The 71,738-nt window shown below is 40.7% G+C and overlaps 1 protein-coding gene and 2 pseudogenes across 2 annotated transcripts; 2 read left to right on the top strand and 1 right to left on the bottom strand.

Moving 5' to 3' along the window:
- The first annotated feature begins 17,262 nt into the window (after window positions 1-17,262).
- Window positions 17,263-33,791, top strand: SFPQ (splicing factor proline and glutamine rich). Of its 2 annotated transcripts, XM_027569139.2 has the most exons (12): window positions 17,263-18,208; window positions 19,114-19,302; window positions 19,636-19,937; window positions 20,037-20,132; window positions 21,031-21,227; window positions 21,330-21,414; window positions 21,655-21,772; window positions 22,099-22,147; window positions 22,228-22,349; window positions 31,143-31,186; window positions 32,108-32,195; window positions 33,127-33,791. In XM_027569139.2, the coding sequence occupies exons 1-10, from the start codon at window positions 17,402-17,404 to the stop codon at window positions 31,164-31,166; spliced, it is 1,989 nt and encodes a 662-aa protein (XP_027424940.1). In that variant the 5' UTR covers window positions 17,263-17,401; the 3' UTR covers window positions 31,167-31,186; window positions 32,108-32,195; window positions 33,127-33,791. The 2 variants fall into 2 exon arrangements, with proteins under 2 accessions (XP_027424940.1, XP_027424852.1); XM_027569051.2 differs by lacking the exons at window positions 31,143-31,186; window positions 32,108-32,195; window positions 33,127-33,791 and adding an exon at window positions 24,783-26,156.
- A 22,475-nt stretch (window positions 33,792-56,266) lies between these two features.
- On the bottom strand, window positions 56,267-59,336 carry LOC113926898 (annotated as a pseudogene).
- Window positions 59,337-63,904: 4,568 nt separating this feature from the next.
- LOC113909096 lies at window positions 63,905-64,786 on the top strand (annotated as a pseudogene).
- Window positions 64,787-71,738: the final 6,952 nt, after the last annotated feature.

The raw sequence follows: 71,738 nt of genomic DNA, 5'->3' as shown, positions 1-71,738 counted from the left end.
TATGTTTCCAACTTTTCTCTAAACTAACTCTACTCTAAAATAAAGGATTACCAAAAAAGTAATAAGAAATAATCATTTCAGAAAATTTGGAATACAAATTGAAATTTAAAAAATCACTCCAAAAGTCATAATTCAGCCTTTTGCTGTATCTGTCAATGTGTTGTTGTTTTTTTTTTTTCCTTTAAGTAGGCTCTGCTCTGGAGATCAAGACCTGATCTTGGTTAGGCATCAGATGCTTAACTGACTGAGCCACCCAGGCACAGTGTTTTTAATGAAAACCACCATACTGTGTTTACAATTTTCTGTCTTAATTATTTTACTTCATATTCATCAAGAAGCATTTTTAAATACATTTCCTGGCCCTTCAAGAGGACCTAAAAGCAATGACACTTAATATAATATATATTATATTAATGATCAATTACATTGATATTGTTAATAATTAATAACATTAGTAATATGATAAATAATATAACCAATAAATAATATATTATATACATATATAATAACATATAATAACACTGAATACACTTGGTTTCTACAAGGAACCAGGACCCCTGATTACAGGGCTGGGATGGAATGAACTTGCAAATATACAGAAAGTATGTAGCACTCAAAGAAGGATGGAACATGTCAAAAGTTCCACATGTGCTATCTTGAAGGGGCTCCCACTGGTCAAACCGGGACAATTTAAAAATTAACACCCATTGATTAGCCAATCACTATTGATTCGTCAATCATTCATGAGGGTGATGAAAAATAACCCATTAAACAAAAGAGGAAAGCAGTTTAACTGGCTTATTCTTTCTATTTCCCCCCACCCTTGCCAATCCTGGACACTCACACTAACCCAGCTCACCATGGTTATAGCTTTAGGAATCACTACTTACTAGTGAGGAATTTATTGACTGTTTGCATTTATTTCTTCAGTGAATTTTTTATTCATAATCTTTTCCAATATTTCAACTGGATTAGCTGTGTTTTTCTTACTGATTTTTAGAAACTCATATATTATGACTATTAAGCCCTTATCTACTATACATGTTGCAAAATTGTTCTTCCAGTCTTTTCCTTGTTTTTAAAATTTTGTTATCATTTCTTCCAGGAGCAACTGCAATGTAGTGGTTGAGAGCATGGACCTTGGAACTGGATTTGCATGAGTTCAAATCTGGATTCCACCAGTTTTTAGTAGCTGGTCTTATGTAAAACATTTAGTCCTGTTGTGCCTCAGTTACCTTATCTGTAAAAGGGAGATGATAATAAGCTTATTAGGATGCTTAAATGAGTTAAGATGTGTAAAATGCTTAGATGAGAAACTGGCACATATAAAGAGACAAATAATTGCTAGTTATTATTATTCTTCAGGCAGATTTTTTTAAAAGATTATTTGTTTATTTATTTGACAGAGAGAGTCACAGCGAAAGAGGGAACACAAGCAGGGGGAGTAGGAGAGGGAGAAGCAGGCTTCCCGACGAGCAGGGAGCCCGTCAATCCCAGGACCCTGGGATCGTGATCTGAGCCGAAGGCAGACGCTTTAACGACTGAGCCACCCTGGAGCCCCCAGAATTTTTTTTTTTTATGTAGTTAGATCTATTTATCTTTTTCTTCATGGCTTCTTGATTTTCTCTCTGGTTTAGGAAGGTTTTATGTACCCCAAGAACATAAAAATAAGTGTTTTCCAGTATCTCTTTCTAGTATTTTTTATAGCTTGTTTGCTATCTTAAAATCTGTAACAATATGCCAGGTGTTGTGTCGGTTGCTGGGGATGAAGGGAAGGGAAGGGAAGGGAAGGCAAGCGAAGCAAAAGAAGAAAGGGGCACCTGGGTGGCTCAGTTGGTTAAGTGTCTGCCTTCGGCTCAGGTCATGAGCCCTGTGTGGGGCTCCCTGCTCAGCCCTCCCCCTGCTCGTGTTCTCTCTCCTCTCAAATAAATAAAATCTTTAAAGAAAAGAAAAGAAAAAGCCAAGAAACCAATTAATAACAAAATAAATTAGGTAAGTGCTATGAAAGAAAGACATTATTAACTTGTCTACGTATTTATATCCTGTTATCTCCTCCCAGGAAAGGTCTGTCCTCTCCTCATTGTAATGTTTATACTTAGCATTAGGAAAGCTAATGGAAGAGAAAGAAGGGAGAAGACAGTTGAGTCTGTCCCGATGGCTTTTGGTGCAGCTGCATCCCTAGCTTCCATCTTTTCTGGTTTATGTATTATCTCTGCTGTTCTGTTTTAGTGGAGGTTCTTTGTAACCTTTTTTAAAAAAATTTTCATTGAGATATAATTAACATATTATCTTAAGTTTCAGGTGTACAACATAATGATTTGATTTTTGTGTACATTGTGAAATGATCACTCACAGTAAGTCTCGTTAATATCCATCACTACACAGTTATAATTTTTTTTTTGCTTACAATGGCAATTTGTAATCTTTTGACAGGGTCCTTGCCACTGTTCCCCTGAGCATTCCTCTGAGGAGCTGGCAGACTTTGGAGCAGAGCCAAGAAGGAATTACAAAGACTCAAGAAGGATGAGAACCGAAGAAAAGGCCTGGACTGGCTCAAAAGGGACATTGGTGACCTTTCAAAGTACAACTACAGTCTTGTGGTTGTGACAGGAGCTGAATTTCAGGCATTGAAGCTCATCTTTTGTTGTCTAGGATTATGGACTCCGTTGACCCTTTTAACTCATTCAGTCCTGGGTCTCCTTTTGGGGGGCTGCTCTTCTTCAACTCTGCAATCTCATTTCCATGAGCTGAAATCTCTTCAGACTTACAAATTGAGCCACTATAGTTTTACCAAAGCAGAAGTTCTGACCAGGTGGGTTCATTCTCTTCTTTCGAGGATGGGAGTTATTTTATTCTTGTAAGAATGAGCATTCAGGTGGCCAAGTAGGAGAACAGTAAGAGGCTGGAGTAGTGTTTAAATGGGAATGGCTAGGAATGGTGGTTTGTCAGCATGTACCAGAGGAGCTAAGCTATTAAAGACTTAGGATATAAATTTCAGTTGCTATCTACATAGAGGAGTTCAAATCTACATTCTAGTAAGATAATATAAATATATATTTTAAAGTTTCTTTTTTTAAGTTTATTTTTCATAATCTCTACACCCAAATTGGGGCTCAAACCCATGACCCCAAGATCAAGAGTCACATGTTCCACCAACTGAGCCAGCCAGGCACCTCCATAGTATATATTTTTATAGGATGTCTCATGTGCTAAATGCTGTTCTATGTGCTTTAAATAGTCATTTAATCCTCCTAATGCTACAGGTAAGTACTATTATTATCATCCCCATATTCCAGGGAGGCCCAGAGAGGTTCCCAGACTTAACAAACCCATATAACTAGTAAGTAGCCAGGCCCAGGATTCGAACCCAGTCAGGCTGTACTGTCTATGTGCTTTTTTAAAAGTCATACTTACTGTTTCTCAGGAATGAGTTTTGTTTCTATTTCCTGAAACACTTTTGGTTTTGTTGTTTTCTTTTACATATTTTCAAAATTTATTTATGAGAGAGAGAGCACGAGCCAGGGGAGGGGCAGAGGGAGAAGCAGACTCCCCACTGAGCAGAGAACCTGGTGCAGGACTTGATCCCAGGACTCTGGCATCATGAGCTGAGCAGAAGGCAGACCCTTAACCGACTGAGCTACCCAGGCATCCTCTTCTCTTATAAAACAGAAACTAATCTAAGACATCTAGGGGTAGACAATTCCTTGAGAATTTTGAGAGCATGAGGAACATAGAATAGGGCAATTTTCTAACGGAGTTGGATAAAATATCTCAAGAAAAGAGGTTGGAGGTGTTGATGTTTTAGAAGTATGGGTTTTGAGTTTTTTCAAAATCATGGGTTCAGGCTTGCGAGGTTGAGGTAATTTTCTGCAAAAAAAGTTTTTGTTTTTGTTTTTGTTTTAACTCAGGGAAGACGTGGGGGCAGAAGAGGCCATGCTGCACCGAGTAGGCCCCAGTGGGAAGCCAGTGTGAAAGAGAAAGGCAGCGAACCGTGGCAGAGGGCTGGTGAAATGATAACTCAAAGGGGTTGTGGGCCGATGATGGGTTTCACTCAGTTTTGTGACTATGCGGGTCAGAATTTTAGGCCATTGGCTCCTAGAGTCATCTATTGTGTGGCTGCGTCTTTTCCTCCCAAATGACTGGGGCCCACTGTGGCAAACAGAAGGAGCAGGCTGTTTGACTTTGTGCGGGGGGTCACTGGGCTGCCTCAGAAGCATCAGATTCTCACTCCCAGGAAGGCTCCAAAGAGGCAGGAGGCACGGGGTTTGTGGTCTAAATTCAGCAGGCGGCAAAAAAGCAGTGGGGGAGGGCTGGAAGGTCGGTAACACAGGACCCGGAGGAGGGGCTACTGCGCAACCTCAGAATCTGGCTTACGTGGGCATTCGTAGAAAATCTCTCCATTTACCCCTTTGCTTTGCCACCCCCCCTCATCATCTCTTACCTCTGCCCAATCAGATTTGTGTTTTCTTTAAAATCCAACCCGCTCTGGCCGACTCAGCCCCTGCTGTCAGCCATCCACCAGATCCAACGAATCGTGAGTCCTATTCCAAGCTCTGGTCTGGTTGGGGTGGCTCCCAGAGCAGCAACGGGGGGGGGGGGGGCGCACTTAGTAGGGCCTGGGAGCGTCATTAGTGTCTGTGAAGAGGCTTGGGAAGAAATGCTGCTGCCTGAGGTGGGGGTGTGGAGCTGCCTCCAACCCATGACTCCCGCCCCAGACTTTCCCTCCTGTGAGTAGTGTTCCTTGAATTAACCCCAAGAAGAAAGCGTTTTCTTCCACTCTGGAAGACTGTCAAAGACTTAATTAACCCAATAGTAACATAGTAGACTTCTCCTTCAGATGAGACACGCATGGCTTAGCCAAAGACATCAGAGTACTTTTCATTCATCTCGTGTATTCTTACTCCATGAGAATTTCATAAATGAAGGAAACTCAGAGTGCAGGAGATTGGTATTTATTTTATTTGTTTTTTAGTGTAACTTCCCAGAGGGGGAAGGGAACTCATTTACTGAGCCCCTAAAACTGACCAGGTTGCCGGGGGGGGGGGGGGGGGGTGGGGGGGGGATGCTCAGGCTTTCCTGCACTATCCTATTTAATCCTCACAGCAGATGTTGGTGGGGAGTTCTTATCATCCCTGTTTTCCAGGGAGAAACAGACTCTGAGTGAAGTAACCTACTAGGGACACGCACCTTTAATGACGAGGTTGGGACTCAAGTTGGGTCTATAAAAATTCCAAAATGCATATTTCTTTCAACGTATTTTTCTTTAGGGCGCCTGGGGTGCTCAGTCGGTTGAGCGGCTGCCTTCCATTCAGGTCATGATTCCAGGGTCCTGGGATCGAGCCCCACATTGGGCTCTTTGCTCAGTGGGGAGTCGGCTTCTCCCTCTGCCCCTCCCCCTGGCTCGTGATCTTTCTCTCAAATAAATAAGTAAAATCTTTAAATATATATGTGTGTGTGTGTGTGTGTGTGTGTGTGTGTATTGCTTTAGTGAACAGTCATTAAACATTTACTAAGCAACTAAGATAATGAATTCACAGACGAGGCTGCGGTATCTGCCTTCGAAGAACTCCCAGCCTCGTGGAGGAAACATGCAAGTCCCCAGATAATAGAAATGAAATATACGGTGATAAGTACAATGACAGACCAGCAACAGGGGTTTGGAGCCCAGAGGAGGAAGTGGCAGGCCCTGCCTAAGGAAGTCCAGGAAGAGGACCTTTCACCAACCAATGCCCACCGCATTCCAGGTCATGTGGAGCATGGAAGCACAGACGATTAATAGCCAACGTTTTGTGGGGGGCCCTGTACTAAATATGCATCATCTCATTTAATCCTTACAACCTCGATCCTGAGTTGGACTTTGAAAGATGGCAAAGAGATTTCAAGGCATGCCGCTCCCCCGTTCTTTCCGCTCCCCCACTAACCTCAGTGTGGTACTGTGTTCAGGGAGTCTCTAGGCATGTTATGCAATGATCATGAGAGACTTCAGTGGTAGCACTTAACCTGGAGCTAAGGCCCCATTCTGGGCATGTGTGAGGAGAGGCAGAGCCAACAAAGGCTGTTAGCTGCTCTTGCTGCAGACTAGGAGGGAGGGACTAGTGCCCCAACTGGCTTGTACTGCAATGTCAGGAGGACAGGAAGGCTATCCCCTTTTGTGGTCTGAAGGATATTAAAATTCAATCCGGCTTCCCCCAGATACCCCTGCTGCAGTGCGTAGAATGCTTGCCAAAAACCAGTCTTGATGATCTTGCCAGCTTTGCCCTGTCCTTCTAGATTGTTCCCTTAGGTTCTCTTGGGAAATGTCACTCAAGCTGTGTTTCAACTGTGTCTTTCTTTGCCCAAGTGAGTGAAGTTATTTTCAAACCTGACCCCCTCCAACCAGAGTCACCACATAAGAGCCCCAGTTGGATTCCCACAACTTGGACGTCATAATGATAATAATAACTAACTTTAACTGAGAATTTACTAGAAGCCAGACCCTGTGTTAGGTGCTTAGTATGACCCATTTCACTTAATCCTCCAGCCAACACCAGGAGGTATTATTAGCTTACCATTTTACGAATGAGGAAGCTGAAGCTCAGAGAGGTTCAGAAACTTGCCCAGGGACAAACAGCCTGAGATGGAGCTGGGATGGGAACCTGAATCTGTTTCATTCCATAGCCAAATATGCTGCTTCCAATGTCTGAGAATGAAACTCGGAGATGTCAATGCATAATGGATGTGACATTTACAGCCAACCTTCAACATGATCTGTGAATCTTTAGCCAATGCAAGCCCATTAAAAGGAATTTAATTGATTGGTACCAGCAGAGTATGATTCAGATGGGTGAGGTGTTGCTTAAATACACCAGGATCCCTTTTAGGGAAATAATTAAAATTTTGCCCTTCTGTAATGTGTAATTTAAAAAAAAGTGATTTTAAGTTTTTATTTATTTATTTATTTAAAGATTTATTTATTTATTTGAGAGACGGGGGGTGGGGGAGAGAAGCAGACTCCCTGCCAAGCAGAGAGCCCAAATTGGGGCTCGATTCCCAGGACTCCAAGATCATGACCCAAGCCAAAGGCAGGTGCTTAACTGACTGAGCCACCCAGGTGCCCCAAGTTTTTATCTTTTTTTGAAAGATTTTATTTATTTATTTGAGAGAGAGAGAGCGAGAGAAAGAGAGAGACAGAGAGCACAAGCTGGGGGAGAGGCAGAAGGAGAGGGAGAAGCAGACTCCCCACTGAGCAGGGAGCGCGATGCGGGACTCGATCCCAGGACCCTGGGATTATGACCTGAGCCAAAGGCAGATGCCTAACCAACTGAGCCACCCAGGCGCCCTGAAAGTGATATTTAAGTTAAATAATTTATTTTAGATTAACATATAATTAAAGGTAGAATTATACAATTATTCTTATAAATCTTTAATAACACAAAAATATACATAATTTTTTACATTTCCTCACTTAAATAGTAATGTATATTGTTTAATTCACTTTGTTTTTTTTATTTTTTAAGGCATGTTGCTTTTTTTTTAAGATTTTATTTATTTATTTGACAGAGAGAGAGAGGGAGCACAAGCAGGGGGAATGGCAGGGAGAGGGAGAAGCAGGCTCCCTGCTCAGCAGGGAGCCCAATGCAGGGCTTGATCCCAGGATCTTGGGATCATGAGCTGAGCCGAAGGCAGAAGCTTAACTGACTAAGCCAGCCTGGTGCCCCCGTTTAATTAACTTTAAATTAATGATATAAGAAAAATATTTGTCCACCAATACATTTATTTTTTTAAAAGATTTTATTTATTTCTTTGAGAGAGAAAGAGCACGAGCGGGGGTGGGGGGCCAGGTGGAGGGGCAGAGGGAGAGAGAAGCAAACTTCCCGCTGAGCAAGGAGCCTGACATGGGGCTCTATCCCAGGATCCTGAACTCATGACCTGAGTTGAAGGCACATGCTTAACCAACTAAGCCACCCAGGCAACCCCACCAATACATTTAAAACGGATTTTTTTTTTAAGATTTTATTTATTTACTTGACGGAAAGAGAGACAGCGAGAGAGGGAACACAAGCAGGGGGAGTGGGAGAGGGAGAAGCAGGCTTCCCGCTGAGCAGGGAGCCCGATGCGATGTGGGGCTCGATCCCAGGACCCTGGGATCATGACCTGAGCCGAAGGCAGACGCTTAACGACTGAGCCACCCAGGCACCCCTAAAACAGATATTTTTAATATATTTCTTAAAGTAAGCTCTACACACAAAGTAGGGCTTGAACTCACAACCCTAAGATCAAGAGTTGCATGCTCTTCTGACTGAGCCAGCCAGGCAACCCTAAAACATATTTTTATTGTGTGTATTTAATGTATGCTGAAACTTAAACAGAAATATAAACATCTATGGAAAAGAGACATTCATAACGTGGTGTTTGGGATTCCTACAGTTTACTTATTTCTTTATGAACTTTTGCCTCTTACAGAGTTTCTTAAAAATCTATTATTTTAGTATGCTTCTAATTGGTGGATTTAACAGAAAGTATTTTGTTTCTATGAAAAAAAAGAGAGACCTTTTTGGTACTTTTCAAATAACATTTATAAGCATAGGTAGTCTTTATTCCCCATTTGGATATAGTTATCACTATGGGCAGGATACCTTAGTGTTTAAAGGTATGGAGATAGGGCGCCTGGGTGGCTCAGTTGGTTAAACAACTGCCTTTGGCTCCGGTCATGATCCTGGAGTCCTGGGATCGAGTCTAGCATTGGGCTCCCTGCTCAGCGGGGAGTCTGCTTCTCCCTCTGACCCTACCCCCCCTCATGTGCGCTCTCTCAAATAAATAAATAAATAAAATCTTAAAAAAAAAGGTATGGAGATAGACTGCCTGTATATAATTCTTGGTTCCACCACTTAATAACTGTGTGACTCTAGGTAAGGAACTTAATCTCTTGGTACTCCAATTTCCTTATCTTAAAAAAAAAAAGCAGTGAAATAAGAAAAAAAGAATAATTATAGGGTTGTGAAAATTAAATGAGTTAATGCATGTAAAGCCCATATGCATATAAAGTGCATTTTAGAAAATCTGGAAATTACAGGAAAGTAGAGACAAAATCAGAAATTGTCCAACCTCAGTAACTCAACCAACAGCCGCTAATCTCAGTGGTGCTTTTGTACAAATTAGAAAAGTTGGCCCTCCCTCAAGATACTTGACTGCCAATAAGCCAGAAAGTTTTCTTAATAGGGGGCACCATTTATTAATTACACGGGAACATCAGGCATGAACCAAGACTGTCCCAAGCAAAACAGGACATTTTTTCACCTTGTCTGTGGATGACAATGTGGGATGTTTTCAATTTGAGACTATTACTAATCATGTTAAGATGAGCAGATTTGTACATAAAGTTTTGCCTGTATTTAGAATTTAGGCTAGATTCCAGCACCTAACAGGCACACAGAGGGTATTTGTTGAATAAAAATGGATGAATGAAAGGGGGGGAGGGAGGCAGCTGGAGGGAGAGAGAGTCTGAGGGGGAGGGAGGAGAGAGAGAATGAATTTGCTGACGGATATGCTAAATTATTTTCCGGAAGTGCTATATCAGTAGTGGCTGTTTCAATTTGTGTTAACCTAGATGAAGAGTGGTATCTCAATTTAATTTGCATGTCTATAATTTCAGTGAAGTCAAATATTTTCCATATGGTCTTTCATTTTTTTGGCTGCTTATGGGGATCTTGGCTTATAAAATTGTATAAGTAATTCTTTATGTATTGGAGGTATTAACCACTTTTAATTTTTCTTTGCAACTATTTTTTCAGTTTAACTCTTAGCTGTTGTTATTTTCTTGTTTTTTTTTCACATGGTGATTTCCAATCTTCATGCAGGGAAATTTATTGATGTTTTGTTTTGTAATTTATTTTATCACATTAAATCTTAGAAAATTCTCTTCCTGGCAAAGATCTGATATCCACTTGTATTTTTTTCTCATTCTTTCATGATCTGATTTAATAATATATTTGTCTCTTTAACCCATCTGGAATTAGTTTGGTAATTTTTGTGTGTGTGTACATGTGTGTGTGTGCACAAGTTATTCCAATATCATTTGTTGAATATTTCTTTCGTTTCTCATCCATTTTGGATGTCACCTTAGGGTAAAAATTCATATATATGGGATCTTTCTCTGTGCTATTTTCCTCCATTTGGTGATTCTTTAAATTATTTTTTCACCTCAAAGAGTGATGAACATCTTCAAGGGTATATAGTACCTGTGTGAAGGAAGCCCGGAAGGACATTTAGTTCACTGTGGGAGGTGAGAGGTGATCAAGATCAGGTAGAACATCATCGTCACTTCAGGCTAAGACTCCTTCCCGCATAAATAAATACACAGATAGAAAAATAATTAAATACATGTACAGCTAAAACAGCATGTCATCCCTAAACAAAGGAAGAGTGAGAAGCTGTGATTAATCCAGTGTTCCTATTATCGAGAGAGGTGATTTAGCTACTCATGAGGTCTGTTGGAAAATTTACCCAGTATTGAAATCAACTCTTTGGAAATGTTCTTTGCTTGGAGGCTCAGTGACAATATAGTAACGGAGTGTGTGCTGCCAGCAGCTTTCCAAGGAGATGGAGGACGTGGCACAGCCACTGAGACACCTAGTGGTGAGGATCTTTACTGTGCCCTTAGAGTTTGCCAGTTGGGCCTGTCTAGGAGCCCCTTTTTCCAGGGGAATGTGCATTTGGGGAAGCTTAAGTGCCCTCTTTTCTCCTCTCCAACAACGTAATTTGAAGCCTCTGCTGCGTGCATGAAGCTCCAGAAACAAGGGCCAAAAGTTCTGGAAACTGAAGAGCCTCTGCTAAGTTGGAGCCATGAAGCTAAATGAAGACAAATTAAGCTGACCAACATGGTTTCTCAGGCCCTGGGATGCAGTTTAAGAGGCAAATTTAGTCAGTGCAATTAATATTCATTAGGGAGCAGCAATGCGTTGCAGCAAGCATGTTAGCTCCATCCCCTACCTTTCTAGGCTTGCAAAAAGTTGAACCAGAGGATAATTATACTTTTTATTTATTGTAATTATATCTTTGAATTGTAGGCTCACCTACATTCAGAGTATTACAAGGTGAACACTGTTCCACAGGCCATCCAGGATAATTTGCTACACATCTGAACTACAGGGTTGTGCTTAGTATCTGAAATTAGTCATCGATGACTGGGGGCATTCTTCAATGGCTCAGAAAAGGAAAGATTAATGGAGTCCTTCATTCACTCATCTCTTCATTCATCCAAATCTATATTGAGTGTCCCAGCACCGCCCTATGGGGCTGTGGCAGTGAATAGACTCTCAGTCATTGTTCCGTCATGATCTCACAACCTAGAGGATACGATTTAGAAAGTCTCCACGATCAGTGAGATGATGTTAGGAGAGTAAAGTACAGGGTGACAATCAAGTGAAGCAACTGGGTCTCTGAGGTCAAAGAAAGCCTGGTTAAGTCCTGAAAGACAGATAGGAACTAACAAAATGTGGGAAGAGAGTGGCCAGAGGGAGACTATTTCAGTTGAGAGCATGATAAATTAAAATAACTCAGAATCAGTCGGTGTGACTCAAGCAAGGGATGCAAGAGGGAGAGATAAGGGAAGAAGAATGTGATGCCCAGAGAAATGGAGGGCCGCCTCAGGACTTTGGAGTTTTGTGTGCTTCTCCTAAGGGCAACGCGAAGACAGTAAGGAGTGTTTTGTTTTGTTTTGTTTAAAGATTTATTTATTTATTTTGGGGGGCAGGCAGAGGGAGGAGAGAGAATTTCAAGCAGACTCCCTGCTGAGCCGGGAGCCCAACTCGGGGCTTGATTCCACAACCCTGAGATCATGACCTGAGCTGAAATCAAGAGTGGGACGCTTAACTGACTGAGCCACCCAGGTGCCCCAATAAGGAGTTTTAAAGAAGAGAGTAAGAAGCATCAGATTTGCTTTTTTTTTTTTTTTTGGAAGATTTTATTTATTTATTTGACAGAGAGAGAGAGAGCACAAGCAGGGGGAGCTGGAAAGGGAGAAGCAAGCTCCCACTGAGCAGGGAGCCCGATGTGGGGCTCAATCTCAGGACTCTGAGATCATAACCTGAGCCGAAGGCAGACGCTTAACCAACTGAGCTACCCAGGCGCCCTGACATCCCACTATTCCTAAGAAAACCCTACTTCATTGTGGTGGATCATTCTTCTAATCTACTGTTAAATTCAAGAATAGACTTTCTTAAAAAATGTATTACAGGGGCGCCTGGCTAGCTCAGTTGGTAGAGCATGCAGCTCTTGATCTTGGGGTCATGAGCTCAAGGCCCACATTGGGCATAGAGCTTGCTTTAAAATAAATAAAATAGGGGAGTGCCTGGGTGGCTGAGCCGGTTAGGCGTCTGCTTTTGACTCAGGTCATGATCCTGCGGTCCTGAGATCAAGTCGGCCTTGGCGGGGGGGGGGGGGGGGGGGGGGGTCCCTGCTCAGCAGGGAGCCTGCTTCTCCCTGTCCCTCTATCCCTTCCCCCCGCTCATGCTCTCTCTTCCTCTCTCTCTCTCAAATAAATAAAATCTTAAATAAATAAATAAATAAATAAAACAGGGGTGCCTGGGTGGTTCAGTTGGTGCATCCGACCCTTGATCTCAGCTCAGGTCTTTACCTCAGGGTTGTGAGTTTAAGTCTTGCGTTGGGCTCCACACTGGGGGTGGAGCCTACTTAAGAAAAAATAAAAATAAATAAATAAAATAAAACTCATTTTTATTTTATTTATTTATTTTTAAGAGGGTGGGGGGTGCAGAGAGAGAAGAAGAGAGAGAGAATCTTAAACAGGCTCCACGCCCAGCACAGAGCCCAACTCGGGGCTCAATCTCACAACCCTGAGATCATGACCTGAGCTGAAATCAAAAGTCGGATGCTTAAAAAAAAAAAAAAAAAAGAAGAGTCAGATGCTTAACAGAGTCAGTGACTGAGGAGCCCCTAAATAAATAAAGTTCAGATTCTTAAAAAAAAAAAAAAGTGTTATAAATTTCTTTGCCTTTTCAAGAATACACTAACAAGACTTTTTTTACTCAACTCCCTTTGTCTTCAATACTCAATGCATTTAGAGGTCTTTGATTTTTTCCTAACAATAGCTAGTATTTACTGAGCACTTGAGAAACCGCTCAACACTTTGCATAATCCTCATAAGTTCCCTAAGGAGTATGTACCACCTCGGGAGTGTGTTAGAAAAGTGAAGGATCTTGGTACAAGGCTCTGGAGATGGAACCAGAGCCTGTTTTTAAGTGGTATGCTTTCATTCATTCATTCAACACATATTTATGAAGCATCTCTGTGCTAGTATCTGTGTTAGCTACCAGCGGTACAGCCTTAAAGAACTCAGACTCAGAATCCCAGTCTAACAGGGGCACCTGGGCAGCTCAGGTCATGATCCCAGGATCCCCTGGATTGAGCCCAGATCAAGTCCCATCGGGCTTCGTGCTCAGTGAGGAGTCTGCTTCTCTCTCTCCCTCTGCCCCTCTCCCGACTTGTGCTCTCTCTTGCTCACTCTCTCTCTTCCAGAAAAGCAAACAAACAAACAAACAAAAAACACCTCAGGCTCAGAATCCCAGCCTAACAGAGATCAACAATAAACAAGTGAAGAAACACACAAGATAAATACAATGTGTGAAGAGAGCTATTCTATACATGACACCATGTATAGGATGGTGTAACGGAGGCTTATTTTAGATGTGGTGGTTGGCAGGGAAGGCTTTTTCTATCTCATTCAAGCTGAGATAGAAGAATGAAGAAGCCGTAACTGCAGAAAGTTGTGGGGGTGGGGTGAGGGGAAGCATTTCAAGACTGAGTAAACAGCAAGTCCAAGTACCCTGAAGCAAAAAGCGTCCAGACAAAGTAACTTGATAAATCCTAAGAACAAGTGGATGTTGTCAGGGAACTAGGCAGATAAAACGGTTAGGGCGCCTGGTTGGCTCATTCAGTAGGGCATGCAACTCTTGATCTCTGGGTTGTGAGTTCAAGCCCCATGTTGGAGGTAGAGTTTACTTAATGAAAACAAAACAAAACAAGACTGGGAAAGCAGACCCGGGTCAGATCAGGTCAGGCTTTGTAGAAGCCACTTTAGGGTCTTTAAATAAAGGAGGAAAATGACATCTGAATTATGGATTTTTAAAAAGATTTATTTATATTCAGGGCGCCTGGGTGGCTCCCTGCTCAGTGGAGAGTCTGCTTATCCCTCTCCCTCAGCCCCTCCCCCCCTTTCTTTCTCACGAGGGCTTTTTCTCTCTCTCTCAAATAAATAAATAAAATATTTTTTAAAAGATTTATTTATTTATTTGGGGGGAGGGGCAGAATGAGAGGGAAAGAGAAAATCTTGAGCAGACTCCCCACTAAGCAGGGAGCCCATGAGGGGCTGATCCTGTGACCCTGAGATCATGACCAGAGCAGAAATCAAGAGTGGGAAACTCAGCTGACTGAGCCACCCAGGCGCCCCTGAATTATATTTTTTAAAAGATCACCCTAGCTGCCATATGGAAAATGGATTAGAGAGCGCCCAGAGAGAAAGATGACAAATTAAAACATAGTTGCGGTAATTTAGCTGAGATGGAGGTGAAAAAGATTAGGTTATAGTGGTAGAGATGGAGAGAGGTAAATGGATTCATGATACACTTTGTAGGTTAGAACCGAGTTTTGGATTTTATGATGAGGATGAATCCTTGTTATTTTTTAACAACTAGGTGATGCTATTTAGTATGCTGGGGAAGACTGTGGGGAAGAACAAGTTAGTTTGATGAAATCAAGAGCTCCAGTTTAGATATACTATATTTGATATGCCAGGGAGAACTCCAAGTGGGAGAGGTCTAATAAGTAGTTGAATATATGACATGGGAACTCAGAGGACAGACCTACCCTACCATGGAAACATAAATTTAAAGATTATTAACATTTAGATGGTATTTGGTCTTGAAGAGATTATCTATATAAGGAGAGAACAGTTATTAAAGAGTGTCTAGAAATGAGCTCTGAAATATCTCAGCATTTAGAAGTCCTACGAGGGAGGAGTCAGCAACGGAGAAGGATCCCTGAAACAGGAGAAAAATCATCAGTATGGTGTCACAGAAGCCAGTGAGAAAAGTGTTTCATGAAAGACAGAGGGCCACCTATGTGGAAGGTCGCTAACAGGTAAAAAGATGATTATAGAGAAGTGTTTATTGGATTTTGCAACATGTGGATCACTGGCATCCCTGGCAAGGCATCCTTTCAGGGGAGAAGGGTGGACAATAGATTGGGGTGGATTTAAGAGGAAATAGGGGTGAGGAAATGGAGACCTCTAGTGTAGACAACTTGTTTTAGTTTTCTTGTAAAGAAGGATGAAGAAATGAGATGAAAGGATAAAGGGAAGGTTTCGTTTATTTTTTTTTTAAGATGGTAATGTTCCAGTAGAAGTAATTGATGATACAGCAAGGAAAAATCCTTGAGAAGGCATGTGGGGGGGGTGGTGGTGGTGGTGGTGGTGGTAATCCACAGCACTAGTGGAGGGGTCTGCCCTTTGATAGGGGCAAAAACACATCTTTCATGGTATCAGGAAGGAAGACAGAGGATGGGTACAAACACAAGTAGGTTTGAGGCTTGCCATCTAATGAGAATGTTCCTCTCTGATGATTTTTATTTTCTCAATGAAATAGGAGAATTAGTTATGGTGAAGTGAGAGAAGAAGGTGTAAAAGTTTGAAGAGAGAAAGCATGAAATACGCTATCTCTGGAAGTGGGGAAGTGGGAAAGTGAATTTACTAGTGAGACTCAGTAAGAAAAAAGTCTAATGCCCTTTTGAGACTTGTGGTCAAGAATTTAAAGTGAAAGCGTCAGCTCTTGTTAAGAAAATGAATTGTTGGGTCCAACTGGAATTGGGGTTTTACCAGGTGAGTATAACGGAGAAAGAGAAAAACAAGAATTGTATTTGTAAGCAATCATAACATCTAAGCCTGGTGACAGAAGTTATGAATATAGGAATGTGAAAGTGAAAAAGTAATACATTTAATGATTTGAAGGTTTTGAGGAAGTCAAAGAATCAGAGTTACTATTGACCAGACAGTTGAGATGCTTGAAAGATTTTAGAGATGGTGTAGTTACTGGCAATAAAAAACACAGGATGACTATGACGAGGGTTGGGTTGGGTGGGTATTATAGGATGGAAGGGGAGATTGTTGGAGGTAAAGAATTTGAGAGTATTGGGTAGTCATCCAAATAGATGTTGAATGATGCGCAGAAGTAGAGATGGAAAGGAAGACAATGAGCCATGAGCTAGTATTAATTGAGGAAGGAATGATCCATCAAAAGGTCCATAGATGACAGTAACTTGGAGGGGTATTAGGGGACATGGCTAGGGTACTTAAAAGTTAGAGAGTTTGAAGTAAGGATACTGGCCATTGTTTGATTCCATATAGATATTTTAACATTGTAATTTTAAAGTATCTTAATCTGTTCAGGAGTGCTAGTGGAATTTGTTTTTGAATTTTATTTATTTATTTATTTGAGAGAGAGGGAGAGAGAGCACAAGCAGGGGAATGAGGCAGAGAGAGGGAGAAGCGGACTCCCCGCTGAGCAGGGAGCCAAATGCGGGACTCAATCCCAGCACCCTGGGATCATGACCTGAGCCGAAGGCAGACGCCCCAGTGCCAGTGGAATTAAAGAAAATATTATCTTCCTTCCGTGATTTATGTTTGTAAATTATTAGTCTATACACATGCATGTACACAGTCAAAACTTCTTTTCTTTTTGAACAGAGTGCACTAACTTAAGCCTATTCCGAAGTTTATACTGCTAAAACAAACCTGTAACTTCGGTAAGGTTCCAAAATGAAATCAGTAAGATTGTGTGTGAAATCGGTAAGATTTTATTTCTCTAATTTAATTGGCCCCTCGCAAGGTAGAGTAGGTAGTAGGTACAAGGAATTTATGCTTTTGAACCGGAGAACATCTGTTCTTTCCCGGCAAGAATACCGGCAGGCAGCTCTTGGGGGTAATCAAGAAAGAAAAGGGTCCTCTAACATCTCTCCCCAGGAGCTGATAGGGCCTTGGCTATCAGGGAAAATTGCTCTGGCGAACCCATTCAAATTTCTCACAGCAAATCACAGTGGCCTACAGCCAACTCCTTTTCCGCTCATTGGCCAACTGGAAACTTCAGCCCCCCCCCCCAGGCCTCCCTCTCTCATCCGGAAGCCAATCGGAAAGATTAGCGCTCCGTAACTTAGTGTCATCAAGTACCGTACTTGCAATTGGCTATTGGAGCTACCGATCGAGAAGTAGGCGGGGCCATGCCAGCTGGCCTATATAAGAGGAGGACAAAGGCGGCGCGCCGCCTGTGTCATCCGCCATCTTGTGCGAAGCAAGGTGGCCTCCACGTTCCCTGAGCGTCTTCTCCGCTTTTGCCTCGACCGCCCCTTGATCACAGACATGTCTCGGGACCGGTTCCGGAGCCGTGGCGGTGGCGGTGGCGGCTTCCACCGGCGCGGAGGAGGCGGTGGCCGCGGCGGCCTCCACGACTTCCGCTCCCCGCCACCCGGCATGGGCCTCAATCAGAACCGCGGACCCATGGGTCCCGGCCCGGGCCAGGGTGGCCCCAAGCCCCCGATCCCGCCACCGCCTCCGCACCAGCAACAGCAGCAGCCACCGCCGCAGCAGCCGCCACCACAGCAGCCGCCGCCGCTTCAGCCGCCACCGCATCAGCCGCCGCATCAGCAGCCTCCGCCGCCACAGGACTCGTCTAAGCCCGTCGTTCCTCAGGGACCCGGCCCGGCTCCCGGAGTGGGCAGCGCTCCGCCGGCCTCCGGCCCGGCACCGCCTGCTACTCCTCCGACCTCCGGCGCCCCTACGGGGCCTGGCCCCACCCCGACCCCGCCGCCCGCTGTCACCTCGGCGCCCCCTGGGGCGCCCCCGCCCGCGCCGCCGAGCAGCGGGGTCCCCACCACCCCGCCTCAGGCCGGGGGCCCGCCACCTCCCCCCGCAGGGGGCCCGGGCCCCGGGCCTAAGCAGGGCCCAGGACCCGGAGGCCCGAAAGGCGGCAAAATGCCAGGCGGGCCGAAGCCCGGCGGCGGCCCGGGCCTAAGCACTCCTGGCGGCCACCCCAAGCCGCCGCACCGAGGCGGCGGGGAGCCCCGCGGAGGCCGGCAGCACCACCCGCCCTACCACCAGCAGCACCACCAGGGGCCCCCGCCCGGCGGGCCCGGCGGCCGCAGCGAGGAGAAGATTTCCGACTCAGAGGTGAGTGTCTCTTGGAGCTACGCGTCGGTTTCCCTAAGATGGCGGCGGCCCCCTCCTCCTTCCTTTCCCAGCCTCCATTTTGTCGGAGACCGGAAAAGGCGCGTGCGCGCGGGCGGTGGAGGGCGGGGCCGCTGCCGGAGCGAGGGGCCGACGGCGTGGGTCCGCTAGCTCGACCCGGCCTGGCGGAGGACCGAGGGAGGGTGGCCTGAGGAGGCAGCGATGAGAAGCTGTGCTGGGCCCTCTTAAAGCTAGCGGATCTTGGGAACCAGAGTGGGGCGTGAATTGTAGGGTTGGAGAGGTCGGGGAGTTCTGGCCTCAAAGCGCGGGCGCAGGTCGTGCGGGTGACAGCAGGTTTTTGATCACCTTTTTTTTTTAAAGATTTTATTTACTTATTTGACAAATACATAGCGAGAGAGGGAACACAAACAGGGGAAGTGGGAGAGGGAGAAGCAGGCTTCCCACGGAGCAGGGAGCTTGATGTGGGCTCGATCTCAGGACCCTGGGATCATGACCTGAGGCGAAGGCATATGCTTAACGACTGAGCCACCCAGGCGCTCCTCTTTTTTCGCTTAATACTTGATCACCATTTCAACTTAATGTTTGCTACGTTTTAGGTTTGTCGGGGACAGTCAACAGAGACAGCTGATGAGGTTGCTTGTGTAGAGTTGAGTCTAGAGAGGGCTGTAGGTCTATTACCGAGTATTCTGGATGGTTTGGGTTGTTTGATGTTTGCATAGTTACTATATTGGAAATACCGCAAATACAGAATCTTGACTTTAAATGGAACAGAAGAGCAACCCGATTGGTGGTATTAACCCAGTCTGGGAACAGCGAACATTGTTAACCTGGGTTTTTCAACTTGCTAAGGTCAGTGGTTTCTGAAAATTTCCTTCTTTTTTCATTAGGGGTTTAAAGCCAACTTGTCTCTCTTGAGGAGGCCTGGAGAGAAAACTTACACTCAGCGTTGTCGGTTGTTTGTTGGGAATCTACCTGCTGATATCACAGAGGATGAATTCAAAAGACTATTTGCTAAATATGGAGAACCAGGAGAAGTTTTTATCAATAAAGGCAAAGGATTTGGGTTTATTAAACTTGTGAGTTTTTTCTTAACGTGGATTTAGAGGGCTTTTTTCCTTGTTTTTCACTACTACAAATTCTAGTGTTCAAATAGCAATAAGTTGGTCTTTAAAATTTTCATCATTAAAAAAAAAAGATGCCACTGTTGTGAATAATTGTTGATACTAAGAAAAGAGAGGAGTGGGTGGGTAAGACCTTTACCTACCCTGGGTGGTGTCAGGGAGGGCTGCCTGAAGATACTTGACTTGAGCTGGAGGAAGAAAGGGAGTGGGAGTAAGCCTTTTGACAGTTTGAGTGGGCACTAACCAATGTTGAGCTTATATTAACATGAGTATGTCTGATACTTTCAGGAATCTAGGGCATTGGCTGAAATTGCCAAAGCTGAACTTGATGATACACCCATGAGAGGTAGACAGCTTCGGGTTCGCTTTGCCACACATGCTGCTGCCCTCTCCGTTCGAAATCTTTCACCTTATGTTTCCAATGAACTGTTGGAAGAAGCCTTTAGCCAATTTGGTCCTATTGAAAGGGCCGTTGTAATTGTGGATGATCGTGGAAGATCTACAGGGAAAGGCATTGTTGAATTTGCTTCTAAACCAGCAGCAAGAAAAGCCTTTGAAAGATGCAGCGAAGGTGTTTTCTTACTGACAACGTAAGTTCATATGCTTATCCTACTTTTTATTTATTAACTTGGATGAAGAAGTTGGGATAAAACCGAAACCAGTTAAGATGGAACCGTTTTTGTTATTAGAACTCCTCGTCCAGTCATTGTGGAACCACTTGAACAATTAGATGATGAAGATGGCCTTCCTGAAAAACTTGCACAGAAGAATCCAATGTATCAAAAGTAAGATTGATTTAATCTAAGCATTTTTTTTTTCAAAGATTTTATTTGACAGAGACAGCGAGAGAGGGAACACAAGCGGGGAGAGGGAGAAGCAGGCTTCCCGCGGAGCAGGGAGTCTGATTCAGGGCTCGATCCCAGGACGCTGGGATCATGACCTGAGCCGAAGGCAGATGCTTAACCGACTGAGCCACCCAGGCGCCCCTAATTTAATAAGCATTTTTTAATTGTAAATGAGAACTTGTAATAATTTTTCAATTTTGCTTAGAGAATGCAAAAATCTTTGAAATGCGTGTGCTTGAGAGAAATCTAAGGCTCAGGAAGTTTAGAGGTTTTGAAGTAGAGATACTCAAATGCTTAATGTTTGTTGCTGAGATAGGAATATTTTATACGTAATTTTGTCCTTAAAAACAGCGGTGTGATGAATAGGTATCTTTTTAAGGATTGGAAGAAAATACTCTTTGAATAGAAATTTGGTTAGAGGAAATAAAATTAGGAAATGGGGACAGTAGGATTTATCTCCATTGCTCTATATTCTCCATTACTGCATCACTCTTGAACCTATTATTTTTATATTTTTTATTACTTTGTAAAGATTGATTTATTAGAGAGCACGGGTGAGTGCGCGTGGGGTGTGGAGGGAGAGAATCTCAAGTAGACTCCCTGCCAAGGCAGGGCTCAATCATGACCTGAGCCAAAATCAAGAGTCAGACGGAGCCACCCAGGCACCCCTGGAACATGTCATTCTTGATGTGAGGCTATTTTACATGAACCAAGGGGGCCTATGCCTTTTGGCATTTCTTACATGTGATAGGCCAGGTGGGACATCCGTGTTTTTAGGACAACCAGGTAGTATTTGTTGTGTGTGTCCCCAAATTGGTTCATGTTTAAATATTGTCAGGGAGAGAGAAACGCCTCCTCGTTTTGCCCAGCATGGCACATTTGAGTATGAATATTCTCAGCGATGGAAATCCCTGGATGAAATGGAAAAACAGCAAAGGGAACAAGTTGAAAAAAACATGAAAGATGCAAAAGACAAATTGGAAAGTGAAATGGAAGATGCCTATCATGAGCATCAGGCAAATCTTTTGCGTCAAGGTAAAAGACCCTCTTGTGTAAATTTCCCTGATAGGATCAGTTGCTTTTTGAATTTTTTAGAACCCCATTAATGTGAATTCAAAACAATTTTCTAACGTTCAGATCTGATGAGACGCCAGGAAGAATTAAGACGCATGGAAGAACTTCACAATCAAGAAATGCAAAAACGTAAAGAAATGCAACTAAGGTAAAATTTTTGTTAAGCTAATTAGCCTTTGATTCTGGGTTAACATTTAGAGGAAATGACACCTGTTTTTGTTGCCAGAATGCTTCTAAGTCTATTCTGCACTCTCTCCAGACCTTCATTTGTGTTTGCTGTAATAACCTAGACTTGTAAAGTTCTGAGGCAAACTACTAGCTTTCTTCAAATTGGCTCTTAAGAGATATGGATGGCACTTTAGTTTATATGCTTGATGACTATTTCTAGGCAAGAAGAAGAACGACGTAGAAGGGAAGAAGAGATGATGATTCGTCAGCGTGAAATGGAAGAGCAAATGAGACGCCAAAGAGAGGAAAGTTATAGCCGGATGGGCTACATGGATCCAGTAAGTAAAATTCTTTTGAAATGTAATTGGAGTTGTCTACAAAACTTGTAGGTATCTAAAATGAAATTTTACTCAAATAATGACCTTTCACTTCATTGCTGTGCTTTCTACAAGTGTGTTATTATCACGGTTAATACGCTTTGTTTTATTTTCTTGGCTGGGCCTAAAGATTGCATTAGTTGGGAGGAAGCTTCATGGGTTTTCTGATAACTGAGTCTCAACAATTGGTTTTAAATGTAGTCTTAACCTTTTTTTGTTTTGGAAATTTCTGTCTTCCCAAGAATTCTTAGTACAGGTGTATAAAAGGGCTTTTTTTTTTCTTGCAGAGAGAAAGAGACATGAGAATGGGTGGTGGAGGAGCAATGAACATGGGAGGTAAGCATGAAGATCAAATTAGCAATACCATTAGAGAGCAATGTTCTGGTTGAGTTGTAACCAGCATTTTTGTTTCCTAGATCCCTATGGTTCAGGAGGCCAGAAATTTCCACCTCTAGGTGGTGGTGGTGGCATAGGTTATGAAGCTAATCCTGGAGTCCCACCAGCAACCATGAGTGGTTCCATGATGGGAAGCGACATGGTAATGTATCCTGTATGACGTAGTACAAAGGAAATTCTCATTTTTCACAACTTACCTGTGTGTGTTTTTGTTTTTTGTTTTTGTTTTTGTTTTTTTAAGTAGGTAACTGGACCTCTTTTTAGTTCCCTTATCATGTAAATCATAATATTGAGGAATACTTTGGCAACATAGAAGAACTCAGTGTGCGGTAACCTAAACAGAAATGGTTGCCAAGAAGTCAATGCTGTCAGTAGTATGTTGGAGTTCTCTTTGGCAATAAGTAGACATAGGTGCTTTCCATTATATTGCTTGTGTACTTTTGCACTCTAGCACATGGCAAATCCAAATTCTAAATGTTAGATGATGTACCTGATTATTCTACATCGAAGTAAGAGTAATCAAATGGCAAACTGTCATTCATTAAGCTGATATTTGCCATAAGTATGAATCAGACTTGTAGTTTATAGTTTTAGGCATGTTTTAGTGATGTGTAGGACTTTGACCTATATTTGGTGTGGTTTCTACCCATGAAAAGGGAGTTGTTTACTGTTTCGACTCGTCGTTTCCCACTTGTTGGGCCTGTCAGTAGGTGCACCTTCTAAAATAAACTGACATCTCTATTTTGCTACAGGATAGCAAAAATGAGTGACAATTTTAAGCATACTAGTTGTGTGCATTTGATCTGAACCTTCTTGATGCTTCCATATTTTAACTGTACAGATAGCCTATCAGGATGCTTTAAAAACCACCAAGTGGATTGGTCTAAGTGGCTGTGTTAGGGCTTTACAAATCCGTAGGAAAATTGAATATTGGATTAAGAGGTGGGTTGAGAGAAGAGTGCATTTTCACAACTGAACTAAATCTGAATTGGTACACGTGCAGGCTTTTGGCAAAGGAGGGAAGCTTGCAGCACTTAGCTCAGCTCGTTAGATTCATTTTACATATAGGAGTATAAGGATTTAGTATGGGGCCTCATCTATTAATCTACTTAAGGTTTTTTGAGAATTAGAATCATAAATAGCTGGTTGGGTTAAAACATAGTGTTACTAGTTTTCTTTACATTGAATTTTAAAAATACTGTGGGTAACATTTTGGTTTATATGCTTTCTAAATAAAAGGTAGATTGTAGGTCTGTATCAAATTTGTAAAATCTAATTTGACGTGATGTTCCCACAATTAAGGTTCTTTGTACATCCCGTGTAACAGGTAGGGTTCTAAGATGTTGTAATAACATAATCGTGAAACCCCAAAATTTTCTTAGAGCTTTTGCGATATACAGCATAATGCGCTAAAACCCTAGATTTTTAGGATTTTGAGAAATAAAGGATTGAGATTTAGTTTTTTAAGTAGCCCTGTAGTATTTAGTAGGAAACATGTTGGAACTATGTATAGGAACAGTTAAACCCTGATGCATTTCCCCCCCATTTTTGGAGTGATGCTCTCAGTAACTTACTTTGAGTGGAATTTGAAAGATAGTTGAGGCTTCTGTGCTTTGTTATATCTATAGGGTTTTTCTGTTGGGGGAATATAAGTTTCTCAGATTAGAAGTACTTAAAATTAGGTGGAATAATGAAATCCTGCTTTATTGCAGTTATTTAAGCTTGGTGTTTAGGCTGTTTGGGAGATAGCCAAAACATGGAATCATAGCTAACCAGTGGACTTTCAAAGACCCGAAGGAAAAGCTGGGCCGGTGTGGGGGTGGGCTGTATATTCAGTCAATTTGCAAGAATATTGGCTGCTACTGTGAACATAATTGTCTCTGGTTATATAGTGATGGTTCTGAAAGTGGTATACCTGTGAGAATATGGCAACACTTTTTTAATGAAGTTACTGTGCCGGTTAAGTGACTAAATCTGCTAGTCTTTTATGCTTTTTCTTTTTGTAGTTTGGTAGCATTTTATTAAAACTTTGAACCTTTTAAGGTTTCTGCAACTTTTAGCAGATGTGTCTTAAGATCTTGAAAAGCACAAGGTTTCTTATGCAGCTCATGCCACTAACTGGTGAGTAGGTCTTTGTCACTTCATTGAGTGCATTGAATCTGTCTGGTTGGGCTTGTTAGGCTTACTTGGAAATTAAATTTCCTGTTCAGACCTTGAAAGTGAGAAGTTTGCAAGCTTTTCCAGTGGGTTAATCTGATGTGAAATTTCTTAAGACTCATTTTGGAATGGGTTTTCACATCTGCACTAATTCTTAAATTTTTTAGCACTACAGGGAAGACCTATTCTTTGAAACAGGTGTATGAGAATGGCTCAAGTGGGAACATACCACAAGGCATGTATTATCGTAAACTAATTTTCAAATTACCCTTTTTTCCTTTCTATGTTCCCGGTACCTGTGGATCGACTCATTGGTGATTGTATCGACGAACGTTGACTACGGAACCTTCTAAAATATTTACTTAACACACATGGACATCAACTACATATAATGAACTGTTAATTACTGTTCCAATAGCGTACTGAGCGCTTTGGGCAGGGAGGTGCGGGACCTGTGGGTGGACAGGGTCCTAGAGGAATGGGGCCTGGAACTCCAGCAGGATATGGTAGAGGGAGAGAAGAGTATGAAGGCCCAAACAAAAAGCCCCGATTTTAGATGTGATATCTAGGTTTTCATTCCAGTTTGTTTTTGTCTTTTCTTGTTTAGATACCAATCTTTTAAATTCTTGCATTTTAGTAAGAAAGCTACCTTTTTATGGATGTTAGCAGTTTATTGACCTAATATTTGTAAATGGTCTGTTTGGGCAGGTAAAATTATGTAATGCAGTGTTTCAAACAGGGGAATTTTTTTCCTTTTCCTTTTTTTTTTTTTTTTAACTGTATAATGTCCCTCAAGTTATGGCAGTGTACCTTGTGCCACTGAATTTCCAAAGTGTACCAATTTTTTTTTTACTGTGCTTCAAATAAATAGAAAAAATAGTTATAATATTGATCTTCAACTTTGCCATTCATGCTTCTATGCACATTAGGCTAGGTATTCCACTTTGAAAGCATGAGCGTGTCTAGGCCTTCGAATGGCACATGCCATTTCTGGGAAATGTATCTGTAGGCTAAGTATTGCTTTCTACAAATAAGTACCCCCTTGTTTTAAAAAGAAGAAATGCATATTGAAGTAGTTTCATGATTTGATTTGTTTGGCATTAGAGGAAGCAAGCTGGTGCTAAGTATTTTTAAATGGTTATGTAAGCAAGCTGAACTGTAAATCTTCCTTCAGGAATGTGTATTAAGATTATGGAATGGGTGAAAGACTATTGGTAGGGGGAGAAAGTGGGTATGACTAAATGGATCTTTATGGCCCTATGATCTATCCTTTCCTTGAAAGTTTCTGAAGAAAAAGTGGAAAGATCATTCTGTTGCATTCCTCCATTCTTGTTTTTAAAAGAACAAGTCCCAAGCCCTACAAATGGCTTGTATTGAACTTTCACATTTGAATTAAAGATTGTTAAACATGAAGCCTTTTCATGTATTACTTCAAGCGATTTATGAAGATGGGGTTTAGTCTGAAAAATGCAACTCGAAAGTAAGCGTAGTAACCATAAAGTAGGTTTAGCTATATATGCATTTGTACTCTGTAACTTTTATATCTCCTTGTGCTACTGCTGGTGGGCAAAATCTGTAGGACTATAAAAATCTACTTGTTCTCTTGTCTAAGTAAACTAGTGGTGACTGTTAATGACAAGTAGGGTTCCAGATAATGATTCTTACTGTAAAATATTTGTTAACTTGTTTTTCATAGTTCACTTTCGATGTAGCACTAAATCTGGAGAGAGTTGTTTATGCTACACAGTACAAATAGCCCTTCCTCCCACTGTAAAGTTCTGGAGTGTTTCGATGGTGTTGTCAGTTGATTGTCAACTTCATTGAATCTCCTTCCATTAGGATAAGACATTTTGACTTAATATTAAAGTAGATTTAGTTACTGTTGTCTGTTTAGTACAACGGGAACCTGTTTTCCCAGTGCATATATGTTAGCAGAGGAACAACTTCCTAAAATTAGGTAAAGTAATTGAACGGTTTGGCTTTGTTCTTAGTTATGTTTCCATTCAAATTTGTACATTACAGAACTCTTACTATGGAATGTGTCTTCCTCCTTTTCACCTCTGTTCTTGGTGCTAATTGGCAAAAGTAAAATTCTAAATCAAATCTTGGTTAAAATGCTGAAGTTTAGTATTGTGCCTGAGTACAAAGGGAAACCTATTGTTGAAACAATTGAGCACTTTCTGCATAGGAACCTGGATAATACTAAAAGTAAAACACTAGTGGAGTATAAAGGCATGTCACCCAATTATGGTTGTGTGACTGACAGGTACATGGTGTGCTAATTAAGGAAGAGAATCTCCTTAGAAAATGCTCATCATTTCTTCACCAAGACACTTGGAAATGGGTAGTAGTTCTACCATAATTCTATCAATGAGGAAGTTTTGTCCTAAGTCATCAACTGGTGATATGTATGAGGTTTTCTGTATGGAAACACAAGGGTCTGGATTTGAAAGGGATCCATTACAATTTGATTGAATTGTATGGTAGGGACTCCACTAATGATAAAATAAGGGGTGTTCATGGGACACCCACAGAGGGTGAACTTGAATGTGTGTGGGCGGGGGCTGGTGGGGAAGTGGGAAAATCTGCCTATAAAATTAATGTTTCAGTTTATTTTTCAGATTACATGCCTTTCTTTATAAGGGATGCTGGCACAGACCCCTAAAATAAGCTTTTGTTAGTACTGTACCTTTGAAGAGTGGTGAAGGATGCTAATGGATAATCTCCTGAAAGTTGTGGCTTTGATAGCCTTACTGTGGGCTGTAGAATTGCTAAACGTTGTTTAGCAAATAATGTTGCTTAGTTTCAACTAAGTTTTGCCTTTCATCACTGAAACAGCAGTGTACCAAGGGTTGTAAGCTACTCAAATAGACTTTCAATAAGTCTTGGAATGCATATGATAGTTTTTTAGACTAACGTGAATTTAAATCATCTTAAAAAAAGGAATTTCCTAAAAGCTGATAATGAAATGTGGGGTGGGAAAGGGAATGTAGTACTTTTGAAGTATTTTAGCCATTTTTCTCATTTAAAGAAACCACCTGCCCCCATTTCCTCTTCTCCACTTTCTCTCATAATTTTAAGAGGAACACTGATCCGTTTTAAGCTTATTACTCCTAATCTTAAAAACTGCATTCTCTAAGAGACCCCAGTGTATTTAATTAGGTACCTTATAAGATTAACCCAATGGCTCACATTCAGTGAAACCATAATCCTCTTGGCTTAGAACACTAATTAAACTCCTAAAGAAGTACTATAAACCCCACCACTCTTTATGTATAGATGTATTATATCACTAATATAAACAGATAATTTGGGAAATTGTAACGTTACGCCTGTGCAATTTTTTATGAGTGGCATATTATGGCAGACAAAAATTTAGATACTTGGCTTTTCTTGGGCAAGCCACTATGTTGTGGCGGAATGTTTTCTGGTGTTCTTGGACTGCAATTGTGCACTATTAAAGTAGTGGCCTGCTACATAACTGCATTTAGCCAGCATTTCTGCAGTGCGTAACTGTGAGGAACGTAGTACCGCAAATGGCAATGGACATTAGGACCCGGATGTAGTATTCCTGCTTGCTCCAAGATTCTCATTGCCGACTGCATACAGGTAGGTAACAAGCAATATAATCTAACTTGGTGACTTGCTATGTACTTTTATTCCGTGGGCATTCTGACATCACACTTCTGACAATGAAATTACAGTGCAGCACCTAACACTTGTATGGTAAAGCTAGTTTCTATCAAAACTGCGTGGGTTTGGGTTTAGAGCTGTAATTTGTCAGGCAGAATTCAGTGCTGTTGCAGTTCTCAGATAAAAAGTGCAAACTTGATTCTTTGGTATGTCTGATTCAGTTGCGTGGTTTCCTTTAGTTGCATTGTAACTGAAGAGAACCTGGAGCACGTCAGTGGTGTGGGGGAGAGGGAGTCAAACCATACTTGGGAAGTAGAGCGCTTTTAGCATCTTGACACGGACTGTATAGCATGCGATACTGAGTCTCTGTTGGAGCAAACTGACCTGCTCATAGGTCAGCAATATCGAATTCAGAATGCAATCTTGGTAATTATTCTGCAAGTTGAGTGAATTAAGACTAAAAGCACAGTTTTTTTGGTAATGTGATTTAAATTTTTTTTTTTTTAATGGGCTTCATGGGAATACCTTTGTTACTAACGTGGGCTTAGGCGGGAATCTAATGTGTATAGTACAAGTTACGTGACTTGTCTAAATATGTCTTATGCTCTAAATCTGGGGGAAAGTGGTGTGGCATGTTGACTTGCCTGCAGTTGCAGACATGTTGGGAATTGTTTCCCAATCCTAAGACTTCGTCGTATTCTGTAGGATAACTGCAAATGTTCAGAGTAGCTTTTCGAATTTGGTTCCCTTATTAGCTTTAGGGATGTGTTGTTATATAATCCAAAATGTTCACCAAAAAAAAAAAATCTTCAGAATCACCTTCTTTTGTTACTTAGGACTTAAGCTTTGTAAGCTTTGCATCGACTGTTGTTCCAGACCTCAATTCAACTTAACTTTGGTCTCCCGAGCTGGTTTTTAGCTAGCATGCATGAGAAACAGCTTTCATGTATAATGCTTTTCTGCTCTGTAACTGGAAAGTTCGGTTTACTTTGCATAAATGCCGGTGAAAACTCTTCATGACTATGAGAATTTTCTTCCATTGTATCAAGAAAAATGGCTTGCTCTTTGGCAAGCAATTCACAAGGTGGGGACAAATTGGTACTTTAATAATGTAGTCTGTTCAAGCAAATACCTTGACTCTCCTGTTAGGTAAAAAAGCAAATGGTGACTAGGTTCAGCTCTATATTAATAATACAATGCAGTGCAAACATAATGCTCAGTATTAGTGACAGAAGAGTCACTAAATTGACATACAACCCTGATGGGGTTTTCCTGTGGCATAATTCATTAAATCGGTGGCCAACACTTGCTACCGTGATTTAGTGATTCGAGTGCTTAGAAATAAAAGCTCAGGTTTATTTCTTAACAGCCAATAACAATTTTGAGAGAATGTACTTGTTATAATCTGTGGACTTGAGGAACATCACTGGGGAGGGGGGGTTAATTTTGCTTCATTTCTGCTTATTTCAAGATGAATAGGTTTTTGCACTTTCAAATGAGAAACCTGTGACTTAAGTCGATTCTTACTAGTTTCGATTTGTATGTAGCTATAATTTGTGAATCTTAGTGTAGAGGATCTTAAAATCACTCACTCAAAAAGCTGGGAATAAATGGGTTGCAGTAACAACACTATACCGAGGTGCTTGCATTGTATTTCATAGTCTTTTCTTGTTACAAACCAAAATTAATTCTTTTTAATGAGAATGGTCTAAGGTCAGAGGTGTGATGCCAGAATGCGTTTTCGTACTGTTAGGCCCTTGGAACAGATACCGGTGCTTTCTGAAAGATGAAAGAAATGGAATGGGTGCTCTTCACACAAGGTTGCAAAACCTACAAAGAATGCATAATAGTCTCATTTTTCCCCAAGAAAAGAGATGCGTGTGACTAGTTTTGGACTTTTAACCTTAATGGGGGTTGCATGTCTCCTATTGTTAATCATTGTCAGCTGCAGTGACATGATCCACAGTCCTGCATTTACTGCCTTTCCCTTAATGATTTTGGACAGGTTTGAGAGAGCCAGGATGTTTGTTCTGGGCCTTTATTTGGTTTTGGCTTTTGCTGATAATGTTTCAGTGTTCTGTCAGCTAGTGCAGTTCTCAAATGGCTGCCTATTAGGGAAAGAATTCTGAGGATTTGACTGCTCCTAATCATCTGTCATTGCTGCTAGATAATGATTGGCAATTTTTAAGACTCAACTGTGGAAATCTCACAGTTGGTAAACCATCAACCATAAAAATGTTGCTTTTGAACACCAGTGCTGAAAAGATTTTATTTGGAGGGTGAAAAGGGGGCTGGTGGATGCAGGATAGGGTAATCTGGAGAATGGGGGAGAATGCAAAACGATATAGTATCCCTTATGGATGGTACATGTGCAACAGGGAGCTCTTTTTTTTATCCCCTTGGCAGTAACTGATAATCAGGGAGGAAGAAAAACCTGGAACTTGAATTAAGGCTGATCTTTCTGGTTTTTGTGCACTGTGGCCCTGCCAGGCATATATAGTGAAGGTGAATGTCTTCTCCCTCAGAAAAACTCAGGTTCCTTGCTGTCCCGAATAAGGCCTAGCTTCCCTGCCCTAGCTTTCCCTAACTGAAAACTCAGGACTTGGGAGGGAAAGAATGAGGCAAATGCAGAGGATTGCAGGATAACAACTGCATTGTTGTGTACTGTGGAATGGGGAGGGCACTCCTGGAGGACTCCTGCTGCAGGTGGTCAGTCCACCTGAGAACGGAAGACATACTTGAATGGGGAGCAGGGTATGTGCTTTTATATGAAAAGAGAGCTGATGTTAAAACTCATTTGGTAAGGTAAACGTTGTCACATACCTTCACATAAGGGATAGTATATTTTGGGTTGCAGTCAAACTTGATTGTGCTCAGACTGGTGAAAATAGATAGGCTTTTGTATTTTAAATAAGATACAGTTTTTATTTGAAATGAGCTGTCTACTTTATTACTTTACATAAGAATAATTTTAGATTTTTTCCCCCCCATCAAGTTTCTTCCTGTTTTGTTTTTTTTTTTAATGCTGTAACTTGCCCCTAATCTTTGTCTCTGGAATTTTACTCTTTAAATTTTGAAGTTAACTAGCATTTTCAAACCTTTATACCCTTGTCTTTTATATTAACTTTCTCTTATTATTCTTTAGGTAAGAATGATTGATGTTGGCTGATACTGGAGTACTCATTCCAAGTAAGTTTCCTTAGAAGTCCTAGCCTGTAGAAGACTTTCGAACCTGTAGAAGACTTTTGAGTGTGATTTGTTATAATTGTTAAGTAGTGTGAGTTAGCTTTGTGGGGTGAAACGTGTTTGATTTTTAAGATGTTTACTTCTCCTAAGGTAATATCCTAATATCCATGTGTTTTTGTTTTTGAAAATGTGGGGGCACCTGGGTGGCTCAGTTAAGCATCTGCCTATGGCTTAGGTCATGATCCTGGGGTCCTGGGATGAAGTCCCGCATCGGGCTCCCTGCTTCTCCCTCTCCCCCTCATCCACTTGTGTTCTCTCGCACGCTTGCTCTCTCTTTCTCTCAAGTTAAATAAAATCTAAGAAACCAAAAAATGTGGATGTGAGTTGGAGAGAGAAAGTGGGGACTATTTATTTTATTTATAGAAGTGTCAGACAGTAGAAGAATTGACAAAAGGACATGGCTGAAACTATGTTGTACGCCTGAAACTAATAGAATATTGTATGCTATGTTTCAATTTTAAAGTACAGGATTTTGTAAAGAAAACCGTCAAAGAAGGCTTGAATTGGTGGAGAAGTGCCGCATTTTTAGAACTCTAAATTCCACTTCTGACCCATTCAGAATCTCCCTTAAGATTCTCTTTTACTTATGCAGCAAATAGTAGAGAACAGTCCAGTCATGGGTGGGAGGAAAATCCTGAAAGTGCGTGTGAGGAAAATTTAAAAGAATGTAACCGCGGTGTATTAACCAGGTTTTTTCTAAGCAATAAACAGAGCAAAACAAAAGAAAAAGACTGATTGGAACCCAGACCTGGGCCCCAAAATGTGCCTCTTGTTGATGTGAGATTAAGATGTATACACTAAAAGTTAACAAAAATGTAATATGCTATACATGTTATTTTAATAAGATTATATTTTTAATGATAGGTGGATAAGCTCTTAGTCTTGAGATGACATCACACAACGTGAGCCAGGAAGGAAAGCCACAACTTGTTAGACTGAGGAAGTATCTTAAGTAAGTTGAATGTTTCTTACTCTGTAAACTGCCTTCAGAAGAACCCTTGGATGTTACAAACATAACTACTTGTGTGTAAATATTTCATTTTAACTTACTTTATGTTTTAAAACTTCCTATGTAGGAAATATGTTTTTATAGTACTTAAATATTTTTATCCCTTTAACAGCCCTCTTGAGGTTGTAGACCTTGTTTTGTTGGTTTGGCTCAAGCCTCAGAAAAACAGGGACTTTAGTTTTCTGTAGGAGTTTGTACGTCTCTTAACCTCTGTCCATAGAACTGTGCAAAAGAGGGTTTGGAAAATTGAAAGCTGCCTGTTTTTTAACCAAATAGTTAATATGATGGGGCCACCTAGAGTTAATGATGTCCTAGAAGGTTTGGCAGTCTTAAAGGGCACCTCAGCTCGGCTGTTGTAGCTGGGGAAGCAGTCGTAGACAGTATGTAAACAGATGAGCAGGGCTGTGTGCCAGTAGTTTTTGTTACAAAAAGGTAGTAGGTGGACGTCCGCTCCCCCCATCTAATACAAGTGGATATATAGTTAGATTATCACTCAGTTAAAGGGCTGTCGTAATCATTTAAACAAGAGTAAGGTAGAAGGAAGTAGAAATAGTGATAAGTAATTGACTAGATTTTAAACCTAGGGAAGGTGCCAATTAATGGAGTGTCTTAAGAGATCTCCCTTCTCAGAATGGTTGCTACTAAAGTTCTAGTAAATGGAAGTAAACCTGAATCAACTAGCTGGTGACAAAGCCCAGTGGTAAAATCTGCATCTTAATCCTTAACTATATAGATCATAAATACTGTTAATATCTCATTCCTTGGTTAGTATTACTTTGGTGTCAAAAAGTTTACTTGGTTGGTGCTAAATGATAAGTGTTTGACAACTCTGATTTTAACATCTTTTGGAGTAATTGTTTCTTTTAATTGGCAGGGTGAGGTGAACTGTGTCCAGAAAGCGAATGAGGAAGAGGGCAAAGAGGAATGAGCAGCCTAATTGTTGTTAATAAAGACATTTTTAAATCAGATTGTGCTTTTATTTGTTTTTGTTTTTAAATAGGACTTTTTGTTTTCTAAAATTTTCCTTATATGTCATCCCGTTGTTTTTAGGTGACATGGGCATAGAACACCATAATTCAGGACTCGGGCTTTTTGGCAGAGCTACTTCAAAATTAATTACTGATCAGCCTGACAGCCCTTCCTAGGCCCTTGTTCTAACTAAACTAATTAAGCCATCGATATTTTTTAATTGCCTTTATTCTTTATAGGTTTTATTCTTAAAATCAGTATGTGACAAATAACAGCAATTAATTATATGCCCCTCCTTGATTGGGTTTCAGGCATAATACCATTTTGTATCCCACTTTTGTATTTCCCAAAACAGTTGTCAGATGATGGTTAAAGGGTACTCAAATTACTTCACAAAGAGGCAAAGACAGAATTACATCTTGCCAAATAACATGTTTGGGTTACCCTAAGTAGCAATTTCTTGAAGTTAAAGCGGAATTTCATATGTAGTAAAATATGGATAGATTCTTTGAATATAAGTGTAGGGAAAAGATTGTTATAATTGACTGTAAAATCTGCTTAATAAAGAAATTTGGAAGTAAATCTGCTTTTCTCCCTTCACTCTAGTCATTCTAGTCATTGAAACTTGACAAGAGGTTAGTCGAAGGGCTCTTTGGCACCAGCTTAAGCATTTGTTCAGGAAAAGGTATGAGACATATATGTTTAAAAGGTAATTCTGTTGCTATGTCTCTGGGGGCCACATTACTAATAGTGCAGAATTTCAGAAAGCACAAGCACTAAGTTGTTAGCTTGCCATAATTAAGTAGAGGAAGCTCAGAATTTAGAACATCTTGCTCAGTGTTACTTGAAAAAGCACAAAGGAAGAGTTGAAAGCCAAAGCAGTCACTGCTCCCATGGGATTTGCCTTGAAAACTGTACCAGGCAAGGATGAGATCAAGACCGTCCTGTTAAATCTCAAGCTCCTAGTCCTGCTAACTGGTTGGCATTTCTTCAAATAAGAGGCCAGCCATCCCAAATCCAGAATCTCAGTTTTTTTGTTTTAAGATTTTATTACGTCAGAGACAAAGCGAGCAGAAGCAGGGGGATCAGGAGGCAGAGGGAGAAAGCCTGATAGGGGGCTCGAACCCAGGACCCCAGGATCATGACCTGAGCCGAAGGTGGATGCCTATCTGACTGAGCCACCCAGGCATCCCTCAATTTTTGTGGGGGGGGGGGTTCAATTTTGTTAACTTCTGATTGCTACCTTAGGAACTTAATGGATCTCAAGGCAAAAATCATTTGCAGTACAGTGGAGTTAGGGGCATGATGGGCGTCTTCACTACTGGAGTTCCAGGTGTTGAACTATTTGTCTAGCTGCATTATCTGCCAAGTCACCGAAGTTGTTTGCTTATCGGTAAAAACAGACATAGTAGTTTGGACAGTAGAAAGTGATGTACTTGGTGTTCAGCACAGTCTCTGGCAGGAAAGGAGCACATGGTATTTTCAAATCTGTTTACTAGGGGCACCTGGGTGGCTCAGTTGTTAAGCATCTGCTTTCGGCGCAGGTCATGATCCCAGGGTCCTGGGATCGAGCCCCGCATCAGGCTCCCTGCTCTGTGGGAAGCCTGCTTCTCCCTCTCCCACTCCCCCTGCTTGTGTTCCCTCTCGCTGTATCTTTCTCTGTCAAATAAAATCTTTAAAAAAAAAAAAAAATCTGTTTATTAGTCACCAGAGTTCACAGGCAGCAAGTTAAGGATTCTTTCCCTCTATACAATGTAATAAGGTGTGTGATCTATACTGGATAGCAAAAATAGAGGAGTATGTTCATTTTGGTAAGCTTTTAGACCATGGAGTCCATGGTGGAAAATTAGTAATAGGTCCTTTGTATTGAAGGGATTGGGAGGTCTGGGAGAGTGCTTCTGGGAAAGGCCATTTAATTTTGACAAGTTACTTAACCTTGTATTACTTAATCTTGTATTAAGTAGGTAGGGATTCTCAGGGCGCCTGGGTGGCTCAGTTGAAAAGTGTCTGCCTTCAGCTCAGGTCATGGTCTCAGGGTCCTGGGATCAAGCCCTGCATCGGGCTCCCTGCTCTGCGGGAAGCCCACTTCTCCCTCCCACTCCCCCTGCTTGTGTTCCCTCTCTCGCTGTCTTAAAGTCTCCAAAAAAAAAATTCTTAATCCTATCAGTTGTATGTTGGTAAATTGGCATTTTTAGGACTTGGCACAATGCTGGACAGATGTTATGGAGACAAGGTAGGAGAAAGCAAGCCTAAGAAAGCTCAGAGCTCAAAACGTGACAAAAGTCCACATGATTTTAACAAATATATGGGGCTGTAATGTTCTGCATCCAAAATGAATTCCAAAGGTTCCTGAGGCAAGAAGGAGCATAGCATTTACGAACTACGAAGAGATTGAGCATAAAGACTGGGAAGAAATTAAAGGTTCAAATGGAAAAACATCCCATGTTCATGGATTTAAAGACGTAGTTGGAGCTCCTGAGTGATGGTTAAGTGTCCGTCTTTGGCTCAGGTCATGATCTTGGGGGGTCCTGAGATCGAGTCCCGCATCGGGCCTCCAGCTCAGCAGGGAATCGGCATCCCCTCTGACTCTGCCCCCCACCTGTCCTTACTCTTGTGCTTTCGCCCTCTCAGTAACTTCACCTGGCAATATTCCCCAAATTGATGTATAGATTCAGCACGGTCCCAGCTGACTTTTTTAAGATTTTATTTATTTGACAGATACAGCAAGAGAGGGAACACAAACGGGGTGTGGGAGAGGGAGAAGCAGGCTTCCCGAGGAGCAGGGAGCCCGACACGGGGCTCGATCCCAGGACACTGGGATCATGACCTGAGCCGAAGGCAGACGCTTAACGACTGAGCCACCCAGGTGCTGCCCCCGCTGGCTGACTTTTTGAAATTGATAAGCTGATTCTGAGATTCATACGGAAACTTACCTCATGCCCTGTGCAAAAATTATAGCAAACTACTCTTAAACTCAGGAATTGCTCTGATTACTAATGTTGCATAATAAATTACCCAAAGTAATTTGGTACTTTGATCAGTCTTGTGGGTCCAGAATTTAGAAACGGCTTGACTTGGCCATTTTTTGGTTGGGGTCTCATGAAAATGCAGTCAGTTGGTGGGCTGTAGTCCTCTGAAAATTCACTGGGCTTCACATTTAAGATGGCTTATTGACAGAAGTGGCAGAAGCTGGTTGTTGGCCAAGAGCTTAGCTGGGGCTGTTGACAGGAGTGCCTATTTATGGCTTCAGCATGACCACCTCAGGGTAGTCAAACTTAACTATGGCAGCTGGATACCCTCAGAGTAAGCATCCCAAGAAGCCCTGATGGAAGCTGCATGACCTCTGACTTGGATTTGTCACTTCCATATTTGGTCGGAATAGTCATAGTCCCAACCAGATTTAAGGGGAGAGGAAATAACCCCTACCCCTCAATGGGAGGATTGTCAGAATTTGCAGGTACAGTTTTTGGGTTTTTGTTTTTTGACTTTAGTATTTATTTTTTAAGTGCAGATAGTTTTGAGACCACTAAAGTCTTGAAATTCATAGGCTAATTAGTTATTTGTTCATTTTTTCACTTACCAATGCACTTGATTTAGCCAAAAGTTTTAGCCAAAAGGTCAAGAAATGATCACTTATCTGCAAGAGATTTTGTTGTCTCTTTTGTGCCAGATACGTATTTAAATACGTAGAGATAACAAAGATGAAAAGATGTCCTGTCCTCAAGATGCTCTTCTGGTGGGGAGGTCTACATAGGTGTAAAGGGGGAGAGACTTAACATTTTTGTATGTTCCATTTACATGTCAGACATTTGATGTAGGTCACATATAGGTTTAATTTATTCTCACAGCCATTCACTAATCCTAGACATATGCTGAAGCATGGAAATAAAAAGAATGATCTATATAGTAGTAGGCAGTTGGATATTTTACTTATTTTTGAGTAGGCTCTATGCCCAACATGGGGCTCGAACTCATGACCCCAAGATTAAGAGTCTCATGCTCCACTGACAGCCAGCCAGATGCCCCTGGATGTTTTAGATGGAGATTTGTGTGGAGATTTGACAAGTAGTGCACTCAACAGTAATACATGTAAGGGATAAAAAGGAAGCAGGATTAGACAGAGGGGGAAGTTGACATGGGATGTTACAACAGAGGTCTCAGCCAATCCATGAAATGGCCCTTCAGAGTTGTCCCAAACTGATGTAAGGGCCTTTTTGTCCCACTGGATGATGATGGCTGTCTCTAGTGGAGTGGGGGGAAGGGTGGGCATAAACTCGGATGAGGCATCTCCAAATGAGGACAATTCCCAGACAGGGATACAGTCATGAACCTGTAGGAAAGTTGGGGGAGCAAGGGCCTTCATTCTGAAAGGGGTATCTGGTGGCATGCCACAGAGTCCAAAACCTGTACGTTCACATGAAGCTCAGGGAAGACTACTGGGCTTGCAATATATATTTGGGCATCATTAGCATATAGGTAACAGTTAAAGTCATGGGCATAAATAAGATGAGGAATCTTGAGGATGCACCTCTGAGAACACTAGGATTCAGGGGTGAGTATAAGAGTTCATAAAGAGACTAAGGACAGGAAAGAAAATACTCTTGTAAAACAAAGGTTTGGAGGCAGAGGAAAGTATTAGAGTCTAGAGTGCATGGAGATGGATCACGCTTGGTAGGAGGATTTTCTGTTCCTCTGAAACCAGAGGGAGGAGTAGGGCATCTGGTGTTACCCTGCTGTTTGCTGTGCTGTGAGTAAAAAGAACCTGTCTTGGGGTGTCTGGCTGGCTCAGTCGGTGGAGCATGCAACTCTTGATCTTGGGGTTGTGAGCTCAAGCCCCATGTTGGGCATAGAGCTTACTTTAAAAAAAAATTTTTTTTTAAAGAACCTGTTTTCTTCAGATCCACTGAGTTTCATTTTTAGCACATACGGAATTTTGGCAAGCTCATGAGCGTTCTTGCTTAGTCATCTTCCTTGGAGTCTTGTTACTCTTTGCCATCCTCTATAAGATTTGAGTTCTCTTTTTTTTTTTAAGATTTTATTCATTCACTTGACAGAGCAAGAGAGCACAAGCAGGGGGAAGGGGGCAGCAGAGGCAGAGGGAGAAGCAGGCTCCCCATTGAGCAGGGAGCCCAATGCAGGGCTCGATCCCAGGACCCTGGGATCATGACCTGAGCTGAAGGCGGATGCCCAACCATCTGAGCCACCCAGGCGCCCCTTGAGTTCTCTTTTGATCATATTTAAAGTTCATTTAAAAAATATTTATTTATTTGAGAGAGAGCGTGAGAGATAATCAGGAGCAAGGGGGAAGAGTAGAGGGAGAAGCCAACTCCCCACTGAGCAGGGAGCCCAACACGGGACTCGATCCCAGGACCCTGGGATCATGATCTGAGCTGAAGGCAGACACTTAACCGACTGAGTCACCTAGGTGCCCCTAAAGTTCATTTCTTATAGACAACATATGGAATCTTCTTTTTCAACCAATTCAACAATCTTTATTTTTCAACTGGAGTCTACTTTAGGCCATATATTTAATGTAATTACCAACATGGTTAGGCTTAAGTCTCTTATGCGTTTTCTATTTGTTCTGTTGTTTCCTTTTCCCTCTTTTCCTGCTATCCTTTGGATAAATTATTCTTTATATTATTCGTTATTCCTCTCAGTTTGTCTTAGTGGTTGCTCTAGCACTTCAGTATACACCTTCAACATCACTCTTTACCATCAAATATATACCACTTCATAAAGAAGAACCTTAAGACATATTTTCCCCCATCCTTTAACACTTAGAAATATATTATTTTTGCCTAAACACTGAAATATATTTTAAACAAATTTGAAGATTAGGGAAAATGACATATATATGTATATATGGCCTTATCCTGAGAGCTAATTCAAGTGTCTCTGTTGGATGCCCCAGGTGTTTAACAACGTTCTTCTATTTTGGATAGACCGAACATGAATATTTCCCAGGTCTGTGTAAGCTCTAGGTTCATCTTAACAACTCCTTGGTTGTTCAGTTTTAAATAATTGTTCTGTGTCTGACCTTGTGGAGTCTCATTCTATACATGCACAGCTTAGTGTTCTGCCAAGGATTCAAAAGAAGCTTTATACAGGGGCGCCTGGGTGGCTCAGTCGGTTGGGCATCTGCCTTCGGCTTGGGTTGTGATCCCAGGGTCCTGGGATCCAGTCCCGTGTCTGGTTCCCTGCTCAGTGGGGAGTCTGCTTCTCCCTCTGCCCCTTCCCCTGCTGTGCTCTCTCTCTCTGTCAAATAAATACACCTTTTTTTTTTAAAAGAAGCTTTCTACAGATTTCTTTCTCTGCATAGCTCCCTCCATTCTAGTAGTTCCACAAAGTGCAGCTGCTTCAGCCTCATCGAACACCCATCTCTTCTCCTAAATGCAGCAAGACTATCACACTCTGCCTGGAGCCTCCTTCCTGTGTGGTGAATTGGATAATGCCTCCAGGCAGATTCACTATGACAAGCACTCACCTCATTTATTACTCTTTTTTTGGAGATCACAGTACTGCATAGCCTATTTTCCAGTTTGTCATGCACTGACTTGTATCCTCCCAAATTCATATAGTGAAGTCTTATCTTCCTGTACATATCAGAATGTGACTGTATTTGGAGACAGGGCCTTTAAACAGGTAATTAGGTCATAAGTTTGGGCTCTAAACCGGTAAGACTAGTGTCCTTATAAGAAGAGGAAGAGACACAAAGGTCATATGTAAAGGCCATGTGAGAACACAGTAAAACAATGCCACTGGCAAGCCAAAAAGAGAGGCCTCAGAAGAAATCAGACCTCTTGATACCTTGATCTTGGACTTCTCGCCTCCAAAATTATGAAAAAATTAATTAATTTTGTTTGAGCTATCCTGTGGCATTTTGTTAAGGCAGCCCTAGCAAACTAATGCATAATGTACAACCAATAGTTGTTTAATATGCTTTGCATAGTTCTCTGGTTGTTCACAGCAGAAGGACAAATCAGGTACTAGTCCTCTGAGCTGGAAGCTGAATCCAAAAGATTTGTTTTACCAGAGGACAGAACAAATTGGACAAAGTTATAAATATTCACACAAGTCTATTTCACACTGGAAAACATGATGAATATTTAAAAAAACAGCTTTGTTATAGTATAAATGATATACAGTAAGTTCACATATTTAGAGTATAAATTTGATAAGATTTGACATATGTATACACCATGAAATCAACACCACAATCAAGGTAATGAAGATGTCCATTCCCCCCAAATCTTCCTTGAGCCCTTAGTCATCTGACTACTGCCCTTTCCTCTATAGATCTGCAGGCAACCCCCGGTGTGCTTTTCTCCTTAGTTCACTTTCCCCACTCCTTTACTTCTTCCTGGGAGGTCCTCCCAAATGAACTACATACATCCAAGCCCTTGTCTCAGGCTCTGCTTCTATGGAAACAAAATAAAACAAAACAAAAAACTAAGAAACTCACCAATTCTGTCTCTAAGAAATGTGATTTGGATATGTAACAGATGTTCTTATATTACTTGTCAATATACCTGAATGTCTACAGAGTTCCTAGTACGTGAGACTCACTAATTCAGCCAATATATAACAGCTTGATTGAAATATAATTAAGGCACAGTAAAATGTACATATATAGAGTGTATATTTTGGTGAGTTTTGGTAATATGTGATTATCCATGAAACTATAGCTGCATCGAGATAATAAACATATTACCTCCATATTTCCTATTGTTTTTGTAACCCAGCCTTTTCTCCTCACTCAGGAAACCACTGAGATGCTTTCTGTCACTCTATATTAGTTTCTATTTTCTAGAATTTTATATAAATGAAATAATACAGAATTTACTTTTTTTGGCCCAGCTTCTTTCATTCAACAAAATTATTATTTTGAGATTCGTCCATGTAGTTGTGAGTATCAATAGTTGGTTCCTTTTTATTGTTGAGTGAAATTCCATTGTTTGGACATAACATAATTTGTTTATTCATTTACCTGTTGATGGGTGTGGTAGTTAATTTTATGTGTCAGTTTGGGCTAAGAGATGCCTTGAGAGCTGGTAAAACATCACTTTTTGGTGTGTCTGTGAAGATGTTTCCAGAATAGATTAGCATTTGAAATGGTAGACTGAGTAAAAAGATCACCCTCATCAATGCAGTTGGGGATCATCAACACTGTTGAGGACATGAACAGAACCCTCTATTCAGAGATGGCAGAGGAAGGGTGAATTTGTTCTCTGCTTGAGTAGACACACACTTTTGCCCTTGGATTTCCTCCTGGTTCTTCAAACTCAGATTGGGACATTCATCATCAGCTCCCCTAGGTTTCAGGCCTTTTGGACATGGACTGAATCAGATCACTGGGTTTCCTGATTCCCCAACTGGCAGATGGCAGATGGTAGGACTTCTCAGCTGCCATAATTATGTGAGTCAATTCCTATGATAAATCTCATGTATATATATTTTTAAGGATTTTATTTATTTATTTGACAGAGAGAGACACAGCAAGAGAGGGAACACAAGCAGGGGGAGTGGGAGAGGGAGAAGCAGGCTCCCCGCTGAGCAGGGAGCCTGATGCGGGGCTTAATCCCAGCACCCTGGGATCATGACCTGAGCCGAAGGCAGATGCTTAACGACTGAGCCACCCAGGCACCCCTAAATCTTATGTATATTAATATAAATATTATTAAATTAATAAATTATTAATAAGTCAAATATTAATAATAAATTATGTCTATGTCTCCTGTTGGTTATATTTCTCTGGAGAACTGTGACTAATTCAGTGGGCATTTGGATTGTTTCCAGTTTGGGGCTATTATAATAAAGCTGCTATGAATATTTGTGTACAAGTTTTTGTGTGGACAGAGGCTTTCATTTCCTTTAGGTAATAGCCTAGGAGCAGAATACCTAGGTCATATGGTAGATATACGTTAAATTTTAAAGAAACTGTCAAACTGTTTTCCAAAGTGCTCGTACCATCTTACATTCTCACCAGCAGTATATGAGAAGTCTAGTTGCTCCACATCCTTGCTGACACTTAAATTTTGCTAGTCTTTTTAATGTTACCTGGTCTAGGGGGTCGTATAGTAGTATAACTTTGAGGTTTCAATTTGCATTTTCCTAATAACTAATAATGTTGAGTATCTTTTCATGTTCTTATTTGACATCCATATCTCTTCTTTGGGGAAGTATCTATATCTTTTGCAAAGTAAAAAAAAATTAGGTTGTCTTCTTATTAAAGTGTAAGAATTCGGGGCACCTGGGTGGCTCAGTTGGTTAAGTGGCTGCGTTCGGCTCAGCTCATGATTCCAGGGTCCTGGGATCGAGCCCCATGTCAGGATTCCTGCTCAGCAGGGAGCCTGCTTCTCCCTCTCCCTCTGCTGCTCCCCCTGCTTGTGCTCTCTCTCTCTGTCAAATAAATAAATAAAATCTTAAAAAAAAAGTGTAAGAATTCTGGGACACCTGGGTAGCTCAGTCGGTTGGGTGTCTGCCTTCGGCTCGGGTTGTGATCCCAGGGTCCTGGGATCGAGTCCTGTGTTGGGCTCCTTGCTCAGCGGGGAGCCTGGCGCTCCCCCTCTTTGTGCTCTCTCTCTCTCTGACAAATAAATATGTAAATAAAATCTTTAAAGTAATAAAATAAATTATAAGAATTCTTTATATGTTGTAGATACAGTTTTTTGTTGGATATGTTTGGCAAATATCCTCCAATGTGTGGCTTAGTTTTTCATTTTCATAACAGTCTTTTGAAAAGCAAAAGTTTTTAACTTTGATTACATGCAATTTATTGTTTTTTCTTTTATAGTTTGTGCTTTTCGTGTCTTATTTAAGAAATCTTTGCCAGGGGCGCCTGGTGGCTCCGTCAGGTGAGTGTCTGACTCTTGATCTCAGTTCAGGTCTTGATCTTGGGGTCATGAGTTCAGGCCCATCCCATGCTGGGCTCCATACTGGGTGTGGAACCTACTTAAAAACAATAACAAAAAACCAAAACAAAATAGAAGAAGTTCCCAAAATTTTTAAATTGTCTTCCTTCCCATCCAATTTGTTCATCTTTTTGCAACACATCTTCCTATTCCATGAACTTGCAGGCCTTAAAATCTATTTATAGCACAGTTTTATATAAATGTAACACTGTCTTAATCTTATATAGTTGATCTGATTGTTTTTATTTCATTGCTGGGTTCTCCCATCTTTTTTTAAACTTTTATTTTAGAGAGAGGTGGGGGGGAAGGGCAGGGGGAGATAATCTTCAAGCAGACCCCCCACCCAAGCATGGAGCCCAATGCAGGGCTGGATCCCAGGACCCATGAGATCATGACTTGAGCCAAAACCAAGAGTCCCACTCTCAACCAACTGAGCCACCCAGGTGTCCTGTGGGGTCTTCCAACCTTCTGATTCCTACCATATGTTGCTTCCTACCCTTTATGTCCTCCTGACTATTCAGCCTCCTCACATCACCGTCCTTTACATTCTCTCTTTACTCATTTTGTTTCCTTCTCCTTTGAGCCTAAATTTCCTCCAGATCCATGTAGGGTGCCTTTACTTCCACAGGCTGCTTGCCGTTCTTCTCTTCTACCATTTTCTTTTTCTTCCCTGGACAAAGCTGTTCATCCTTTTAAAAAGTAGCCACTGTGGTCATTTTCTAACCCCCTTCGCTCTTGTGGGTTTTCATCCTCACTTAATACCCTTCCTCTTTCCTCTCCTTCCCTCCTCCCCCTCTTTTTTTTTTTTTTTTCTTATTATGTCTCGTTTTACACAGCCATTACTGGAGGCTGGTTTCTTTATAAGATGTTCTAAGATGTGGCTTATAGAACCACAAAATGTCATCTAGTCCATCTAGTTCCTTTTGGTTATGAGGCAACTGAGACCCAGAAAAAATATCAGGTACCAACTATCAAGTTCCTAGTTTCAGTGTTTGCACAGTCTTCAGCTCATGTTCAGACAAGCTGGTTAGAGCTGAAAGAACACAATGGATTTAAAAGTTATGCTCTAACACACTGATTCCCAAAGTTAACTGTGCCTCACAATCACTGGAGGAGATTTTACAACTATAGTTTCATTAGCTTTTCCCCAGACTTACTAAATCAGAGTCTCCAGGGGTAGGACAGATGGGACTCCATCTGAATAGCTTAATGCCTTGCCAGGTTTGGGAACTGATCTTCTAGGGCAATAAAAGAAAGAGGTGAGAAAGTTTTTACTTGCCTCTGAAATAAAATTCTCTTTGCTAAAAAATTAAACTAATTTGGCAAGCTTGTGTGAAGATAGTGGCAACTCAGGTTGTGACAAAAAGTAGGTGACATTTGTTGAGTTCTTATAATGTACTTTGCAAAAAGCTTTTCATGCGTCCATCCATTTAATCATCATAACAACATTATGAATTAGGGTCCTATATTATCTGCATTTACAGATAAGGAAACACAAATCTGAAAAGATGAAGTAAATCACCCTGGTTCACATAGTTGTCAAGTGGAGAAGCAGGATGACCCAGAGCTGGCCAGAGTTAACTGTTGGGGATTTTTCTAGAACTTTTTTACCCTATATCTGAAAACCTTTAGAATTTGATTCATCCTTCTGAATATGTATTAATAGGATTAAGTTCTATTCCTTTTTTTTTAAGATTTTATTTATTTATTTGACACAGAGAGAGTGAGAGAGAGCACAAGCAAGGGGAGCAGGAAAGGGAGAAGCAGGCCCCCCCGCCGAGCAGGGAGCCCAAATTGGGGCTCAATCCCAGGACCCTGGGATCACGACCTGAGCTGAAGGCAGACATTTAACTGACTGAGCCACCCAGGTGCCCTTCTACTCCTTTTTTTGAAAAAGATTTTGTTTTTTAAGTAATCTCTACACCCAACGTGGGGCTCGAACTCAAACCCTCAGATCAAGAGTTGCATACTCTACCGACTGAATCAGCCAGACTCCCCAAGTTCTATTCCTACGTCATTTATAGTGCTGTTTAAATTCCATAACTCATAATGAAGTTTATATTCTTTAAATCTGTAGATTACATGTAAAATATGGTCTAAAAGTATGGGGTTTTTTTTATAATAAATTCAAATAGTGTCTTCTGTGAATATGAAGTCTCATACACAATCATACTTTTCTCAATTTGAAGATACTCAAGATCCCAGGAAGTAAGGATGTCTGGGTGGCTCAGTCGGTTAAGTGTCTGCCTTCGGCTCAGGTCATGATCCCAGGGTCTTGGGATCAAGCCCCGCATTGGGCTCCCTGCTCAGTGGGGAGTCTGCTTCTCCCTCTGCCTGCTGTTCCCCCTGCTTGTGCTCTCTCTCTTTGACAAATAAATAAATAAAATATTTTTTTTTAAATTCCAGGAAGTAATTAGTTAATTCTAAAATAGGATTTATTAGGTCATGTATTAAAACTTTTTTTTAAGATTTTATTTATTAGAGAGACAGCACAAGCAGGGGGACTGGCAGGGAGAGGGAGAAACAGGCTTCCCTCTGAGCAAGGAGCCTGATGTGGGGCTCGATCCCAGGACGCTGGGATCATGACCTGAGCCGAAGGCAGACACCCAACCGACTGAGACACCCAGGCACCCCCAGGTCATGTATTAAAACTCTTGCAATTAATTTTCTCATAGGAAAAGCCCCCAAGTCTTGCCCTCTGAGCTCTTTAATAATACTTTAAGGTAGCTTTAGCAAGCTTGTCAGTTGTTTTGTAAGCTTCCAGCAAATCAGAAGCAGTAAAGTAGAAAAAGGGCTGCTTTGGGGTGCCTGCCTGGCTCAGTCAGAAGAGCGTGTGACTCTTGATCTCAAGGCATGAGTTCAAGCCACATGTTAGGTGTAGAGATTACTTAAATAAAAATAAAAAAGAAAAGAAAAAAGAAAAAGGGCTGCTTTGATTTAGCATGATGAAGGTGAAGAGTACCTGCCAAGTGTTTGCTTATGTCAAGAGGCTGTTCTCTCTGCAGAGAATTTCTTGTTTCCTACCAAGGGAACTTCTATTGGCTCTTCGAGGTTTGCCTCAAGTATCACCATTTTTTAATACCTTCTCCAAATGCTTATTTATCACCCCCCACCCCTTATTCATTAAGTGAATCAAGTGATTGCTCCTCACAATTCCCATAATGCTTTAAACACAGTTCTTATAAAGCATATCAAATTTGTTTTGTGGGGACACCTGGGTGGCTCAGTCCGTTAAGCATCTGCTTTTGGCTCAGGTCATGATCCCAGGGTCCTGGGATTGAACCCCACATCGGGCTCCCTGCTCAGTGGAGAGCCTGCTTCTCCCTCTGCCTGCTGCTCCCCCTGCTTGTGCTCTCTCCCTCTTCCCCTCTCTGATAAATAAATAAAATCTTAAAAAATTTTGTTTTGTGAATGTGTGTGTATATAAATGTTTTGAGGAGACCAGATTATACTCATCTTGTCACCCATAGCCTAATACAGTGGCGGGTATTTGTAAGCCCTAAAATATATATGTTTCAATGAAATGTGGAAGCAATTGGAGAGAATACAAAACTGGAACGCAGATCAACTAACTCAAATAGTACAGTCATCTGGAGCCATTTGTGTGGGGACAGAATGTCATCTGTTTGTTACTTAGCTCTGAAGAAGGTACTTTCTGCATATGATGACCAGCTTATGTGTAGTACCACCTGTTTAAGATGGACAATCTCTAGCACTTTTTAAAAGAGATTTATTTATTTATTTTAGAGAGAGAGTGCACGAGTAGGGGGAAGGACAGAGGGAGAGAATCTTCAAGCAGACTCCAAGCTGAACGTGGAGCCCAATGTGGGGCTCAATCCTATGACCTATGAGATCATGACCTGAGCCAAAACCAAAAGTCAGACACTTAACTGACTGAGCCACCCGGTGCCCCTAGCACACTTTTAAAAAACTCATTCCAGATAATAAAGATTAAAAAGACTTCCCCTTATATGCCCAAGATGGAGCAACAGGAACCAGATTTACCCGGCTGCCTAAAGCAAACAAAAATAACCAAAAACCCAGGCAATATATCAGAAGTAATGGTTTTCAAAGCACTGGACATCAGGCAATGAAGGACAATGATGGCTGAGAAATGGGAAACAAATGAGGAGAAGCTTCTAATTGTCCCAGCACACTGCCTTGGAAGAATTTCCAGTCTATGGTGCAGGAAGAGGAACCAAGCAGAGGTCAGCGAACTGTGGGTTAAAGGAGAGGCCGCTGAGCATCCCAGGTGGCTAGAGTTCATAGGAAAGACAGTCTTACCCAGAGAGACAACCCCAGATATTGGATAAAAGTCCTTTAGTGTGAAGTTCTATGTCTACCCGACTAGGAGTTAGGCTGTGTTTACTGTTAGTTGTGGTGTTAGAGGCTAAAATTCCCTTGGTGTCCTTCTTTCCCTTGTTGCCTTGGGTATTCCTAGAGACTCCTTAAGCATGGTCTGGGCTTGCAGTCCTTTTAGCTGCAATCCTCTTCTACCACACGGGAACACTACTAAAGTGGTGGTAAGGTGTGGGGAAAGAGGAAGCATTCTGTAGTCCTATGAGTCGGTCTCAAACAGTAAGCCTGAGTTGGGTATATTTTCCTTCCCCCAGGTCTGTTAAGCCTTGGTAAAACCCTAGTCAATTAGGCTCTGACAAAATGGTTTCCCTCGAGGGCAGGCCTTGTTACCGAGACCAGAGAGATCTGGAAGTATTTCAGAATGGTTACTTTGTCCCTCCTCCTGCTGGAAGCACAAGGGGGATTTTTCTCTAGTCTTCTCTTTGAGAACCAGTTGGGATCCTGGAGGTAAAACTCACCAAAGTGTGGAACCTCCCCCTCAGAGCAGGAGGGTGGGCCCCTGGAGTTTTGAACTCTCAAGCTTGTCCACAGTTTGCAGTGTTCTGTGGTGCTGGCCCCAGCTGCAGACTGCTCCCCCTGGGCTTCTGCTCCCGGCCGGCTGTGACTTTGTCTGTCTCCTGCCGGTCTCTCCCGTTTGGGGGCAGCAGTTTGCCCTCTGACTTCAACTTTCTGATGGATCTAAGAAGAGCTGTTGATTGTCAGTGCATTTAGCTTTTTCTTGCTGTGGGGGCAGGAGTGTTGCTTTCCAAACTCTTTGTGTGTTAGCCTGGAAACCCTGGATGTTTGTAGAGGTCTCCCTCAAATATTCAGCAGAATACTAATCAGCTCACGCGTGTGAACAATCTCCCTGAGGTCAAGATACAACCGTTAGAATGGATTAGAGAACAGGGTCTGGCACTCACACAGGGCTGAAAATAGTGCCTGGTCCCCCCACCCAGACTAGAAAATCTCATAATGCTCACTGGGAGAATACTCAGGAGGCTCTTGCCTCAGTCTGATTAGCCCTAGCCTGAGCACTGCTTCAGCCTGCCGAGCAAATGAGGGGAACAAGAACAAAAAGAATCAAACTATTTACAGGTAACTTAACTGAATCAGAGCAAAGATCAAGGAGGTTTATAAAAGTACAAGAATATCCAGTACTCAACAAAGTCAATTCACAACTTCTGCCATTCAGTTGAAGATTACTAGTAATCTAGTTATTACTAGTAATTACTAGTATGCAAAGGAGGAAAATATGACCCAGGTGGAAAAAAAAATCCTCAGTGAAAATGCATGCACACGTAGAGCTCACATAGATTATAATTTTAAATCCTAAAAGCAACTTATCCTGGTAGAGTCTATTTTCTTTCTTTGACCAAAGAGAAGTGCTCAGAGACTTGCCTGAGGCTGCCCTGCTAACAGGTGCCAGAGTTATGATCCAAACCCTGTGCAGCAGGCTGCAGACCTGCAGCTCCTTGCATTGCACGGGGCTGTTTCCTACCATCGCCACCCTCTGGTCCTTTCTGCAGGAGACCTGACACAAGAAGGCACACTATCCTCTTGTTTGACTTCAGCCGGAAATGTGTGTGTCTACACATGTCCCCATGTCCTCAAAGGACTGTGAAAAAGCTGAAGTATTGATTTTTGAATTACAAATAAATTTTAAGGAGCAGGTGAATTGGCAAATATGGACTTCATGAATAGTCTCAAAAGTATCTTTATGCCATCCTCATTTTTAAAAAGATTCTATTTATTTATTTGAGAGAGAACATGCACAAGTGGGGTGAAGGGCAGAGAGGGGAGGGAGAGGGAGAAGTAGATTTCCCGCTGAGCAGAGAGCCTGACTCCATCCCTGGCCCTGATATCATGACCTGAGCTGAAGGTAGACACTTAACTGACTGAGCCACCCAGGCACTCCTATGCCATCCTCATTTTTGAAGGGTATTTTTCACTGGTTATAGAATTCTAGATTGTCAGTTATTTTTTTCTAATTTATTTGCTTTTAGAGATGGGGGAGGGGCAGGAAAGAATCTTTCAAGCAGACTCCCTGATAATGAGGAGCCCAATGCTGGGGGTGGGGGGATGGGGGCAGGGCATCATCCCAGGACCCTGAGATCATGACCTGAGCCAAAATCAAGGGTCCCTGGCTTAATGGACTGAAACACTCAGGTGCCCCAGAATATCTGATTTCTTGAATCTCTGAATTAATGTCTTTCTTCATTAAAAAAAATTCTCAGGGGGCACCTGCGTGGCTCAGTCAGTTAAGCATCTGACTTCAGCTAAGGTCATGATCTCAGGGTCCTGAGATCCAGCCCCATGTCAGGCTCCTTGCTCAGTGGGGAGTCTGCTTCTCTCTCTCTCCCTCTGCCTCTCCGCCCCCTCCCCACTTGTGCTCTCTCTCTCTCTCAAATAAATAAAATCTTTAAAAAATAATAAATGTATTGTAAATAAATGTATTGGTGGACAAGTATTTTTCTTATATCATTAATTTATTTTTTTTAAAGATTTTCTATTTATTTATTTGACAGAGAGAGACACAGCGAGAGAGGGAATGCAAGCAGAGGGAGTGGCAGAGGGAAAAGCAGGCTTCCCGCGGAGCAGGGAGCCCGATGTGGGGCTCCATCCCAGGACCCTGGGACCATGACCTGAGCCGAAGGCAGACGCTTGACGACTGAGCCACCCAGGCCCCCTCTTACATCATTAATTTAAAGTGAATTAAATAGGGGCGCCTGTTAGGCTCAACTGGTTAAGCGTCTGCCTTTGGCTCAGGTCATGATCTCCAGGTCCTGGGATGGAGCCCCGCATCGGGCTCTTTGCTCAGTGCGGAGCCTGCTTCTCCTTCTCCCTTTACCCCTCCCCCTGCTTGTGCTCTCTCTCTTTCAAATAAATAAAATCTTTAAAAAAAATTCTCAGCAATTACCTCTTCAAATATTAATTCTGCTGCAATCTCTCCTAAGACTCCAATTAAACAAATGTTAGAACTTTTTATCAAATCCTCTATGACTAGGATGACTAATTTATTGTCCATCCTAGGACACTTATAATAACAATTAAGTTAGTAGTAGTAACTATAAGAACTAACCTCAGGACAACAGGCATAAACTGGACTGCCCAAGCCACCATGCTATATGATCACTTTATGTGTTTTATTTTCTCTCTTGTATTTTTAGAACATTCTTTGAGGGGTGCCTGGCTAGCTCATCAGTAGAGTATGCAACTCTGGATCTTGGAGTTGTGAGTTGAGCCCCACATTAGGTGTAGAGATTACTTAAAAAATATTCTTTTAAAATTGAGATATAATTTACATACTGTCCAACTTAGTGTTTTTTATGTATTCAGGCTGTACAACCATCACCAATATCTAATTCTGGAACATTTTTTTCATCACCCCAAAGGAAACTCTACATTGTCATTCCCCATTCTTCCCTGTTCCCAGCCCCTGGCAACCACTAATCTACTCTGTCTTTTTGGATTTCCTTATTCTGAACATTTCATATAAATGGAATAATATAATATGTGGCCTTTTGTGCCTGGCTTTTTTCACTTAGCAAGTTTTCAAGATTCATTCATGTTCTAGCATGTACCAATATTTCATTTCCTTCTATGGCTGAATAATATTCCATTGTATGGATATACCAATTTTATCTGTTTATCAGCTGATTTGGGTTTTTTCCACTTTTTAGCTATTACAAATAGTGATGCTATGAACATTCATGTACAAGTTTCTGTGTGAAGTATGTATTTTCAGTTCTTTTGGATCTATACCTAGAAATGAGATTCCTCAGTCATGTGGTAACTTTTCAACATTTTGAGGAACTGAAAAACTTTTCTACAGTGGCTATACCATTTTATATCCCCACCAGTAATGTATGAGGGTTCTAATTTCTCACATTTGTATTTTTAATTTTTTTACTATGGCCCATCTAGTGGGTCTAAAGTGGTAATTCATTGTGATTTTAATAAATAGTTCCTTGGGGCACCTGGGTGGCTTAGTCGGTTAAGCGTCTGCTTTCGGCTCAGGTCATGATCCCAGAGTCCTGGGATCAAGTCCCATGTCCCCTGCTCAGTGGGGAGCCTGCTTCTCCCTTTCCTCCCTGCTTGTGCTCTCTGTCGATATCTTGGTCTCTCTCTCTCTCTCAAATAAATAAAATCTTTAAAAAAAATGTAATTCCTAATGACTAATGACATTAAGCCTCTTTTCTTTTATTAGCTATTTGTGCATCTTCTTTGAAAACATGTTTATTCAAATCCTTTGCTCATTAAAAAAAAGATTATATTTACTTATTTGAGAGAGAAAGAGAGACACAAGTGGGGGGAAGGGCCAGAGGGAGAGGGACGAGAAGACTCCCTGCTGAACGGGGAGCCTGAGGCGGGACTCGATCCCAGGACCCCGAGATCATGACCTGAGCCAAAGTCAGATGCTTAACCGACTGAGCCACCAGGCACCCCTCAAATCCTTTGCTCATTTTATTATTTATTTATTTTTAAGATTTTATTTATTTATTTGACGGAGAAAGAGAGCACAAGTAGGCAGAAAGGCAGACAGAGGGAGAGGGAGAAGCCGACTCCCTGTGAGCAGAGAGCCCAATGCGGGGCTCGATCCCAGAACTCTGGGATCATGACCTGAGCTGAAGGCAGACGCCTAACCGATTGAGCCACCCAGGCACCCCTCCTTTGCTCATTTTAAAACTGGACTGTCTCTTTGTTGTTGAGTTGTAAGAATTCTTTTTTTTTTTAAGTTTTTATTTATTTAGATAACGTTATCTTGACACCCAACGTGGGGCTTGAACTCATGACCCCAAAATCAAGAGTCATGCTCTTCCAACTGAGCCAGCCAGATGCTTCAAGAATTCTTTACATATTCTGGATAATATACCGTCATTAGATATGATTTGCAAATATTTTCTCCCATTCTGTGGTTGTCTTTCCCTTGAATTTTTATCTCTATTTTTCTGTGCTTTCTTCAGCATGGTTTCTTCTGATCTACTTTTCAATACACTAATTTTCTCTAGGGCTTATCTAAACTGCTGTTACTCATTTTCCGGTTCCTAATTTTACTTACAGTATTTTTCTACAGGCGCAGAGGGGGAAAAGGGAGAGAATCTCAAGCAGACTCCCCACTGAGTGCTGAGCCTGGCAGGGGCTTGTTCTCACGACCCTGAGATCATGACCTGAGTGGAAACCAAGATCCGTCACTCAACTGACTGAGTCACCCAGGTGTCCCTGTTTTTTTATCTTTAATTGAGATATGTGTTTAATTCTCTAAGTATAATGGTGGACTCGTTAATTTCTTCCAGCAAATGTATGTTTTTGCTTCAAATATTTTAAGGCTATATTGTTTGGAAGGTGTAAGTTTAGAATTGTTCTTTCTAGATGGGGTAACTGGGAGATGTTCATTAAGGAGAGCACGTGATGTAATGAGCACTGGGTGTTATATAAGACTGATGAATCACTGACCTCTACCTCTGAAACCAATAGTACATTATATGTTAATTGATTGAATTTAAATTAAAAAAAAGAATTGTTCTTTCTTTTTTTTTTTAAGATTTTATTTATTTATTTGAGAGACACAGCGAGAGAGGGAACACAAACAGGGGGAGTGGGAGAGGGAGAAGCAGGCTTCCCGCGGAGCAGGGAGCCCGATGCGGGGCTCGATCCCAGGACTCTGGGACCATGACCTGAGCCGAAGGCAGATGCTTAACAACCGAACCACCCAGGTGCCCCAAGAATTGTTCTCTCTGATACACTGAATTTATGATCATTTTTAAAAAGATTTATTTATTTATTTTAGAGTGAGAGTGAGCACATGGGGAGCGGCAGAAGGAGAGGGAGAGACTTTAGCAGACTCTTTGCTGCTCTCAGATCCCGTTGCTGGGCTTGTGCCACCCAGGGGCCCCTGAATTTATGATCATCTTTTCTGTTTTTTGTGGGTTTTTTTTGTCATAAACTTATTTTTAGGATATTAATGTAGTATGGCAGTTCTTACTTTAAATTTTTTATTTATTTATTTTAGAGAGCGAGAGTGCAAGCGGGGGTTGGGGCAGAAGGAGAGGGAGAGAATCCCAAGCTGACTCCACGCTGAGCATGGAGAGATCATGACCTGAGCCAAAATCAAGAGTTGGATGCTCAACTGACGAGCCACCCAGGTGACCCACTGTGGCAACTTTTAGATTGTGTTTGTGGGCTGTATCCTTTTCCACTTTTTAAAGTTCAGCCTGTTTGGATCTTTGTTTTAGACATGTCTCTTCTGAACAGAATATAGCTAAATTTGTTTGTTTTTTATATCAGCTATGACAGTCTCTCTCCCTTTTTTAAAATTTAAATTCAAGTTAGTTAACATACAGTGTATTATTAATTTTGGGGTAGATTTTAGTGATTCATCAGTTGCATATAACCCCCAGTGCTCATTATATCAAGTGCCCTCCTTCATGCCCATCACCCAGTTACCCCAGGCCCCACCAACTTTCCCTCCAGCAAACCTATTTGTTCTCTATAGTTAAGAGTTTCTTATGGTTTGTCTCCATCTCCTTTTTTATCTTATTTTATTTTCCCTTCCCTTCCCCTATATTCATCAGTTTTGTTTCTTTAATTCCACATATGAGTGAAATCATATGGTATTTGTCTTTCTCCAACTGACTTTCCTTGGCATAATACATTCTAGTTCCAACCACATCATTACAAATGACAAGATTTCATTCTTTCTGATGGCTGAGGAATATTCCATTGTATATATATACCACATCTTCTTTATCCATTCATCCACTGATGGACATCTGGGCTCTTTCCATAATTTGGCTATTGTGAACATTGCTGCTATAAACATTGGGGTGCATATGCCCCTTCAAATAACTATGTTTGTATTCTTTGGACAAACAAGTGCAAACAAGTGCAATTGCTGGGTCATAAGGCAGTTTTATTTTTAACTTTTTGAGGAACCTCCATACTGTTTTCCAGAATGGCTCTACCAGTTTGCATTCCAACCAACAGTGTAAGATGTTTCCCCTTTCTCCACAACCTCACCAACATCTGTTGTTTCCTGAGTTGTTAATTTTAGCCATTCTGACCCGATTCACTATGACAATCTCTTTTAATGGGCAAGTTGAATTCATTTAGAATTATCGTAATATTAATATATTCAGATGTTTATGCCAGTTTACTTTTCACATAAATTTGTTTACTTAAAAATATCTTTCATCCCTCTGTTTTTTGCCTTATTTTTCTTTTGCATGATTTTTTGTTTTTTTTATTCCATTTTTTTCTTCTTAGGCTGGTTTGTAAGTTATATACTCTTATTATTTTAGTAGTTTCCCCTGATGTATTAATATGCACACTTAGAGTATAAAGTTAGTCAATATTTTAACACAGTCCTGGAGTAAAACCATGGACCTAGGACACTTTTGTAATCTGATCGCCCCCTCTCAATTACATAGTATTGCTGTCTAGTCTTACTTTTTTTAACCACAGGAATTAGAAATTATTAATAATAGTATTTGTTTAAATATACTTGCATATTTACCAATTTGTTTATCATTATTACTTGCATCTCAGAATTTTTTTGAAATTATTCTTTTCCTTTTTCCTGAGGTATATTCATTAGTAATTTCTATTTTTTTTTTTTTTAAGATTTTACTTGAGAGAGGGAGTGAGAGTGAGAGAGAGCATGAGCGGGGTGGGCGGGGGAGGGCAGATGGAGAGAGAGAAGCAGACTCCCTGCTGAGCAGAGAGCCCTATGCGGGGCTTAATCCCAGGACCCTGGGATTATAACCAGAGCTGAAGGCAGATGCTTAACTGACTGAGCCACCCAGGTGCCCCTCCTTAGTAATTTCTTTAGTGAAGACCTCTCAGTGATGAACTCTTTGATTTTTCTGAAAAAATGTTTATCTTGCCATTATTAAAAAAAATAGATTCTCTGGATACAGAAATTTGGGTTGATAATAATTTTCTCTTGGTGCTTAAAAATAGTATTCCATTTGCCCTCTGTCCATTGTTGTCATGGAGAAATGTGCTATCAGTGTGTCATTCCTTTGTACCTGATCTTTTTCTTTCTGGTCTTTTTTTGTCTTTTTATTCTGTATGACACTATAGCTCAGATGTAGGCTTCTTTTTCTTTCTTTTTTTCTTTTTAGAGAGAGAGTGAGAGTGAGGGGGTAGGGACAGAGGGAGAGGGAGAGAATCTCAAGCAGGCTCCACGCTCAGCACAGAGCCCCATGCGGGGCTTGACCCCACAACCCTGAGATCATGACCTGAGCTGAAATCAAGAGTCAGGTGCTTAACCAACTGAGCCACCCAAGCACTCCAGATGTTAAGTGTCTTTTTATCATCCTTCTTGATATATATTTGTATCTCTTAATTTATAGTTTTAACAGTTCCAATAATTTATCAGCCATTATCTCTTTTAGTATTGGCTCTCCTTCATTCTCTGATTTTTCCCTTTTTGAGACTTTGGTTAGATTATGTTAGACATTTTCATTCTACACCTCACTTCTCATTTTTTGTCATTATGAGACATCTCATCATGTCTGTTGTATTTTATTGCCCTTTCTTTTGGTGTCAAATAAAAAAAAAATAATTGCCAAGACCAATGTCAAGGAGCTTACCACCTATGTTTTCTTCAAGGAGTTTTATCACTTCAGGTTTTACTTTCAAGTCTTAAATCCATTTTGAGTTGATTTTTGTGTATTTAAAGTATGTGTATATTGTAGGATCTAAGTGTTTTGTAATGGGAGGTCCCAAATTTTACCTATCAAAATAGGTCTTAGGAATCTTTTGGCATCATGTTGTTTCTATAGCTAACTACTGAACTGTTCTTTTTTCAGAGACATAGGTACCATAAAATAATTTTCTGACATCCTTGTTTTCAACTGTTGTGGCTTGCTGAATCAAAGCAGCTGAATTTGATAGAAGTTCTGTGTCCTTTCCTTCAAGAATTAAGTCATCTTTCTGGGCTGGAGATACTGAACAAGGAACACCTGGCCTCATATGACACCTGCGGGTGTATTTTTTGCCCAAGAAATCTCAGATTTCAAGAAAAGACTGGTTCTCCTGAATAATAAGCTTAATAGGGAGATAGGAATACACAATCTGATTTTGTAATGGAAGCTCAGTGTGATACCCTTGGATCATGTTCTGTTAATGAAGATCATGGGAATAGCAGACAGTTCGTATTTCCCCAGAATTTGTCAGAGTTTCTTCTTTTTCTTTCCAAGGAGATTGAATTCTACATTGATGTGATTGAAGTCCCTCCATAGGATTCTTCTGGGGACCTGCACAATAACTGTGTGTCCTTTCAGAGTAATGTTGACACTTTCTGGAATGTTGATAGTCTGATTGAAGAGTCTTCAGTCTTGTAGTAGATGTGGGAAAGACTTTTAAAGTCTTTTTTTTTTTAAGATTTTATTTATTTGTCAGAGAGAGAGAGAGCAAGCACAAGCAGGGGGAGTGGCAGGCAAAGGCAGAAGCAGGCTTCCCACCGAGCAGGGAGCCCAATGCAGGACTCGATCCCAGGACCCTGGGATCAAGACCTGAGCCGAAGGCAGATGCTTAACCGACTGAGCCACCTAGGTGTCCCTAAAGTCTATCTTGTTAGGCATTTTTAATCAACCCTTTTTAGCATTTATATATCCCTTTCTCTAATCTGGGAAATTTAAAATGTTTTTAAAAAATCTGTACTTAATTTGAACCTTACAAAAAGTTGGAATAAGAATAATACAAAGAACATCCATCTGTCATCATTTACTCGGTGTCAACTATTGATAACATTTTACTCCATTTACTTTATCATGAGTGCTCTCTTTCTGTGCATACAGGTATATATTACACATGTAATACTACTTTTTAGAAAAGAACTGCTTGATTGTAGTGCTGTTTTGGAAAATTATTCCCCCCCCCTTTCTGGAATACATTTTATACACAGGTTATTTCTACTTCTATTCTTCATATCTCAACTTTCTTTCATTACTTCCATTTCTTTATGCTTCCTCTTGCTTTTCAGGACAATTGCTTAATCTGATATATTTATCAGGTTATTATTATTTTTTGTTGGCTATAGGCTTTCTGTTGTCCAACTCCCTCTTTCTCCCCAATTTTTCCCAATCTTTTTATTGTGGTAAAACACACATAACATAAAATCTATTATGTTAACTTTTTTAAGTAGGCTCCACACACAACGTGGGGCTTGAACTCATGACCCCAAGATCAGGAGTTGCATGCTCCCCCAACTGAGCTACTCAGGTGCCCTTATCCTAACCATTTTTAAGTGTATAGTTCAGTAGTTTTATGGCCTTCATATTGTTGTGCAACCATCACCAGCATCCATCTCTTTTCAAGTCAAAACTGATACTACCCATTAAACAGTAACTCCCCATTCCCTACTTTCCCAGCCCCTTTAACTACCATTCCACTTTCTGTCTCTATAATTATATGACTACTCTGAGTACCTCACATAAATGGAATCATACAATATTTGTTTTTTAGTGACCAGCTTATTTCACTTAGCACAATGTCCTCAAGTTTTATCTATGTTGTAGCATGTGTCAGAATTTCCTCCCTCTAAGGTTAATAATATTTCACTGTATATGTACACCACATTTTGCTAATCTATTCATCTATTGATGGACACTTTGGTGCTTCCATGTTTTAGCTATAAACATGAGTTTAAAGGTACCTCTTCAAGACCCTGCTTTTAGTTCTTCTGTGTGCATACAGAAGAATTCCTGGAATTCCTGGACCATATAGAAATTCTACTTTTAACTTTTTGAGGAACAACCATACCATTTCCATAGAGGACATACCATTTCACATTCCCACCAACAGTGCATAAAGATTCCAGTTTCTACACATCCTTGCCAACACTTGTTAATTTCTCCTTTTTTTTTTTATTTTTTCAATAGACATCCTAATGGGTGTGAGGTAGTTTCATTGCAGTTTTCTTTCCTTCCTTCCTCCCTCCTTTCTTTTTCTTTCTTTCTTTCTTTCCTTCTTTCTTTTTCTTTCTTTCTTTCTTTCTTTCTTTCTTTTTTTCTTTCCTTTCTTTTTCTTTCTTTCTTTCTTTCTCTTTCTTTCTTTCTTTTTCTTTCTTTCTTTCTTCCTTCCTTCCTTCCTTCCTTCTTTCCTTCTTTCTTCTTTCTTTCTTTCTTTCTTTCTTTCTTTCTTTCTTTCTTTCTTTCTTTCTTTCTTTCTTTCTTTCTTTCTTTCTTTCTTCCTTTCTTTCCTTTCTTTCCTTTCTTTCTTTTCTTTCTTCTTTCTTTCTTGTAGGCTCTACACACAACGTGGGGCTTGAACTCATAACCCGGAGATCAAGAGTCACATGCTCTACTGACTGAGCCAGCCAGGCGCCCCATTATTGCAGTTTTGATGTTCATTTCCTTAATGATTGGTGGTACTGAGCATCTTTCAATGTGTTTATCAGCTATTTATTTATCTTCTTTGGAAAAATGTCTATTCAAAACCTTTGACCATTCTTGAATCTCTCTTTTTTGTTGTCATTTTAGGAGTTCTCTATATTCTAATATTAATCTCTTATTATATATATTAATTGCAAATATTCTCTGTGAGTTGCCATTTTATCCTGTTGAAGTCTTTTGATGCACAAGATTTTAAAATTTTCATTAAATTTGTCTATTTGTTTTTTTTAATATTTTATTTTTTAAGTAATCTTTACACTCAGTGTGGGGTTTGAACTCATGGCCCCAAGATCAAGGGTTGCATACTCTACTGACAGCCAAGAGCCCCTCTATTTCTTTTTTTCCCTATGCATTTGGGGTCATATCCAAGAAGTCATTGCCAAATCCAATGTCATGAAGCTGTGCCCTATGTTTTCTTCTAAGTTTTATAGTTTTAGGTCTTACCTGTAGGTCTGATCCATTTTATGTTAATTTTTATTTGTAATATTAGGTAAGAGTCCAGCTTCATTCTTTTGTATGTGTATATTCAGTTTTCCCAGTACCATTTAAAGAAAAGACTATTTTTTCCCTTTGAATGGTTTTGGGAATCTTGTTGCAAATCATTTGATCATAAATGTGAAGGCTTATTTTTCCTAAAATAAGCCTCTCTGTTCTAGCTCATTCTTCTATATGTCTGTCTTTATGCTAGTACCATGCTGTTTTGATTGTTGTAGTTTTATGCATGTTCCAGTTTTCCGTTATTGACTTTTTTTCTTTTTAAGAGAGGGGGAGAGAGAGCAGAGGGAGAGGGAGAAAGAGAGAAAGAGAAGTCTTAAGCAGGCTTCACACAGTGTGGAGCCCAACGTAGGGCTCAATTTCACAACCCTGAAATCATGACCTGGGCTGAAATCAAGTCAGACACTTAACCGACTGAGCCACCCAGGTTCCCCCTGTTACTGATTTCTAACTTCATCTCATTGTGGTCAGAGAAGATACCTTTTTTAAATTTTTTAAAAAAAGATTTTATTTATTTATCAGAGAGAGAGAGAGAGCACAAGCAGGGGGAGTGGCAGGCCGAGGGAGAAGCAGGCTCCCCCCTGAACAGAGAACCCAGTGTGGGACTTGATCCCAGGACCCTGGGATCATGACCTGAACCAAAGGCAAATGCTTAACCGACTGAGCCACCCAGGTGCCCCAAATAAGCTGAGTCTTAATTGTACCTAACACATGGTCTGTTCTGGAAAACATGTACTTGAGAAAAATGTGTATTTTTTTGTTGGGTAAAGTGTTCTGTATATGTCTATTAAATATAGTTCTGACTTATTGTGTTGTTCAAATCCTCTATTTCTTATCTTCTGTGTGGTTGTTATATTCATTATGGAGATCCATTAGGATATTGAAGTTCCCATCTGTTATTGTAGAACCATTTCTCCCTTTAATTTTGTCAATTTTTGCTTCATAAGTATTTTTATGTTGTCATTATGTGCATAAATGTTTACAGTTGTTATTATCTGCTTCCTGTATTTGACATTTCCATTAATATATGTACTTGTCTCTTGTAACCTTTCTTTTTTTAAATTTAAGAATTTTTAATTTTAATTATTATTATTTTTTTAAAGTGAAGCTCTACACCCAATGTAGGGCTTGAACTCATGACCCACTAGATCAAGAGTCACATGCTCTACTGACTAAGCCAGCCAGGTGCCCCTCTTGTAAACTTTTTCATTTAAACTCTATTCTGTCTGATATTGTATAGCCACTACTGTTCTGTTTTTTTGCTATTTGCATAGAATATATTTTTCCATTTTTCTACTTTCAACCTGTGTCTTTGAATCTAATAAGCTTTTTTAGACAGCATATTGTTGCATATTTTTAAAAAAGCCATTCTGCCAGGGTGCCCAGGTGGCTCAGTCAGTTAAGCATCCAACTCTTGATTTTGGCTCAGGTCATGGTCTCAAAGTAATGGGATTGAGCCCCACATCGGGCTCTGTGCTCAGTGTGGAGTCTGCTTGTCTCTCTCCCTCTGCTCTTCCCTTTGCTCTCTCTCTCTCAAATAAATAAATAAATAAAATCTTAGGGAAAAAAAAGCCATTCTGGGGCACCAGTGTTCCACAGTTGGTTAAGCATCTAACTCCTGGTTTCAGCTCAGGTTGTGATCTCAGGATCGTGAGATTGAGCCCCATGTTGGCTCCATGCTCAGAACAGAGTCTGCTTGGGATTCTCTCTTCCTCTCTCCCTCCCCCTCCCACTTGTGCTCTCTCTCTCAAAAATAAATAAATAAGTCTTTTTAAAAAATGTATTAAAAAGAAAAAGCCATTCTGCCAGTCTCTGTCTTTTTGTTGGAGAGTTTAAACCATTTATATTTAAAATAATCTAGAAAACCATTTCCAGCTTATTCACTTCCCTTCCCGTCTTCCTAGAAAACCTGATCTGTGTAAACAGGGAGTACAATCAAGAGTCAACACCATTTCCTAGAAATAATGTAAGAATGGATGAGGTCATGTAAATAAAAAACTTACTTTTTATCTTTTCTCCTTTTTAATGTTCCCAGTAGATGGTAAGCACTCAATAAAATGGTACTTAAAGGGCGCCTGGGAGACTCAGTCGGTTAAGTGGCTGATTCTTGAATTCAGCTCAGGTCATGATCTTGGGGTCCTGAGATCGAGGCCCACGTCGGGCTTCCTGCTCAGTGGGGAGTCTGCATGAGATTCTCTCTCCCTCTCCTGCCCCTCCCCCAACCAGAGCACTCTTGCATGCTCTCTCTGAAATGAGTAATTAAATCTTAAAAAATAAATAAATAAAATGGTACTTAATATTGATAATTGTAAGTTGGAATTGCAAATATCCTAATTCCTCTGCCCCACTTTTGATTAATTGAATTCATTTGGCAAAAATCAAAATCATCTCAAATCCAACTCTCCATCTAATCCATACATATTGACTGCTCTCTTTAAATTCTGTTTGTTAATCTCTAGGGAATCCCTCTTTGCTGCCCAGCAATCACATACTTTTTCTTTAATCCATTAAAATCTATTTCATGTCATATCCTCTTTCTTCAAATGTCTAGTGCCTTTTCTTTTGTCTTCATTTTCAGCAGATAACCTTGCTTCCTATTTCACTGAGAAAACAGAAGCACTCAGAAAAGAAGTTCCACAAGCTTCTACAGTCATATCTCCTGACCTACCTACATCTGTACCTGTATATTCCTTTTCTTCCACTACAACGGATGAACTGTCCATATTTCTAGCTATGGCCAACTCCTCCATTTGTGAACTAGATCCCCTCTCCTCTCAAAGATGACTCCAGTAAATCTTTCTCTTTTCTACACATTAACACTTTCAAAGTCAGTATATATTTGACCTATTTGCTTAGTTATGGTTTATCACCACCCACTAGAATGCAAGCTCCATGTGAGGTGGGATTTTATTCTGTTCAAGGATATATTCCCAGTAGCTATCTGGCACATATTAGGTATGCTCAATAAATATTTTTCTGCTCTTATTTGATAATATTATCTAGTATTTTAAAAGTTTATATCTCCAGAATAGATTGAAAAAGAAAGAAAAGCATACCAGTTAGAAATGAATAAATTCTCCTTATTTGCAGATGACAAGGTCTATGTAGAAAATCTCAGAGACTTTTACCAAGAAAACCTCCTAGAACAAAGTGAGTTCAGCAAGTTTGCCGAATATAAAATAAATACACAAAACCCAATAGTATTTCTTCATATGAACAATGAAAATGTAGAAACCAAAATGAAAAACGGTACCATCTACAATTTCTCAAACACAAAATGGATTTTTCTCTCTCTCCATCCCTTCCTCCCTCTGTCCCTCTCCCTCTCTTTCTTTCCCTTTCATTTTCCTTCCTTCCTCCCCCCACCCCTTGCCTAATTGCTTTGTCTAGGACTCCTAGTACAATCTTGAGTAGCAGTGGTGAAAGTGGACATTTTTACCTTGTTTCTGAACTTAAGAGGAAAGTTTTTAAGCTTTCCATTGAGTGTAATATTACCTGTGTGTGTGCTTGTGGTTTTGTTTTGTTTTTTTAATAAATGCTTTTTGTCATGTTAAGGAAGTTCCCTTCTATTTCTAGTTTGCTGAGTGTCTGTGCCTAACTGATTTTTTTTTGACAAAGATGTAAAAGAAGTTCAATGGAGGAAGGCTAGCCTTTCAAAAAATGATGCTGGAGCAATTGGATATCCATAAGGGAAAAAAAAAAGAATTCTGACCTAAATACAAATGTTATCTCAAAATATTTCACAAACTTAAATGTAAAATGTAAAAGTATAAAACCTTTAAAAACAAAAACATAGGAGAAAATCTTTGGGATCTATGGCCTGGTAAAGAGCACTTAGTTGTGACACCAAAAGCACAATCCATAAATGGAAAAATTAAGGATGAATATGTAGCAATATAAAGAATTCTCAAAGTTCTACAATAAAAACAATCATATTTGAAAACAGGCAAGAGAATGAACAGACATTTCATCAAAGAAAATATACAGATGACAAATATCCACATGCAAATGTTTTCAATATCATTACCCTCAGGGATATGCAAATTAAACGAGATAGAATTACACATCTACCAGAATAGCTAAAAACAAAGTTGTGACAACACCAAATGCTGCTGAGGATGCAGAGAAACTGGATCACTCATACATTGCTAGTGGGACTATAAAATGGTATAGTCACTCTGGAAAAGTTTGGCAGTTTCTTTTTTTATTTTTATTGAATTTATTTTTAAAAATTTTATTTATTTATTTGAGAGAGAGAGAGAGCATAAGAGAGATCATGAGCAGAGAGGATGGGTAGAGGGAGAAGCAGACTCCCTGCTAAGCAGGGAGCCTGATACGAGGCTTGATCCCAGAACCTGAGATCATGACCTGGGCTGAAGGCAGACACTTAACCAACTGAGCCACCCAGGTGCCCCAAGTTTGGCAGTTTCTTATAAAACCAATCGTATAATTACCATACAACACAGCAATTGTACTCTTGGCCATTTAGACTAGAAAAATGAAAACTTATTCCCTGCCTCCAGGTTCTGAGACGATGTCGAAGGTCTCAGAGCTCTATGATGTCACTTGGGAAGAAATGCAAGATAAAATGAGAAAATAGAAGAAAACTCACGAAACAGCAAATTATGGAAGTTAGAGAGGAATTAATTAATGAATATGCTTCTAAGCTTGGAGATGGTATTTGGATCATATATGAGCCAGTGATGATTGCAGCCCTTGACTATGGTCGAGATGACTTGACATTGTTTTGTCTTCAGGAGTTGAGAAGACAGTTCCCTGGCAGTCACAGAGTCCAGAGACTAACTGGCATGAGATTTGAAGCCATGGAAAGATACAATGATGCTATACAAATATATGATAGAATTTGACAAGAAGATCCAACTAACACTGCTGTAAGAAAGCGTAAGGTCGCGATTTGAAAAGCCCAGGGAAAAAATGTGGAGGTCATTCGGGAACTGAATGAGTATTTGGAACAATTTGTTGGGGACCAGGAACCCTGGCATGAACTTGCAGAACTTTATATCAATGAACATGACTACCTAAAGCAACCTTTTGTTTATAGGAGCTAATGATGACCAATCCACACAACCACTTACACTGTCAGCAGTATGTTGAAGTTAAATATACCCAAGGTGGACTTGAAAAGTTCAAACTTTTCAAGAAAGTATTTTGCACAGGCACTGAAACTGAACAACATACATATGAGAGTTTTGGGCCTTACATGTCAGCAGGTCATATTTCTTCTAATCCAAAAGCAAGTGCAAAAACAAAAAAAGACAACATGAAATATGCAAGTTGGGCAGCTAGTCAAATAAACAGAGCTAATCAGTTTGCAGGTTGAAGTAAGAAGGAAACCAAATACTCTCTTAAAGCAGTCAAAGACATCTTGGAAACACTGCAGATCACCCAGTCTTAAGGTTTCAAAGTCCTTCACATTACATTTCACAACTGCACAATTGAACTTACTGGCCTATGAATTATTACTAAATGCCTAGTGCTATTTATAGACTAATTTTTTGTTAAGAGGGCAATTGTAAAAAATGTTTACATAAACCTAAAAATGCCTTTTATTGCTAAGCAGGAAGATGGAGAAAGTCCATGGAAGAAAGATTTAACAAGATTCATATTGATTGTACATCATTCTCTTCATATCACACATATATAACGTCTTTTAAACCACAACCTGAGGTAGAAATCCCATAAATAAATCATGTGACTTATTAAACTTCCAAAAAAAAAAAAAACTTATGCTCACACAAAAACATGTATACAAATGTTCTTAGAGGCTTTATTTCTAGTAATCCAAAACAGGAAAAAATCCAAATGTCCTTCAATGCGTGGACTATTAAACAAACTGTGGTACAGTAATACTACTACTCAGGGATAAACAGGAACAAACTTGGACAAATTTTAAGGGTATTATGCCAAATGAAAAAAGCCAACCCCAAAGGCTACATACTGTATGATTACAATCATTCTTGAAATGACAAAATTATAGAGATGGTTAATAGGTTAGTAGTTGTCAATGGTTAGGGAGAAGAAAAGGGAGAGTGGAAGGTGGATGTATTTATAAAAGTGTCATATGAGATTGTTGTATTGATCGAACTGTTTTGTATCTTGATTATAGTGGTGACTACAAGAATCTATACATGATAATACTGCATTCACACAAGTACATGTAAAACTGGTACACCTAAATAAGATAGATTGTGTCAATGTTTGATTTCCCATTGTGATACTGTATTATAGTTATGCAAGATGTTACCATAGGGGAAAACTGGGTGAAAGATAACATGTGATCTCTATTATTTCCTATAACTTAATTAGAATCTACAATTACTTAAATATAGTCTAATTTAAAAATGTTACATAAGATTGATAGTTGGTAGATTTCCGATATTTTTGGGAGCAGTGCTCCTAATATTTTAATTATTGGCTAGGTCTATCCATATATTAATACTAATATTACCTATATTTTGTTAAAGAAATAATTTTTTATTCTAATTTTACCTATGTTTTAAAAGGTACAAGGGGCATCTGGGTGGTTCAGTCGGTTAAATGTCTGACTCTTGACCTCAGCTCAGGTCTTGATCTCAGGGTCTTGAGTTCAAGTCCCACACTGGGCTCCATGCTGGGTGTGGAGCCTACTTAAAAAAATAAAAAATAAAATCAGGTACAAATGTTAATGCCTTATAAACAATTTTATAGTATTTATTGATATTACTTTCTTAACTTGATATATTATTTTGTTGTCTTTCATTAATAAGTTTTCTAATATTTTTTTATTTTTTATTTTTTTAAATGTTTTATTTATTTATTCATGAGAGTCAGAGAGAGAGAGAGAGAGAGAGAAATGCAGAGGCAGAGAGAGAGGCAGGCTCCCCGCCGAGCAGGGAGCCCGATGTGGGACTCGATCCCAGGACCCTAGGATCATGACCTGAGCCGAAAGCAGACGCTTAACCATCTGAGCCACCCGGGCGCCCCTCTAATATTTTTTAAAAAGATTTTACTTATTGGGGCGCCCGGGTGGCTCAGTCGTTAAGCGTCTGCCTTCGGCTCGGGTCGTGATCCCAGCGTCCTGGGATCGAGCCCCGCATCGGGCTCTCTGCTCGGCCGGAAGCCTGCCTCTCCCTCTCCCACTTCCCCCCGCTGGTGTTCCCGCTCTCGCTGTCTCTCTGTCAAATAAGGAACACCAGCGGGGGGAAGTGGGAGAGGGAGAAGCAGGCTTTCCGCGGAGAAGGGAGCCCGATGCGGGGCTCGATCCCAGGACCCTGAGATCATGACCCGAGTCGAAGGCTGACGTCTAACGACTGAGCCACCCAGGCAGCCCAAAAGTTTTCTTATATTGAAACACCTTTACATTCCTGGCATAAACTCCAGTGGGTAATAGTTCATCATTTAAAACACTTTTCATTAGAGGGGCACCTGGGTGGCTCAGTCAGTTAAGCAGCTGCCTTCGGCTCAGGTCATGATCCCAGGGTCCTGGGATTGAGCCCCGCATCGGGCTCCCTGCTCGGCAGGGAGTCTGCCTCTCCCTCTCCCTGCTACTCTGCCTGCCTGTGCTCTGTCAAATAAATAAATAAAAATCTTTTAAAAAAACAAAAAAAATTTTCATTATAGAGAACTTCACATACAAAAGTTGAGTAACAATACGAGTCCCTATGTACACATCACCTAGATTCCACAACTAGGAAATCATGGCCAATTGTGTTTCATCTCAACCCTTACATCCTCCTCCTCCACCAAAGTATTTTGAAGTCCCAGATTTCATATAATTTCATTCACTAAGAGGCAGTGACTTTTTAAAAAACACATAAGCGCAATGTCACTATTATACCTTCATAATGAACAATTCTTTAATATTATCAAATATCCACTGTTCACATTTGTTTTAAGTGGGATCCAAACAAGTTTCACATACTGCAATTTGTTGACGTGACTCCTACTTCTCTTTTTTTTTTTTTAAAGATTTTATTTATGTGTGAGAGAGAGCGAGCATGAGATGGGGGAAGGTCAGAGGGAGAAGAAGATTCCCCACCAAGCAGGGAGCCCAATGTGGGACTCGATCCTGGGACTCGAGGATCATGACTTGAGCTGAAGGCAGTCACTTAACCAACTGAGCCACCCAGGCGCTGGACTCCTATTTCTCTTTTAAAAAGCTATAGAGTCTTCTGTCATATCTTGCTTTTTCCTTGTCAGTTTTTGTTAAACTATTGTTTATTCTGTACAGTCTCCCAGGATTTGGGTTTTGCTGGTTAATTCCCAGTGATGTTTAAAATGTTTCTCTGAGGGCGCCTGGGTGGCTCAGTTGGTTAAGCGACTGCCTTCGGCTCAGGTCATGATCCTGGAGTCCCGGGATCGAGTTCCGCATCAGGCTCCCTGCTTGGCAGGGAGTCGGCTTCTCCCTCTGACCCTCCCCCCATCTCATGTGCTTTCTCTCTCATTCTCTCTCTCTCAAATAAATAAATAAAATCTTTAAAAAAAATAAATAAAATGTTTCTCTGACCCCTTGTCTTTCCAGAAATGAGCAGTTAGATCTAGGTTTTATTTATTTAATTAGTTGGTTAGTTAGTTAGTTAGTTATTTTTTAAGGCAAAAGATTCATTGAACCTGAAGAGAAACCAGAGTATTAGATCTAGGGTCTTGATGAAATTAAAGATTGAATTATTTTGGCAAGATTACTTCATGGGTGGTTCTCTATCGACCAGGAGACTGAAACCACATGAGTTATTTGAATCATTGAGCTAAGAAGGCACAAAGAGAGCACTAAGGTGTTATAGAAGCAGCAATTCCTAGTAGCTTCTACCACCTCTAACTGCTAGCACTTGGGGGTGGTGGTGGAGAGAAGAGGTTGGAATTATTAATCCTTAAAAGCCTGGAAGAATCCTGCGGAATTGAAATTCAGACCTCTGAGGGGATGCACTGCTCAGCTGGTGCTGATGTCCATTGGGAAGTATATAATGCCTGGCTTTCTTTAATGATAGTAGCAGCCATGGATGATCACTGCCTAGATCTACTAATTCAAGTGATATTCTAATTTTATCATTCCTTCTTGATACTTGTAAAACTATCACCCCTCATGTTAATGCCCCTCTAATCAATCTAGTTATCTGAACCACATTCTCTAGTAGATTCCTTAGGTCCAGGGATCATGGAAACAAGGTTCCATGAGTTTGCATATTGATGATAGTTTGCCTGTGGCTTTTATACTTGAAAGTCAATTTTGTGGGGCGCCTGGGTGGCTCAATCAGTTAAGCGTCTGCCTTTGGCTCAGGTCATGATCCCAGGGTCCTGGGACTGAGCCCTGCATTGGGCTCCCTGCTCAGTGGAGAGTCTGCTTCTCTCCCTCTTCCTGCTCATGATTTCCCTTTCCCTCTCAAATAAAAATTAAAAAAAAAAAATCAATTTCGGGGCACCTAGGTGGCTTAGTTGGTTAAGCATCTGCCTTCGGCTCAGGTCATGATCCCAGGGTCCTGGGATGGAGTACCTCATCGGGCTCCTTGCTCAACGGGGAGCCTGCTCCTCCCTCTGCCTGCTACTCCCCCTGCTTGTGTGCTCTCTCTCTCAGATAAATAAATAAATAAATAAATCTAAAAAATAGGGCAACTGGATGGCTCAGTTGGTTAAGCGACTGCCTTTGACTCAGGTCATGATCTGGAGTCCCGTGATGGAGTCCCACATAGGGCTCCCTGCTCAGCAGAGAGTCTGCTTCTCCCTCTGATCCTCCCCCCTCTCATGTTCTCTCTCTCTCTCTCAAATAAATCAATCTTAAAAAATAAATCTAAAAAATAAAAAAATTTTTAAAAAGTCAATTTCTTTGGATATAAAATCCTGAGTAAGTTTGTTACTTCATTGTATTCTGGCATAGAATGTCATTATGAAAAACTATGAAAATAATCAGATTTACCTTCCCTTATAAATGTCTTGGCTTTTTGGCTTGGATTCTCAAAGGAATTTTTTTCTTTAAACATTAAAGTATTGGGCGCCTGGGTGGCTCAGTTGGTTAAGCAACTGCCTTCGGCTCAGGTCATGATCCTGGAGTCCCAGGATCGAGTCCCACATTGGGCTCCCTGCTCAGCAGGGAGTCTGCTTCTCCCTCTGACCCTCTTCCCTCTCGTGCTCTCTATCTCTCATTCTCTCTCTCTCAAATAAAATCTTAAAAAAAAAACATTAAAGTATTTTTGGCCATGACCATTCTGGGTCACATTCTTAGGCACACAGTTTATCTTTTCAATACATAGCCTTTCTTTCTTTTCTTTAAAGATTTATTTGAGGGGCACCTGGGTGGCTCAGTTGGCTAAGCAACTGCCTTCGGCTCAGGTCATGATCCCGGGGTCCTGGGATCGAGTCCCACATCAGACTCCCCCCGCTCTGCGGGGAGCCTGCTTCTCCCTCGGCCAGCCACTCCCACTGCTTGTGCTCTATCAAATAAATAAATAAATAAAATCTTTAAAAAAGAGATTTATTTGAGAGAGAGCAAGCGAGCACGTGAGTGGGAGGAGGGGCAGAGGGGGAGAGAGAGAGAGAGAGAGAGAGAGAATCTCAAGCTGACTCCCCGCTGAGCACAGAGCCCAACTCGGGGCTTGATCCCATGATCCTGAGCTGAAACCAAGACTGAGCCACCCATGGGCCCCAATACATAAAGTCTTCCTAATTTCAGGCAAGCTCCCTTGAATTACAGTGTATTGGCCAGGGTCCAGTAAGGACAGAGAAGCCGTATTAGTTATTTGAGCAGATGGAATATGAGAACAAATTAAGTATAGAGCTAAGTAGGTTACTGAAATAAAAAGAAAACACCAAAATGTCATAGAAGTAGCAGCTTAGATTCTTGGGGATGAGAGAACAAAATAAAGGAGTTAGGAGTTAAAATTTAAAGGGACCTCATGGAGATGAGTCAGACATCTGAGGAAGGATGCTGGTGCTGGTTTGAGCTTGGGCCTAAGACCCAGATCCCTGAAGAGGGGGTGCTGGTGTCTCACAGGAGGGGCATGATTAAAGTGGTTCTGTAAGTGTTGTGAAAATTGCAACTGGAATGAGTTCCTGCTAGGGAAGGAGGTGGTGCTTCCAGAATGATGTAGCAGTGCTGGAATGATGCTCACAGCCACAAGCAGACATAAAGCCCAGGAAGCAGGAACAAATTCTTTCTCCCTCAGGCTCACAGCTGTCCTCTAGTGTCCCCTATTGGTAGAGGCTAACAAAGATCCAGCTAGAGAACTGCTGTGGATGTCCAGCTTTATCATCACAAAACAGAGACAGAATGGTGGGTGTGGAGCTGAGACAAAATCTAAATAACTGGCATATAGTTTTTAGTATTTGTTCTTTTCAATTGCTTTGGATTACTGTATTTTAATATTCTTTTCCATTGGCTCAATTTCTCCTTTGAAGATTCCTTTTATATGGATATCAAGTCTTCTATATTTGATAACTTTCTCTTGAATCCTTTTAAAGTCTTTTTTTTTAAGATTTTATTTATTTCTTTGAGAGAGAGAGCATGAGCAGGGAGGAGAGGCAAAGGCGGAGAGAGAAGCAGTCTCCCTGCTGAGCAGGGAGTCCAATGCAGGACTCGATCCCAGGACCTTGGGATCGTGACCTGAGCTGAAGGCAGATGCTTAACGGCTGAGCCACACCGGCACCCTAAGGTCTCTTGTTTTGATGGAAAACATTTTCTTCCTTTCCATTCTTTTTCTTAGGGATTTTCAATCGTGTCTTATTGACTTTGGAGTCCCTTCTAGTTTTTTCTTTTTTTTTAAGTAGGCTCCATGCCCACAGTGGAGCCCAGCACAGGGCCTGAACTCACAACCCTGAGCCAAAATCAAATCAGACACTTAACCGAATGAGCCACCCAGGCACCTGAGTTTTCAGTTTTAAAGTGATTTTTTTTCCCTTTAGTTTCTAATGCTTTGCTGAATTGTCACTGATCTTTTAAAATCTTTCATCCACTTATCTGAGCTTTTCTAATTCGTTTATAGCTTTCATAGTTTTCTTAAATTCTTATAGCTTGGATTAAAACACTTAATTTTTAGGTTTTATAAGGATAACTCTGTTCTCTATTTTTGCATTAAATTCTACGATTCTGTTGTTCACTTCTATGTGAAATACATTTTCCTGTACTTTTAGGGAGGTAAAAAGGACAAAAATAACTTTGCTGGCCATTTTCACAAAATGACCTCATACTGAGATTCTGCTTCCTCTGAGTCTCTCCCATTTCAATCTGTACATTGTCTTTCCTCTGTCCCTACTATCCTTGTCCTGATAAATTTGTTGTCTACAGCCAAGTTTCTCCTTAATTGAGCTGTTTGGAAATAAAGCTTGTATTTGTTAGTTTCAAAAGTTCATAAGGACCAAAAACAAAAACACACACACAAAGA

This window comes from Zalophus californianus, chromosome 4, assembly GCF_009762305.2.
Source record: "Zalophus californianus isolate mZalCal1 chromosome 4, mZalCal1.pri.v2, whole genome shotgun sequence".
Taxonomy (NCBI): Eukaryota; Metazoa; Chordata; class Mammalia; order Carnivora; family Otariidae; genus Zalophus; species Zalophus californianus.
This window is presented reverse-complemented; position numbering and strand designations above follow the sequence as displayed.

What these genes read in the sequence shown, in the direction of transcription:
- SFPQ (XM_027569051.2), top strand. Translation starts at nt 17,402, where the DNA reads ATGTCTCGGGACCGGTTCCGGAGCCGTGGCGGTGGCGGTGGCGGCTTC. An exon ending in GATTTGGGTTTATTAAACTT is followed by an intron (nt 19,303 to 19,635) that starts GTGAGTTTTTTC and finishes TGATACTTTCAG; the next exon opens with GAATCTAGGGCATTGGCTGA. An exon ending in AGGAGCAATGAACATGGGAG is followed by an intron (nt 22,148 to 22,227) that starts GTAAGCATGAAG and finishes TTTGTTTCCTAG; the next exon opens with ATCCCTATGGTTCAGGAGGC.